Genomic DNA, 72089 nt, shown 5'->3' with positions numbered 1-72089 from the left:
TTTGCTCTGAGGATATGGGTTGCTCTACCTTGTTTATATGACTAACACGACCACTAATTTTTAGAATTAACCTGTTGTCTCCACGTTTTTTTTTGTAATTCTGTTCAAAGTATCTTAGAAGTGTTTGTCTATTTCTTCTAACAATATTTGGCATTAAAACTTAGGGATATGCAACTCAAAGCAACTTATAAGGTCTATTTGTAAAGGCAAATATATCTGTTAATCATTCACTTGAAATTTCCCTGGGAAACTCGAAGACAATAGATTTTTTTTTTAATTACACCTCAATGCTTTTTCTGATAGGTGCTATTTCTACTTTGCTTGTGACTGACCTGTATTAGCCAGTTGGGATCATTGTGATCCCTATTGTAACATGACCTATCATGGTTCTATAACTTTTTCCTAATGGTGAGTAGAACTTAAAATTTTGTATATCACCTAGGGGTTATTGTTGCTAAATCTAATACTGGAGATTCAGTGCCTTGTCTAAATCGAGTTGGATGTGGACTGTAATTGTTGATAAAGGTACATATTATGAATAATTTTAAAAACTAGTTTATAAATAACTATAATGAGAGAAAGATTGAGTTGGCTAGGGCATGCTCTGTATATGAAGAATGACAGATTGCCAATGATTGTCATTTTCAGGCAATAGCCTAGGGCTAAACGGAAAGCAGGTCGTCCACAGTTGGGGTGAGAGGAAGTCATAAAGAATTTTTAAGGGAAATAAGGACTTCCTTGAAGGGTGTAAAGGAAGATGCTCTGAATATATTGGGATGGAGGATCAGACTGGGTAGCTATGTTGGCCTCAGGCAACTATGTGTTGTGTTGAGTTGTTTGTAGTAGTAGTAAGTTCTGTTTCTATTTGATCATGGGAGACAACCTTTCTTGCAGATTTTCTATGTTACCCAGTAGAATGTAAATCACACATTTTGCTTAACAGGACCTTTAAAAATCACACTTGTTGGCATACACTTTCCACATTCAAACTTGCCAAAATTTAGGCAGAAAAAAGAGTCAAAACAGGAGTGTTTAAAATATACTCATTTATCAATTTTAAATCTGTTCCATCTTGTTGTGTTTTAGTTTCCCTGTCTCTTGTTCAGGAATGTAATATATTGTAAGAATCTTTTAATGAAAGCCTGGAATTCAAGTGCTAATTTTCTGATTAAGCAGCATTCCTTCAAGAATCAAACACCATTAAGCCAAAAGAAATCGTATTCAAATCTTCTTCTATATTTTGGTTGATATTACCCACTGGCTCTGATCAAACCTTATTGTGTTAGGAATTTGCCCAAGTACTAGTTTATAATTTTTTTTTTTTTTTAATCTAATTTCAAGAACTGTAAAATAAGAACAAACATACATAGGTAAACATAGACAAACATAGGTAAGCAATTATGTTCAAATTTTCACTATGGAATTTGTCGAAATTGTGCCAACATGCTCAATTCTTGTGGCCAACCCAAAAAGTTTGCATGAAATTAGCAACTAATATATATATATATATATATATATATATATATATATATATATATATATATATATATGTATATATATATATAGCTAGGCACTGGAACATCATAGAGAGCTATTTAATAGCCCATTTTAAAGGTCAATGCTACTACATATTAAATAAAAAAAACTAAGTTTTTTTTTAACTGAAAGTAAGGAACGACGTTAAAAATTAAAACGAGCAGAAATTATTCCATATATAAAAGGGGCTGTCCCCTCCTCAACGCCGCGCTCTTTACGCTAAAGTTTTTTATTGTTAAAAAAAAAATAGAGTTGTGAGAAAGTCAACCTTTAGCGTAAAGAGCGAGGCGTTGAGGAGGGGATAGCCCCTTTCATATATGGAATAATTTCTGTTCGTTTTAAGTTTTAACGTCGTTCCTTACTTTCAGTTAAAAAAACTTGTTTTTTTTATTTCATTTTTGAACGTTTTTGAATTAATGCAGGTTTTGATTTTGGCTCACCGTACATGAACAATTACAAAAAAATTTGCATATTAATTTTACATTTATTTGGTTAAATGGTTTTCTCGAAAGTTGTTTAATTATATTTACAAACGTCTTTATTAGTAATAAATATATGTAACTTACGTAACGAACTTCTATATTCATATATTTTTATACGTATGTTAGGGAGTCGCCCCCTATTCAATACCTTGCTCTTTAAGCTAAAGTTCGAATTTTGTTCCAATTCTTTAAAAATGACCCTTAATCACAAAGGCCGTTAATTAGAATAAATAGCTCTAATGAAAGTGCTAAAAAAATTTTGGCTCAAAGAGCGAGGTATTGACTAGCGGGTGAACCCAGTCATATATGTGATATTTTCTGTTCGTTTTAAGCTTTGATGTTGCTCCTTAGTTTCAGTTGAAAAACTTGTTTTTTTTTTAATTTAATTTCTGATCTTTTTTTAAATAATGCTAGGAAATCCGGCGCCCCCTTCATAGCAATGTCCCTTCCCCCATGAAAACTTCCTTCATGGAAAGATCCTCCCACATAAAAGTCCCCAAACTGACTTTCATCCCCACTAAACATGAAAGATATTGGAAGAGTTTTGTTCCGAGTTTTGTTGAGTTATACAATAGCCAGGAAAACTAGTCTTTAATTTTATTGTTATTGTTAGCTTTATCTATTTATTTTTTTTTCTTTTTTACTTTTTAACAAAATTTTTGGCTCATCATATATTTTTTAAGTATTTTCATTAATTTTATTGTTTTCTATTTTGTTTTTATTTTTGACTTTCTAATTAAGTGTTGACCTTTTTCATGTATTTTTTTTTTTACAATGAATTATGTTTGACGTGAACGTCACGTTCTTTTGATGATATATATATATATATATATATATATATATATATATATATATATATATATATATATATATATATATATATATATATATATATATATATATATATATATATATATTATTACTACTACTAACAGCTCATCACAGCACCAAGCCGCCTGAGGCCAACACAGCTACGCACGCTCCTCCATCACCCCAATCTATTCAAAGCCTCCCTTTTTACACCCGCCCACGAAGTTCCCATTTCCTTCAAATCTTTCTTTATGACGTCCTCCCATCCCAGACGGGAGCGACCTGCTTTCCGTTTAGCCCTAGATGGTTGGCCGAAAAGAACAATCTTCGGCAATCTGTCATCCTTCATCCGCACAACATGCCCTAACCACCTCAACCTTTCTTTCATTATAGACCCAGAGAGCGGTATTGAACCACATTTTTCGTATAGCCTATTGTTTGAAATATGGTCAGTCAGCCGGGTACCCAGAACAATCCTCAAGCAATTTCTCTGGAAAATATCTAGCAAATCTTCATCCGCTTTCCGGAGCGTTCATGCTTCGAGCCATGTTTGACAACTGTCATCACTGTAGCTTCTAATATTCTAATCTTGGTTTGCAGACTTATATTCATATTCTTCCAGACTTTTTTTAACTCTGAAAAAACACCCTGAGCCTTGGCTATTCTATTTTTAACATCTTCACTGCTCCCACCATCTTTACTACCACCATTACTACCAAGGTAAGTGAAGCTGCCCACCTGATCAATCTTTTCATTACCCAACGTCACCTTTTCATCTTCACTTATTCCTAGCCTTAGTGACTTAGTCTTCCTAACATTAATTTTCAAACCAATACTAGCACCCGGAACTTGCAAAACCTCTAAAACTTCATTCATTTTGCTCACACTTTCATCTAGGATGCTTAAATCATCAGCATAAACCAAGTCCAGGAGACTTTTTCCTCCCCATTTGATTCCGTGGTCTCCCATTGCCTTTCCTGTGCTCCTTAAAACAAAATCCACCAAAATAATCCATATAAAGGGGGATAGAACACAACCCTGCTTAACTCCTGATTTAATACAAAACCAGCTGCTAACCTCATTTCCTACCTTAACTGCAGCAGTGTTATTCTCGTACATAGCACTAATCACTTTAATGTATTTGTCTGGTATACCATGCAAGGATAAAACCTTTACTAAAGCTCCTCTATCAACAGAATTTAACGCTTGCTCATAATCTATAAAACTGAGGACAAAGGTGTTTGAAAATTCAGGCACTTCTCAATTATTAACCTAAGAGTGAAAATTTGGTCGACACATCCTCTACCTTTTCTAAAACTACACTGTTCTTCTCTTAAAACTTTGTCTACGACATCTCTCAGTCTAAAAAGTATCATATTACTAAGCAATTAGCTATCTAAAGAGACCAGAGTAATGCCTCGATAATTACCACACTCACTTTTATCGCCTTTCTTATAAAGTGGCTTAATTAAGGTTTTCCTAAAAGTTTTTCCTAAGTTTTCCTATATATATATATATATATATCTATAATAATAATAATAATAATTTATTACAAACCCGCTTATAAAAAAGAAGCATGAAGAAGCGGAGCAAAACAAAAGAAAAGAGAAAATAAAGACGAAAACAAATCAACCGAACATAATAATCTACTAAATACAAACAAATCACACTTCAACTATCAAGCAAGAAAGTCGCTGGGAAATCAAATAATAGTGCCCTATGTTTCACGAGAGCTTGTTTTTCAAAATTCGGCATGAACTCAACAGGATCAGGTATATGATACTTTTCTAGCAGACCAGTGTTACGGAGGTAAAGTGGCAGACCAAGCAGAAACTTTAAATATTTGCAAAAGCCTGAACGGATTCGCAACATATCCGAATTCGATAGCCAATGCCAAACGGGTGAGATGTAGTGAGCAAAGGGAAGAGCGACGGCACGATACAACCTAGCAAGGATATGCTTATTAAATTTAAACTTCAGAGCTGCAAGTTTAGCATACCCAGACCGAAAACCCGACAGAACCTGGTCAACAAAAAGAGCACGCGAGCTTCTGAGGTCGCTTCCATATGTGATACCTAGGTACTTCAACTTGCGGCTTGGAAGTACTACTTGCCCTGCAACGGTAACACGGGTAGCCTCGCGACGGGCAACTCCAGACGGCGCACACGGGGGTTCAAATACAAGAAATTCTGTTTTAGCAGGGTTAATAACCAGACCAATATTAGTATAACCTCGACTTAGGAGATCGATATTGGCTTGAAGGTTACAAAGCGATGTGCTCACCAGTAATATGTCGTCGGCGTAGCACAGTAGGCTCACATCCATACATTCAGTGTTAAAACCACCGTTAATCTTTTTTGTTACCGACGAGGTTAGTGAATTGAAGAGTACAGGGCTTAAAACCGACCCTTGACGCAGTCCCCGGTGAAGCTTAATCGGTTTCGACAGGAGTTCACTACTCAACTTAACACGGATAAGGCTACTCGAATACCAGTGCCATAGGACGGCCGCTACATGTGGGTTCACACCTTGGTGCAGCAGGTTCAAAATTAACTTTGAATGAATTACCGAATCGAACGCCGCGGACACATCTACTGCACAAATTAAAAGAGTCCGTGATTGATTCTGAGCTTTCGATACTATACGCGTAAGAAGGCGATGTGCAAATGCACAACCGAGGTGGCGACGGAACCCGAATTGTCGATTGTCAATTTTACACTTTCGTAACAGCTCAGGTAACAGAAGTCTCTCTAACACTTTGCTTAATGTACTAGAAACTGTTATAGGCCTATAGCTAGAGCAGAGGTTACGATTTTTATATATATATATATATATATATATATATATATATATATATATATATATATATATATATATATATATAGTGCCTTTGAGTATATATATATATATATATATATATATATATATATATATATAGTGCCTTAGAGCTTTTTTGGACATAAATTTCAAATTCGGCCAACATGCTATGAAAGAAATCCTTGAAATAAAATTCTATTCTATTGTAATATATTTTTAATTTTATTTCCAGGCTATGGAAGAAGTATGGAAATTACGAGATAAATATGAGACAAACGAACAATGGGAGATGCGGCAGAAGTTTTTGACAATGCACTGGGGTGAATGTCCGAACAATCGATTGCTGTGTCTATCTCGTGCGCTTGTGAACGTACACTTTCTTGGGTGTACCTACCCTGCTGATTTTATGAGAATTCTATTGGATATGGGCGGTGGAATATTGACAGATTTTCAGGCAAAAACTCAAGGAAAAATCAAGCCAGTCCTTGCCTCTGCTGATAATGCTGCTGAAGCTAAAGTGACTAGATCCAAGCCAAACTATGGAGCTTCTAATGAGAAACGTAAGCAACTTACTGTATACAAGGATTCTGGAGATCATGATATTTTCCCAAAAAACTTATCTGAAACTACTTTAAATGAAAATACTTTGATTGAGATTGATTATTTTTCTACTAATAAATTGAAAGATTTTGTTATTTTTGAATTGGAAAAGCCAAATAATGCTGTTGAAACAGCAATGGGAATACTGAGCAGGTCAGCTTTTACTGCAAAAATGAAAACGCTGCACAATGTCAGTAAAGTTGTGGAAGGGCAAAAATGTGAGATTTTTATAGGGGAATATCCAATAGTTTCAGCTATTTTTGCCACTAAAATTAACATTCATGATCTAACATACGATTATGCTTACAGGTACCTAAAGAAGCATCATTATACAGTACGATACAAGTTAGATACAACCGAGAGTGACATTTCAAAAGAGGATTTAACAAGTGTACAGGAGTCTAAAGGAGTTGGAGGAACTGCTGTGGGAGAAAAACTTCTTCGCATGCTCGGATGGCAGGGTGGTGGACTGGGTAAAAACGAACAAGGTATAGCAGCTCCCATTGACGTGGTCACTGTTTTAGGACGTAGTGGTTTAGGCTTCAATGGTGGTCCAGCACTTACATCAAAGCAGCAGCAACACTTCAGAAAAGATGTTTACAAATATTTAAATGACTATATTCGATCTGGTTCAACTAATAGTATAAAGTTCTCATCGGAGTTTACCTCTGAAGAAAGAGCAATTATTCATAAAGCAGCCCAACGGCTGAATTTGAGCAGCAAGAGTTTTGGCGGTAAAAATGATAGAACCCTTATAGTGAGCCACAAAATGGCAAAAGTGTCGCTTGTGAATGTTGTGGACTTTTGGAAAAGGTCAGGATGTGTGCGTCACCCTCAGATAATGGTTATACCTCCTGTACAATAGTGTCTTGTCTTCATTTGAAATGTATTATGCGCTTTGTATTAAAACTGACTATTTTATTTCTACGTATGATGCATACAAATTAATCCTGTCCCTATTTATCATCTGAAATAATGCCCATAGCCATGAATTTAGGTTGGAGAATTAGATGTTCTTTTGGAGCAGGATTTGGAACCACCAAAAATCGGGCTTAAATTTTATGGGAAAAGCAATCTTTTGGCCGACCTTGGTCATGAGAATCTGTCCATGACTTTGTAGCAGACTGATCTAATACCATACTTAGCAACGTCTGACAGTGTAGATAAAGGGGTGCAGTTAATCGATTCACTGAAATAACTTATTGTTCAAATTTCAAGAGATATATTTGTACTCGGATTTTTTTAGGTTGGGGGTGTTAGTAATTTTGGGAAAACATTCATTTTTAGGCCTTCTCTCCCAGAAGATCAAAACGGCACACAGACTGAAAATTTGGAAAAGAAAGCATTACTCTTTTTGCCCCCGCCCCCTCCAAAAAGAAAAAAAAATTTGAAGGCTTGCTCATTCCTCTGGAAGAATCTCTGCAATTTCTTTTGTACTTACATTTCAAGCATGATAGTTTTAAAATTTGTGCGTTAGTAACAACTTTAATTACCTGGTAAATATGCTCATTTAGTAATCCAAATATTCAATTTTGATGCATTAATTCCTTATTGGTGGCCATTATCAACTGAACCACACTGGAAGATACTAGATTTTCGACACTGGAATATAACAGGGATATAAGAAGCATGTAATTTGAATGATACTTCCTATGACCTACTACGCTTTCCAAAAGAACAGGTTAGAAAAGAATTTGGTCAATTCTTGGCATTCTAAGTGTAGAAACAGCTAAAAAGTAGTTACGAATCATTTAAAGATCATGGTAAAAACAAATAATTGATTGTTAATAATTAACAAATTATCGATTAATATTAGATAATTAAATATTAATTAAGTGAATAATTAATGATTCAAAAGAAGTTATTAATCTTACCCTAATTTTTATTTGACAAAGATCAAGTGTTATAGGGTATATTGAAGATAGGGAATATATCATTACTTAGAAAAATGTTAAAGTAAAGAAACAGCACTAGACCTCACAGTCCAAACCGTTTCATGGCCATTCAGCCTGGATGTGCGATGGGGCGCTCTGTGCCAGCCATTTGGCTGGCACAGACCCCAGCTATTAAGGACAGGATTATATGTTCAACGCGTTAATCATCCAGCGAGGATAGCTCTCGGCTAAGATGTTATTAATACTGATAATTTGTTACTATTATTATTCTAAGACAGCAGATAACCAAAAATTATGCGCACTTTGTGTTACTCTAATTGCTTAGGGGACTACAAGGTTTGTTTAGTTTACGTGGTCCTATTTGTAAGCGTTTTATAGGCTGAATTCATAGTCATCTGCCATTTCAGACTGGAGGTAATTACAAATAATTAATTATAATTAATCATTTATGACAATTGAGTTATGTAACACACCCATGGCTATGTACCTAGGTGATAAACTGCTTATTGGCTGAAAAATGTGAGAATCGAGATATCTGAATCCTTTCGACGAGAGAGATTCCCCTTAAATATTATAGAGCAACAACTGTAAAAGTAACATCTACAGATAAAATAGACTGAATATATATTAGAAAAGAAAATCTAGTAGTTTAAATAATGAATTCCGCTATACATTTTTGCCTCCTAAAATTTCCTTGTATATATGGTTTATAAAATTCTTAACTGTTAAAAAAAAGTTTTGCAAATCCCGAAAAAGAATGTGTAATTCTAAATTCGAAGAAATAATCGCAGCCATCGAAAATCTATGTCCTACTAGTCATGGTTATTATCATATTCAATCTAACATACCACGTAAAGCAGCTTAAATTATCTTAAGGGGTTTACAGATTGCTTTGCAGGGTTTGCTTCTACTGAAATCGTAGTGTTCACGTGGTAACTAATCTTCGGGTGAAGCTTTCTGGCAGATAATCCTGTCTAAAAGCTCCTATTACCTGTACATTCATTTTACTGTGCTTCTTATTGATTTTTTGGGGATTTGATTTAAGCATCGCTAAATCAAAGACCTAAAAAAAAACGAAAAAAAACAATGGGATTTCAGAATTTAGACATAGAAAAAGCATTCTGACGTTCTGGGAACTTGTAGAATCTATCACGTGAAAAGAAACTATACCCACTGCCATTGGAATTACAACGACTCAGCTATTCTTCCCTCCTTGTCCAGAATGCTCTTGGTTGGATTTATATCCTTTTGAAGATATGTACCTTGCGTTTGAGAAAATTTCATCGTGCGAAAGCGAAAAAAAAGTATGTGACATTTTAAAATTATGCAATAGAGCGAAAGTTAAGTTCTTATGTTTTATATGGGACCTGTTTTTTCATAGAGTTTTCCAATAGAAAATTTTTAAGATGAGTTTGCAGTCAAATTATGTCGTTGTTACTAATTCAAAACACCTTTTTATCTGCTATATATTCTAGGAAAGGTGGAGGGTCGATAACAAAGGCACTGTCCAAATGCCTACTCTATTGATATCTCGATTGTCCGATTTCAATTGGTAGTTTGTTCTTTAATATTATTGTACTTTTAAGCAAGTAAGAAATATAATTTTGTTGGTTTTTCCAGACTATTGTAACCACAAAGTTACACCTAGCCTGACCCCTCGAAGCTCCGGTCATAAATTTTTGATCTTTTCCCTGACCCTGCGTGCCAAGATGCACTTCTTGTGAAATGAAAAAAGAAAAATGTAGAAAAAAATGTCAGTTTAAAAGCAGATATGTCACTTATATTGATAGTTGTTTATAATAATTTCTTGAACTAGTAGGCAAGCGTCTGTAACTAATCTGACGGCCGCGTAAAGCAACAAGTAGCAGAAAGCCTAAGGGCAAGCGTGTAAACCCTGTTTACACAGTCAGCTGGTTCCCCATGATTTTTTTTTACCTTTTTCATGTCTGTAGGCAGGTATTGTATACAGTTTAAGGAGATTGATACACTATAGCTTTCCTCAAAAGTATACGTAGTTTTCTAACTGTACGATATTTCTTGTCGCTGCTGGGAGATCGAGTTGAAACTTCCAAGAAATGTTTATGATTTGGTGTTTAGGGGGGAATAATTTAGGGGAAGATCCAAACTAGCTTTGGCTAGTTTTCTATCTGAATAGAAAATTCACTCTTTTAAATCTCTCACTTTTTGTAAATTGCGAACGAAACTTTACAGCTAAGCATGGAGGGTGATAGGACTGGGAGCCGCTCTCTCCTATTTATGCTTATTTCTAATTGCCTTGAATTGGACTACAATATTGACTGTACTTCCCACTTTAAGAACTGCTTCGTTTGATGTTACTATTCGATTTGGAACGATCTTCCTAGGGACCTTTTCCTAAAAAGTTTCTCTGTAGGCTCCTTCACAAGAAGGGTCAATAGTCATTTAGAACCTTGACAGGTTCCACATCATTACCGCAGCTCAAGATTAATTGCAAATCATAAGCAAACCATATAAAAAAAGCAAAAGGAGAAAAGTGATTTTAACGGACTATAAAACACAGGAATAGAGAACATATCCTTTAAGGCGATGAGGAGGAGACGTCATACTAAACTTTAATTTTAAGAAGCGACATATTTGATTATAGTTCTGTGCTAATCCTAGAAAGATCGATTCAGTCCGAAGCTTATTAGTACAGTCAATCTAGCGTCAAATAGGACTCGACCGCAAACAAATTGCAACAGAAATGTTTTTTACACCATCTTGTAGAGAAAAAAAAACTGTACAACATGTCAAAAGTTGAGAAACCCAGCGGGGTGCAAAATAAGTGTTTTTTAGCGTTTTCCGTTTTTTTTCTTTTGTTGTTTTTAGCGGAAATTTTTCGTTATCCTAGAGCTTAGCATTTACTTCATGGGAGACATGTTTCTGAACTAGTTTTGTGTGCTGAATTCGAATATCACATCAGATTAAGTTATTTCCCACTGTTAGTGTTTCACATTTATCACCAAACAAGAAATTTGTATTTTGTGGCCATATTTCCCTTTTTTCGTCCTTTGGGGCGAATGAAGTCGCCCTATCGACTGAATACTATATTTTTGGAAAGTTCCGTACATTCTAAGATTGTCGTCATTAAGGTTTAACAGCATATACGGCCATCTAGCGGAAAATTTCGTAGCGTATTTCGCTAAGGTCGGTGTTGGAACCCATGGTCCCAGTTTTGTCAGATAAATGTCCCTCCCAGATTCATTTCTTTGGGCCCCTTCATTATTTTCCTTCTTTAAGTAATAAATGTTAATTTTCCTATTATTTTTTTAAGTCATTTTGGGTCCTCTTAACTGCGTACGTGTTTAATTCACCACGAGGGAAAAAGTGCGCAGTTAGGGAGATTGGCCAGTATATTAGGAGCCCTGGGATTGGCTGGAAAGATTCATTTACCACCCCTAGTAACCCCCACCGCGTGCTGCGATTAGCGGGCTGGGAGAATTTGTTCTTTTTCTGTTCAGTTCTTTTTATACGTGTAACTGTGAATATAGTAAGAATTTTTCTATGTACCTATTTTACTTTTCAGCTTAGGTCGAACTAAAGGATTAGTTAGACAATCTTGTCGGTAAACATTGGGTTTAAATGTGGCCAGAGACCACCCAATCACGTTGGTGTAAGGGAACCGTTAGAGAAACCGTAGAAACCCCTCTAGTTTGGGGCCAAAGAGGGACCGTCCCCCCTCCAGTAAGTGGCATAGCAACTCTTTGCACCATTTTTGCCTTTAAAAGTGGTGACCCTGCAAAAAGAACCTCCACTAATTGGTGGCAGCAAGTTAAGGTCCTATCAGTAAATCTAATAATTAAAGAATTCCGCGCTTTCAAAGAGACAGGGTAATTTAGCCTACAAAAGTAGCCTATTGTAGTTAGAGAGGCTATATATAAAAATTTTAAGGAGAAAATGTTTGTCTGATCTGTGCCTAGTCGGATAATAATAGATAATAAAATTCAATAATCAATAAATCACACGAATAATTAACTTGGGAAACAAGGGAGGCTGAGCCCCCCACAGATAATCGACAAATTAAAAGAAAAAAATTTTTCACAGAAGGATAAAAAGAAACATTGATAAAAGAATTTTCATTTGAACCAAAGACGTTAAAAAAAAAACCTTAAAATAATTGCGGACAAACGAAGAAGTCAGAATATGACCGGCAGAATAGCATCTTGTGAATTTGAGAGTACAGCGTAGGTGAGTAAATTTCCTACTTGCAATGTAGAACAGCCTACTACTGATAGTAAGAAACAACTAATTAAACTGAAGCCAATTTCTATTACAATAAAAGGTTACAGACATTTTCTTATTTTTTTTTGTACAGCGTCATCTTATGAGTAAAGATTAATAAGATGATCAGACGACGAGATGGCACTTTGCAAACATAGGTTTAAACCTCTGTCTGTATTTCTATTCCAGGTCTATGGCGACTGAAAACGAGCGCTGTTTGATATGTCTCAAAGAGATTGACGAAGAAGCTGAGTATACTACACTCACAGAGACTGGGGCTGCCGCTATCAATGGGACCAGTCGCTTGCGGAAAATCACCCTCGTTGCAAATTTTGGAGAAAAAGCCCACATCGTTTGCAGACGGAATTACAACCACCGATTCTGCATCGAAAGGGACAACAAAAATTGTAAAGATGAGTGGCTTGCACAGATCTCGTCCAACAAGTGTGCTCTAAGATCTGACACTTCCACATTCATGTTTAAGGACTGCTTCTTTTTTTGTGGGACGGTAATCGACTTTTCGGCCACACGCAGGAAAAACCGTGAGATCTTTTCCGTCCGAACAGTCGACTTCGATGAAAAACTAAAAGAAATCTGTGAAATGAGAAGTGACGAATGGGCAGTCGAAGTGTATCGCAGAATATGCACAGTGTCAGATCTCCATGCAGCTGACGCCGTTTACCATCAGATCTGCAGTACAAAGTGTCGAACAATGCGTTCTCTTCCGAGCTAATTCGATGCAAGTGGCAACAAGCCAGAGCGTAAGAAAAGGAAATCTGGCAGGCCAAAAGATGTTGTCAAAACAGAAGCATTTTTAAAGGGTGTGGTATGCTTAGAAGTGAATGATGAGGAGCAAATAATGATTATTGGATTAGTTGAAAAGATACGCGAGAATCTGTATGGAGATCTGGAACCTTACAGTAAGGTTTACATGAAGAAGGTCGTCGAGCACTTTGGATCTCGAATTGTCTTTTCAACTGTAAACGGCAAACCAGATGTTGTTACTCTTAGAGAAAATGCGGCAAATATTCTGCAACAGTATTGTGCCAAGTCAAAATGTGGAGATTTGAAGGGGCAAAAAGAACAAATTCTGATTGCTGCAGCAAAGCTGATGAAAAGCGACGTAAAAGATATTCCGACGAACAAAGAAAGTTATGACCTTTTGGAAAGGGTGTCGTCAGTTTCTGATGCTATAGAATCTGTAGAATTTGTACCTGACAGTCTCAGAATTGTGCTTCGTGAACTTTTTGTTGGGAATAGCTTAGATCTGAAAATTGCTACGATCGGTCATGCCATTGTCCAAGCAATTCGACCGCGAGTGCTGATCGCACCATTGCAATTGGGTCTTCGTGTCCAAATGCACCACCATTTTTCATCGCGATACCTCATTGACACTTTAAACTCACTTTGTTCTTCATACTCAGAAGTAACGATGTTTGAAAGAAGTTCAGCGGTCCATGCAGTAACTGACCTGGATGGAATGATGTCTCAGGGATTCATCCACCACATCGCTGACAACGTTGACCATGACATTTGCACCATTGACGGCAGGAACACCTTCCATGGCATGGGGATCATCGCCTCAATAACCCCTGCGCCCAAGTATTTGCCGAGTAAAACTCCCCGAACAAGTCCGTCAGCGGCAGACATAAGAGACGCATACAAAATCCGTGTGCTTCATGTCAGATGTGACGACAGTGTTCTTTCAAAAATCAGATACGTTCGTATTCCTGACTTCACTGCACTAAATCCCAGTACTAGTCTCGACACTCTCTGGCTTTCGTCGTGGTATCTGAAGACTCCAAGGCCGGGATGGAATGGGACACATCAGACTGTCATGGTTGGAAACCATCCGGGGAAAGCGTCTGTAATGTTTCTCCCGATGATTGATCTGTCTGCCACTGATGACACCTGTGTGTACTCTACCTTGATGTTCATCGCAGACCAAGCTAAACGCCATGGATTCGCCCCAGTCGTGACCTTCGATCAGCCATTTTGGTGGAAAGCTATGAAAATGGTTGAGGCTTCTGAACCAGGAAGTGAGCTCTCAGCAGTAGTTCTGAAACTCGGTGGGTTTCACACAACCATGAGCTTTATTGGATGCATAGGATACACAATGGAAGGATCCGATCTCCGCGAAGTCCTGGAACTTGCATATGCCCCAAACACTGTCCCCCATCTCCTAAGTGGAAAGGCTATGTCACGAGCTGTTCGAGGTCTCTTGCTAGTTGATAGTGCTCTACATGCCGTGCTGCTCTCCGATTTATTTGACGATGATCCCTGTTCAGAACCTGAAATAAAGTTAGGCACCAAAGAAGTTGCAGACCTTAAAACACTATACAGCAAGCTAATGAATAGAGAGGCAACAATGACGGAGGTTGAAGAAAATCCTGCACTCGAGCGGATCAATGGTTTCGTCGACCAGAAGATACTTTATCTATATCAGCGCAGAACTTCAAAGCTGTGGTTTCAGCTTATTAATATGGTTGGGATACTTCGATCTTTCATCAAAACTGAGTAGATTGGACTTTAGGATTTACACCTAAAGTCTGTGTCTGAAATGCTCCCTTTTCTTGTAGCATGTGGTCACAACAACTATGCAAAATCGTCTCAAATATACCATCAGAAGATGGTGAAGCTTGAAGAAACCCACCCTACTGTTCATAGTTCATTCCAACAAGAAATGCACGTCGTCAGACGATCGGATCGCTATTGGGCTGGCTTGTCGACGGATCTAGTTATTGAACAAGAGCTTATGCGCTCGTTGAAAACAGCAGGCAGACTGACTAGGGGTACGGGCATGACCGAAACCCAGAGGTCGCTGTGGGTTTTAGCACGCCCAGTATGCTCTGCTGTTAACCTCCTAATGGAAGATCTGACGCATATTCTCTATGGGACAAGCGAGCAGCACAAGGATAACGCAGGCCCCAGACAAAAACAAGACTTCAAGGATACGCAGGCGATGGTCACGTACTTTGAAAATGGCTCACCATTCGGAGGGGATACCCAGCTTAGAAGCATTGCTACCGGTTTGACTGCATATGAATCTGCAAACGTTGACTGTGCGAAGTCTGTCGGGCTAAAAATCCTTGATGCTATGACTGGAAAGGTGGCGAAGGATTTTGTCTTCCGAAGAAAGGAACAGGCAGTCCAGATAACAACAAAGCAAACAGCTGGAGGAGATTGCAAGCAACTGGATCCAGCTTTGCTATTCCAACGCTTCATTGCGTTAGCCAAAAGGGCAAGACTTCCTGAATCAGAGTGCTTCCGGTATGAACTTTGTTCGTAACCCGCTGCTCTGTTTGACAGCTCATTTATGCCGAGAGTGCCGAACAAGGCCGAATTCGCCAAGGCCATTGCACTTGCATGCAAACTCGAAGAAATTCCGTGTGTGCTGAACGACGGGACACACTACGTACTTGACGGCAGATCTCTATTGCACCGAGTCCCATGGATAAAAAATGACACGTATGCGGGTATCATACAGAGCTACTCTCTGTATATTTCGTGGAAGTACCCTGGCGCAACTGTAGTTTTCGATGGGTATGATAGTGAACCTTCCATACAAAGATATGGCCCATTTGTATCGTAATCGAACGATTGCTCGCGAGGTTTTCTTCACGAATGACATGCGTTTGAAAGTTAAGAAAGAAGAATTTCTCGGGAACAAGAAAAACAAGTCAAGATTCATTAGTGCGCTTGCAGTTCATCTCCGGCAAAAAGGCTATTTTGTAGTCCAAGCCCCCAGTGAAGCAGACGTGCCTATTGTAAAAGCTGCTATCGAATCAGCTAAACAGAAGGTAACTGCCGTTATTGGAGAAGATACGGATCTTCTGGTCCTTCTCTGCTACCACTGTGATGTCTCCACTAACAAGGTGTACTTCGCCCCAGAGCCAAAGAAAAACAAAGAGCGAAGGTGCTGGGATGTTCATGAAATGAGAAAAAGATTAGGCCAAGAAGTATGTGGTCTGATCCTCTTTGCCTGTGCATTCCTTGGGCGTGATTCTACATCACGTGTCCACAACATCAGAAAAGGTCTTACCCTGAAAAAAGTGATAGAAGATGAAATTTTTCGAGCATCTGCTAAGGTCTTTATGAAGTAGGCAGCAACAAAAATCGGAGTAAAGAAAGCCGGAGAGGGTGTACTTCTTATAATATATAGTAGAAGGACGGGGGGAGACTTCAACAAGCTTTAAAAGCAACTCTTCGAAAGGAATCTCGTTGCAACAACGGCTTTCGTTCCCCCAGAGCAGCTACCACCCACATCCAACTCTGGAGCATTTCACAGCTATAGAGTTTACTTTCAGGTACACGCCTGGAATGACGACCGTAATCTAGAATTGGACCCTCAAGAGTGGGGCTGGAATGACCGAAATGGTACATTATACCCTGTGATGACGGACCTACCCCCAGCACCTCCCTAACTTCTTAAGATTGTTAAGTGTTCCTGCCGTTCAAACTGCACCTCTGCTCGGTGCACTTGTGTCAGAAACGGCATGTCTTGCACTCTCGCGTGCAAAACTTGTCAGGGAGCAGAATGTGATAATTCTCCCAAATCAGAAGATCTCAGCGACGATCTCGACGACGAAGTTTCAAACTACACTGCCAGTGATTAATGTCGCAAGTCATTTGAAAAGTTGCCTGCTTTTTACCAATGTGATTTTTGTTACCTGTGATTTTAGTCAGTTAATACATTAAGAGATGATTGATTATTTTGAAGAAACCTTTTGGTGATGAATGTGAAACACTGTCGGTTGAACATATCCTTGATCTGATGTGATATTCGAGTTCATTGCATAAAACTACTCAAGAAATGTGGTCAAACGACTATGTTATAATATAATCACAAACTTTGGGAATGGTGATGAATGTGAAACACTTTTGGACCACCGGATCTTGAATTTGATGTAATATGCGAGTTTAGAACATAACAATACAACAGAAATGTATTTCCCATGAAGTAAACTCTGAGCCTTGAGAAAATCAAAAATTTAGGCTTAAACACAAAAAATAAAACACAAAACGCTAAAAAACACTAATTTTTTACCCCGCTAGGTTTCTCAACTTTATATATGTTGTAGAGTTTTTTTTTCTCTACAAGATAGTTTAAAAATAATTTCTGTTAAAATTTGTTTGCGGTCAAACCTTATATTGACTGTACTATATATACGCCAGGCTTCTTCGGGTGTGGGATATCGTTCGCAAAGCAGAACCTAGTAAGATTTCAGAGACAGTATATTCTTGCCAATATATTCCATGTAAAACCAAAACAGTTAAAACATTCAAAATATTGTTTTTGTTATAACACGATTCATGGGCGTAAGGTGGAGGGGGGGCAGCTGCCCAACCCCCTAGAGCTTCAAATTTACACTAGATATGGTTGAAAAAGCAGTTTAAAAAAGGTTGGAGGTTAAAAAAGCAGTTGGCAAAAGGTAGATGGATGAAAAATCTGGAACTAAACAGCTGGAATGACAGAATAAAAGTCAAACAAGAAGCAATTATCCATAATGTCTTGGAAAGATTTAGCTCTTATCCAAGAAGACTGATAAATGCTGAAGCTTATTGATGATTTGTGATTTTTGGTGATTACTTATTAATAAAGATTTTATAGGTATGATAGAACTTGCTGGTAATGTAAGGTTTTGTTAACTGCCAATATAACTTCAGCCCCCCCCACCCTTCATCACAGAATCGGCTGTCCCCCCCCCTCCAGAGAAGAAGCTACGTACGCCCATGACACCACTAGCAGTTCAATAGTAAAAATTTTTCCTATTGAAAAATTGAATACAGCCCATCGTTGATTCTACAGAATCTCTAAACCTTCACTAGTAATATACAGGGATTGCATTAGCTCCAAAATGGTTTATTCCACACCCCTCAGAGTTTGCACCCATGGTCTCAAAGAACACTGGGTTAGTACGAAAAATTTGAGAAGTTTTAAAAACTAGAAATCCTAAGGTATTTTTTCGAAGACCACACTGCCTTTCTAATCCTTGTTTATGTACCTTGGACTCAAGAAGCGATGTAAAAGACTAGTGTCAAATCAGATACTTAAATTGCCACGAATTGCGAATTTTTTTGCCACGAATTTAGAATTTTCGTTTTCTAATTTGTTTACATTTTGTGTGGAAACTAGTTTAATTGACGTATTGGAAGTTTATTCTCGGACCTTCTCGTAAATACCTTTTCCTTAAGGAATATGGTTGTGTAAATGAAAAAGGAACAAGCTTAGATCACTCATTTATTCCATTTAACTTCTAAGAACATGTGAAAAATAAGAAAAAACTTGTTAACCAGTTGGAGGTTGACACGGAATCTGAGTGTAGTCTAGATGAAATCCACGATTCATATAATCAGGGCTTTCAGAATATTCGTCACCATCTGATAAAACTCGAACAATAAAGGGCTTGCTATAGCCTAGAAAATGAAATGCAAGGATAATATCGATTTATTAAATTTAAACTTAACGAAAATTATAGAAAATAATCTCCTACAGTTTGAAATAATGGTTTAATTACGCTAAAATCTTTCATAATTTTGAACAGCTTCGTTTCATAGTTATGATATTGTAACCCGTATCCAAACTTAATCAAACAGCAAATAATAGATGATCATATAACAGATGACTTATAACAAACAGCAAATAAAGATGATCAAATAGTTCTGACGAACTGTAAATAAAATGTGACATTTTCCAATAATAGCCAAAAGTAAAAAAAAGTGGCAGCAGTTTTTTTTATCATAAATATTTATCAAGCGAATTTATTTTTCATGACGACTACAAAAATGTAAAATTTATTAAGTTTAAGTTACTAATAAAAACTCATTAGCATAAGAAAATTTGAATAATTTTTGAAAAAGTATGACGTGAACACCATCTATTTTTGATCAAAGTCCAACATCTAATTCAGCGTAGCAAGACACAATAATTGCGTCAGCTGGGGAGGGGGTAGGGGACCTCTTCCCTATATCTTTTCCTCCCTCCGGATTCTGAAAATACCCTTATTGGGTATCTTCCCCCTCTAGATATTGAAAAATACATTTGCCCCCCCACCCTTAAATTTTCGTGATTTGACGCCACTGAGAACCACGGAGGTCTGCCAGTTTGATCACATTGTAGAGGGTTCGTGAATGAAAGTAGCAAGGTCTATCGGTCTTATTAAGCAATAAAATAAATTAAGATAAGGAAAATTGACGTTTTATTCTGTTTCGTGGTGGCAAGACAAAAATTGTTGCCCGAAGAGGGTGAAAATGCTATCAAGAGAAAATCCTGAGATAGCCCATGGGATTAGAATCATCAAAAACTATTTAGCCTCCTAGTGCCAATGGCCATAACATCCCCTGCTAGATCATTCATCCCCAAATGTATATATCCCCATTCATCCCCAAATAAAAATTATGTTTATTTACTAGCATGAACACAAAATAAAAATTATTCTAAGCATCATTTGACTGATTTGATTCGGCTAAAGCTTTATTGTTTTATTCCCCTTGGTCAGTATTGAGTACCAGCTATTTTAGAGGAGAAGCATTTATTTTCTGTGGGAGGGAGAGGGGGGTGGCTGAAACCTCAAAGTTCCATGAAATGAATAAAGAGGAAGTGAGAAGGGGATAATTTTCTTCCTGGCCTCCCTTTTATTCTGATAAATATCTTTATTTTGAGCGTGCAATGTGAATGCTGCGGAGTGACAGCTCTCGTCTTGTTGGGATTAAATAAAAAAAAAACAAGTTTTTTCAACTGAAAGTAAGGAGAAACATTAAAACTTAACACGAACAGAAATTATTACGTGTATGAAGGGGATTGCCCCCTCCTCAACACTTCTCGCTTTGCGCTAAAGTTTTTAGCACTTTTAAAAGATCTTCTTATTGTTCTAAATAAACGGCCCTTGTGTTTCAGGAGTCGTTCTTAAAGAATTGGGACAGAATTCAAACTTAAGCGTGAAAAGCGTGATGTTGAGGGGGGGGGAGGGCAATCCCCTTCATACACGTAATAACTTCTGTTCGTTTTAAGTTGTAATGTTGCTTCTTATTTTTAGTTGAAAAAACTTGTTTTTTTTAAATTTAATTTCTGATCGTTTTTAATTAATGTCCAGAAATCATGTCCCACCTCAAAGGAAAAATTTCCCCATCCGCGGAAACATCCTCTAGGCAATACAATCTCGGTGAAATCATATAGTGGAGAATCAACCTTAACAGCTTCACGCGTAAAATTGAGACGGAAAAGAGAAAGCAAGACATTTAGAAAGAATTTTGTATAGTAATTCTGGAGAATTCCCTCAGTGTATAATTTCCCCTGACAATTTCATCCCCTGGAAACTTCCCTCTCCATAGAAAATTCTCCCGTGGAAAAACCCCAGGCAAAAAATTCGCCCCCCCCCACCCGAAAATGTATACATACTTCACAATAACAAATACTATGTGTAAAAAATGGACACATTTTATGACTTAGACTTTTCCAACGAGGCTTTAGGGGGGTCATGTTATATCCAAAATCGTAGTTTTTGGGCATTTCAACTATGATGAGCAAAATGGATACCTCAAAATTTTGATCGGACGACTTAGGGAAAAAAGAGGTGGAGAGGGGGCTAGGTTACCCTCCAATCTTTTTGGTCGCTTAAAAAGGGCCCTAGAACTTTTAATTTCCGTTCGAATGAGCTCTCACGATATTCTAGGACCACTGGGTCGATAAGATCACGCCTGGGAAAACAAAATCTGTGATGCGTGTGAACACGCATCTGTGATCTTTCTTCTGGCAAAAAAAAACGAAATTCCACATTTTTGCGGATAGGAGCTTGAAACCACTACAGTAGGGTTTTCTGATACGCTGAATCTGATAGTGTGATTAAGAGCCTAGGGAGTTTCCCCCTTTTTTTCGAAAATCAGGCATATTTCCTCAGGCTCGTAGCTTTTAATCGGTTAGACTAAACTTAATGAAAGTTATATATTTCGAATCAGCATAATAAGCCAATTCTTTTAATATATCTATTGGTATCAAAACTCCATATTTTAGAGTTTCGGTTACTATTGAGCCGGTCGCTCCTTACTTACAGTTCGTTACCACGACTTGTCTGAAAATATTTTCAGGGTTATATAAAGCGATATATGCGTTCTGTTAGTACAGCGCTGGACTTCAAATTAGGTTATCTTGCGTTCGATTCCTTCTTCGTTTTTTCAATCACGGTTTGCGTGATCAAAGCGTTATATATGTTCTGGAAAGCCTGCACAACAGGGGTGAAGGTGAGAAACCACCCCCTAAAACAAGATTTTTTCAGATCTCCCTCCCTTGAAAAACATAAAAGTGATTATCTAAAATTTATTTTGATATTTTAGACCCCCCCCCCCCTCGACAAATATTCAAAGAGGTTCATTCTTTTAAGATGATCTACGCATTTTTGTCCACAAATTTAACTTGGTTGTAAACAACTGCAACGAGTAGCCTCCCTAACATTTATGATAACCCTATATCAAACAGTTGATGAAAACGAGGTATATGTAAAAAGCGACACTAATCAATAGAAACTGAAACTCTAATAAATGAAATCTTGATTATAACAGGTGTATTACCTATTTGTATTTGTATGACGATAGCTATGGCTGTGATTTTTATATGTTTAGGGCCGTATCTTTTATCAAACAGTTCGTGGTAACGAACTGTAAGTAAGGAGCGACCCGGCTCAATGGTAACCGAAACTCTAGAAAACGGGTTTTTGATACCAATAGATATATCAAAAGAATCAGATTTCAATGCTGATTTCAAATATATAACTTTCATCAAGTTTAGTGCTACCCGTCAAAAGTTACGCGCCTGAGAAAATTTGGCTGATTTTCGAAAAAAGGGGGAAAGACCCCCTAAAAGTTATAGAACCTTAATGAAAATCACACCATCATATTCAGTGTGTCAGAGAGCCCTACTGTAGAGGTTTCAAGCTCCTATCTACAAAAATGAGGAATTTTGCATTTTTTTTGCCAGAATAAAGATCACGGATGCGTGTTTATTTATTTATTTATTTTTTTTCCAGGGGTGATTGTATTGACCAAATGCTCCTAGAATTTCATGGATGGACTCATTGGGACTGAAATTAAAAGTTCTATTGATCTCTTTAAGGGACCAAAAAAAATGGAGGGCAACTAGGCCCCCTCCCACGCTCATTTTTTTCCCAAAGTCACCCGATCAAAATTTGGAGATAGCCATTTTGTTCAGCATGGTCGAAAATATGGTAAAAATGTCTTTTAGGATGACTTGATCCCCCAAAGTCCCCAGGAAGAGGGCTGAAAGTTATGAACTTTACTCAATGTTAACATATAGTATTGGTTATTGAGAAGTATACAGACTTTTTCAGAGGAGATTTTTCTGGTAGGTGGGGGAAGGAGAGGGTCGGGGGCTATATGGAAGGATCTTTCCATGAAGGACGTTGCCATGGGGGAAGGGAAATTGCCATGAAGGGGGCGCCGGACTTGCCAGCATTATTTATTGGTTATTGGGAAGTATAAAAACATTTTCAGGAAGGATTTTTTCTGGAGGGGGGGGGGGGGCTAGAGGAGGGGATTACTCTGGAGAATATTTCCTTGGCGGATGATTATTTGGGGTAAGGGACAGTTCTATGAAGGGGGCGCCGGATTATTTAAGAAACGATCAGAAGTTAAATAAAAAAACAAGTTTTTTCAACTGAAATGTAAGAAGGAATATTAGAACTTAAAACGAACAGAAATTATAACGTATGTGAGGGGGTTCTCCCCCAAGTCAATACCTCGCTCGTTACGCTACAGTTTTTTTTTAGTGCTTTCAAAAGAGCTATCTATTCTAATTAAACGGTCTTTGTGATTCAGGGGTTTGTGAATCAAAAATTTTTTTAAATTTTAACTTAAAGAGGGTGTTTTTTACTATGGTTAGAACCCCTTCATATACGTAATAACATATACGTAATAAAAAAAAAACAATAAAAAAACAAGCGATACGGCTCAATAGTAATCGAAACTTTTAAAAACGAAATTTTGATGTCAATAAATGTATCAAAAGAATGTGTTTATAATGCTGATCTTAAATATATAAATTTCATTAAGTTTAGTATTACTCATCAAAGGCTACGAGCCTGAGAAAATTTACTCGATTTTTTAAAGAGGGGGGAAACATCCCCTACAAGTGAAAGAATTGTAATGAAAATCACACCGTCGGATTCAGCCTATCAGAAAACCCTATTACATAGGTTTCAAGCTCATATCTGCAAAAATCTGCAACTTTGTATTTTTTGCCAGAAGAAAAATATACGAATATAGAAGTTAGTTACGTAAGTTAATTTGTAAAGACATCCATTTAGCAAAAGAAAAGTAAAATTTTTATGCAAATGAAAGCTGCATTAACTAAAAAACGATCAGAAATTAAATAAAAAAAACAAGTTTTTTAAACTGAAAGTAAGGAGCGACATTAAACTTAAAACGAACAGAAATTATTCCGTATATGAAAGGGACTGTCCCTCCTCAACGCCTCACTCTTAAAGCTAAAGTTTGACTCTTTATCAAAACTCTATTTTATAAAACAATCAAAAACATTAGCGCAAGGAATGAGGCGTTGAGGAGGGGACAGCCCCTTTCATATACGGAATAATTTCTGTTCGTTTTAAGTTTTAATGTCGCTCCTTACTTTCAGTTTAAAAAACTTGTTTTTTTTATTTAATTATGATAAGAACTGCCACTGATCGGCATGACCCTGTAAGGCGTTTGACTATAAAATCATTTGAGTTTCTTTTAGTTTATATATTAACAGAATTAACTATTTATTCTATTTCTGAATCTGCAAAGTTCATTAGTTTTAAATTTGATCATCAAAAGCTATCAGAATAAGATAGCTTACTCTATAATGTATAAGCTTACATTAATAATAGTAATTGTACAATTAATAAATAATACAATACATATACAATATAATACAATACAATAAATAATACAATTAATAAGTAATTGTATAATGATAATCTTACTAATTCTATAATTAAGAGTTAAACCCCCCCCCCCCAAGAATGAGTGCGATCTTACGAAAATTTTGCAATGAATTTCAATATTTGTGACCACCTTATTGCTAATAAATACAAAATTTAGTACTTTTTTTCGAAAAGGATTGTCACAAATACATGTGTCTGTTTCTAGGGGTAACCGTGTCAACCCAGTAATTTAAAGTTTAAATGAGCATGGAGGGATTTCAGATGGTTATCAAAGGAGGACTTAACCTCTGACCTCCCTTCATTCTGGGGATTGGAGTAGTATTTAAACAAATAAAACACGTACTGAGGGGATGACACATCTCTTCTCAGTGGCGGATCCAGGGGGGGCCCTAGCGTGGTCTAAAGTAGTGGAATTTACTTGATTAACTCACTTTTGCGTTTATTAAACTTGCTCCTAACGGAAGTTTATCGGATCAACTTATTTTGCGCCCCCCTAAATTGTTTTTATCGGATCAACCTATCCCCCCCCCTAAAAAATCCTAGATCTGCCCCTGTCTCTTCTAGTTGTAAAAGAATTCATTAACGGGAAATATTTATTTTAAATATCGAAGCAATGAAATCAAAGCTGTAGCAGTAGCTGCAACCTTGTAAAGAAGGAACTACGGCCCGTAGTAACCAAAATTTAAAAACCCTTTAAAAAAAATGGAGAGTGAAAATACAATTTTCATTTGTAACTGATTCAGAAATGGTAACTATTATCTTGATTAGTCTTAATAGTAAAATGTTATTTTGAAAACCAAGTTATGGGAATTTCGAAAAAGAGCCTGAAATCCATAAAAAATTTCGTCTGGTCGAAACAAAAGCACACCATTAGAAGTGTCATTCCGTTGTGTTCCTTTGCGTAATTTAAAACGTCAAACTTAAGTGAAATGGGTGGGGTTTGGCTCCCTTCTAATTACAAATATTCTACATTAGGTGTATTTCTAATTAAGAAATACATCTAAATGTTTTTCGAAAGATCCCAAAAATACACCTAAATATTAGTCTAAAAAGCGAAGGGCTGAGGAAGACGGTAGCCCTTCATACCTCCACCTTAACCCTGAATATGATACTAAAAATAAACAAATATTAATAAAAAAAGAAAACAAGCTTTTTTCAACGAAAGTAAAGAGCGACATACAAGATTAAAACAAAACAAAAATTATCCACGTCATCCTAGCGAACAGTAATTATCCAGGATGTGAGGGGGATTCTCAACCTCCCAAATTTTACACTTAGAAGCTTTTCACTCCAAAGCTCCTATCTAAGAGCAGTCTGATAAAAATATTAACTTTTTTAAAACAGTACTTCGAGAATGGTATTGTAGTTGTATTTGTTTTGAGCTGCATTTGTTTTAAACTACAGCATTTTCAGTTAAAATGTTTTGAAAAGTAATTGGTACGTAAACACACTTGTGACTCTATTTGCTTTATTGGAAAATTATTTTAAAAGAGCAGCGGTCACACTTAAGTCTAAAGAGCAGGAGTTTGAGCAGTAGGGTGCTATTCCTTATATATAGGATAATTTCAGTTCGTTTAAAGTTTTAACTATGTTTTTTACTTTCATTTGAAACAACTAGTTTAAAAATATGTAATTACATGTAAACTATGTTGTCTTGAATGGTTCTGATTAGCTTCGTACCTAGTGTGAGTACAACTAACCACAACACATAGAAAAAAATCTAGAAAATATTCTTAAATTTTGATTCTGGAATATGTAAGAATATCGCTCAAGGATCATTTCATAGAAACATAGAGTGTGGCTACGGTCTGAAACTGTTTTACCGTGTTTCTGATCAAAATATCTCATTTTAGAGACTTGCTGGATTTTTTTGATAATCCATGTTTAGATAAATATATCCCTACATCTACATCCAATCAAGTCGCTGCCACCCTTTTCTTTCCGACTTATTTATAAGCTTTATCTGTTAGGGCTCTCCTTAAAAATCATCCAAAGACCCTCGGGAGAACTACAGAAAAAAAACCCAACAAGTTTATGAATTTGAACGAATTAATATTTTGGTTGCTAAAATAACTATTTGTTGAAGCATCTGACTCTCCCCTACCACAAACCTTAGAAGTTTTCTAATACCCCAAGAAATATTTCCCATGAATTAGTTTTGCTCGATATTGTATGATCATGGCAACTGTCATTGAAATTGAAGCTTTGATTGTTTTGTTGGGTAACGAAAACGTCGAATAAATAAATAGCTTCACTTATCAAGGTGGTGTTCTTAGTAAAGATGGTAGATATAATGAAGATGAAAAGAGCAAAGCAGCCAAAGCGCAAGTTTTTTACCCACTTGGAAAAAGTTTGAAAGAATGAGAAGATAAATCTTAGAACTAAAATTTGGAATTCTGGAAGCTAAAGTAACAACAGGGGTCAAGGATTTACTGGAACGTGGGGGCTTTGAGAAGGTAGGAAGAAATGCTAAATATTTTCCTGATGAATTGCGCAAGGGTAGTTTTACTTAATCATTGGAATAACCGGATATCAAAATATAAGCCATACAAAAAATTGGGCTTGATGTCACTTTCTAGGGCTATCATGAAAGAAAAGCTAAGATGGACAGGACATGATATAAGAATGAAGGATAATGGGCAGCCAAAAATCGTGCTTTTCGACCATCACTCTAGGGCTAAGCAAAAAGAAGGACATCATTGAATAGGGTCTGAAAAGATTATTCTAGAACTTCATAGGAGGGAGTGAAGCCGTTAAAAGATGGACGTTGAGGAGGAAGACGCCTAGATTTGTTGGTCTGGTCTCAGGTGACTTATTACCTCAATGAGCGTCAGTAAAAATATAGTAGATTCAGCAGCTGAGAAGCATATTTTTAAATTTTATTTTGGTTGACAATTTGTTTAGTACAATTTTACTTAATATACTTATTTATAGTTAATATGTGATATATTATTATCTCAATAAATTCTTTGTATTATGGAGAGAATAAACAATGGACATCTTCCTTCTATGAAGTTTGATTCTAACAGTGGTTTAGCATAAGGATCCATAAGGAGCAAGCTACTTACTTCTGATAGCCCCATTGCAATCTGTCAAACCAAGAGCCGTGCCACAGAACCTGTCATCTGTTACTGGAATACCCTTTTCAGGCATGGCGCTACGTGATCTCACAATTCCTAAATAATCACTTGCACATAATCGGTCTCCAGACTAGAAAAAACAAAACAATGGAAAATAAATACTAGCAGAATCCAATAGATACTTTGTGCAGAACTCGTGAACTAGCAGATACCAACAGAACTCGTGACAGATACAACGGATACTACAAATTAACAGATACTTTTCGGACAATAAAATACGCTCAACCAAATGGTTCAGTCCATTGTCCTCATTTTATTTTTTTCTCTAAATAATTACCAGTTCCATTTTTTTCCAAAATAAATTATCTCTTTTCTCAAATACCAAAAGAGCTGGAATTTTTAGATTATGACATCAAGACTGGTGTCGCCATCTCTCACAGGGCAAATAGAAAACTAAAAACTGCTCGTAAATGTCAATTTATAATTCTGTAGCCAATGTTTATCTTTTTCGCTCTCCCGTAATATCTTTATTGTCTACCATAGAACCTTTTGAATTATTGTAACTGATTTGCTAGCAGGAGCTTTTTTTAAAAAAAAAAAAAAAGGTCACTCACTTATTATCTACCATGTTGAATAATCTTTCAGAAAAATTTAGTCCCGTAACCCCAAAAATCTTGATATAAAAAAGCTTAATCTTTTATACCAAAAATTGTAAAGTTTAGTTAAACATGACGTTTTTGTTTTTAAAATTAAGCTTTAGTTATGATTTGACTGAGATGCTAGAAAAAATAAGTGAAAGAAGCACGTCACAAATATCCACCACTTAAAAACGAGAACAGAAAAAAAATGAGTTAATTTCTTAGAATTTCCTTGAGTATGATTTACAAAATGTATTTTAAGTTCAAATGGCTTGGAGCATATTGAAGGGGATGTGGGGATGGTCGGTATTAAGAGGCCCATGGTCGAAAAAGATAACTTTTGATATACAGACTCTCACAGTTAAAAGACTGAAGCCGAATCCCCTAACTTTTGGTAAATGCATTTAAACTGGTTAGTACCTGTAAGGCCAATTTACAATTTAAAGTATCACATCTCGGCAAAACCTGAGAATAATTAATATAAAAGAAAAGTTAATTGGATCTTCTTTACTGTTACTCTGAAAGAAAATTCGTTGTTTTGCAGCACCTGCAAATTTTTCAGGGGTGTCAACTCTTATATGACGGTTTCAGTGAAGTGAATCAAGTCCAGTTGAAGTGACTTTCAAATTATATGCTTCCAAAGTTGGGAGCAAAGGTAAATCCTTTATTTTAGTGATTTTTTTTTTTATCTGTTCATAATTGTCAAACCAATTTGGAATTCAAATTACTATAACTTTTTTGTGAGAGCTGAGGACAATAAATCAAAACAAAGCCGATAAAATTGCATTTGTTATTCCCTATAAGGCAAATAACTTGTTTCATAGAATTTTGGCAACTGTTGAAATTTGAACTAGCACCTGAATTCAAAGTTATTAAACGTGTGAACTGATAATTTTCTTTCTCCCACCATATTAGGGTGTCAGTATTCTCAAATGTGTCAAAAATAGATTTGTTTCACTTTAACATTGACTTATCTTACAAGAAGAAAGAATGACAGACCTGAGCATAAGGGACTATTCGCTGTGGCAGTTCAGTGACGTTTGTCATCGAAAATGAATTTGGTTGTGATTCTGCGTATTCAATACCACAAAAACCTGCCTCCTCCTGGATGCATACTGAATAATCAAGATTGTTCAAATGACCTGAAAATGTGTGATGCCAAATAAATGTTTTAATAAATAATAAATATTAAATAATAACAAATAAATATTAATAAATGAATATTTTAGGAGGCATATAAAATGCAGCACTAAATTTGAATTAACCATCCTCACTTTGAGTTTTCTACGCCTTGGTTAACAATAGATGCCGTCAACGATGGCATCTCAGCACACCATTCTATAATGCAAAGTAAGCACTTATGTATGTATTGCGTGTACGTACATGGCGTATAAACGTCTTAGATGTACAGAAGCACAAAGCGTATTTCCGTGCTGTGGTTAATGAAGGTGTTTGCCACCCTTAAAGAAAGAGCACGTAGATACTGGAATTTCTAATTTATTAATATGTATTCTGTATTGCTAAACAATTTATTGTCTTTTAAAATAAATACAAGATTTTGTCACTTCATCATTCAAAAAACTTTTAAGATATTTTTCTGAATCATGTTAGTAATAGTTTGGAAACTTCGAGCAAAAGTTTTCAATACTGCTTGCAATTTACGAAGATCCTAAATTCAGCAAGAAGCCTTAGATAAGCTGCAAATTTTTGTATTAATTATTTTTAAAATAACCTTATTTTAATCGTGTTAATTATTAATCTTATTAAAATAAAATATGAAAGTACGACAATAGATTTCAGTTAGAAATTAATCAGATTTTCTGCATGTTGTTCGTCACGCAAAAATTCATAACAGTAATATAGTACAGCTTCTCAGGTTCTGGTTTCTTCGTAACCTTGACAATCGTTTTGATGGGAGGATGAAACTTTCAGGAATATATCTTAAGTTAAGACTATTAAAGGTTATTTTTTTGGAGCTTAAATGACTCCATCCCGCTCTTGCACGAAGTGTCCGGATTCCATCAAAGCTTGATTTTTATCAATATTTTTCTCCAGAATAAGCTTAATCCAAAGATCCCAATTCATATTCTGAATTCTTGGATATACTTCAACATTAGATACGTATACAGTATTTTTTGAGGGGGGGGTTATAAAGAAAGAAAATGATTTAAAAGTTTAATAAGCAGTGCCTTTAATTAGGGAGAATTTAGGGTTGGTCTAATCCCAAGGCCTTTCCCTTTGTACGTTCCTTTCCAGCGTTGTTAGTTGTTTTTTTGTATTCTTCTCTTCACGTTTCTCTTATTTGTCTTTTAAAGAAGGTCGTTGCATTTTTTATTCAACGAAGTATACTCGTGCACCTTTTAATTTCGGGATAAAATGAACCTTTTAAATGGAAAAAAAATAATAGTAAAAAGGGTACCAGTGAATCCAACTCGCATGTCACAGTCTGACGGGTCGACCATTTCATGAACTTTGCAATAAGGTACCTGTGCAAAACACCCAAAACCATCAAAATTGAATCCTTTTATATGGCCAGATATACCCTCGTAATATTGAAGACATCCAGATGGCGCTGAGAAAACAGAATAGGAATTGTAAAAAACTAAATTTTTAAATAAAAACAAACACAGAAAAGATGTTTTGTCATATGTGAGGCATGTTCATGCTGTGACACCAATATGAGGATTTGCAATCTTTTCTAGGCTGTGACCGCTGAAGATTCAAACCTAAACCGAGCGTATATTTTTCGAAAAATAAATTTGGAAATCATAATATCGTTGAATTAAAGTCATCTGTAATTATTGCAGTTCATTGTCGAACTAAATTCCTGTAGTGAGTTGCAAGGCCGTATTAGTTTCAGTTAGAGATAGCTAAAAAAAAGGTACTGCGACCGTTGAAGTTTTAAACCTAAACCGAGCGTACATTTTTCGAAAAAATAATTTGGAAATCACAATATCGTTGAATTAAAGTAATCTGTAATTACTGTAGTTAATTGTCGAACTAAAGTCCTGCGGTGAGTTGCAAGGCCGTATCCAGGATTTTTTTTCGGGGAGGGGGGGGGGTTTGAACCCCCCAAACCTCCCCCCGGGGTACGCCCTTGGTGAGTTGTTAATAGTTGTAGTAGTTAAGTCAACCTTATTAGGCTTATTATGTATTTAGCAATCTTCTTTTTTTTAGGGTCACTACAATACTTCAATAGATTTACGTGGCTTTCCTTTAAAATATATACTTTATCCACTCACAAACGAACCTTCCAAGTCTAAAAAGTGGGCTTTCAGAGGCGCCAATTTTTTGGGAGGCCCCAATTGTAGCTTGTGATGGACGCTAGAAAATATAGAGAGTCTGATTTACAATTATGTCACTGAAGGATCTCAAAGTGATAATTTCGAAAGATTTTAGTTTAGGGTCTGAAAAGTGACCCTGGTCTTTGAAAAGAGCATAAAATAAGGAACCAACATTTTCCTTCAAGAAGCGGTCATGCACTGAAACTTTACCGGGTCATGCATAACAGTGGCACCCAACAAATGAGCCGACTTATCCTAAAAGAGATACTCCTACCCGGGTAGATTATTCCCCTACAGCCGTGTTAAAATGCCCTCCCTTGTCACCCTAACTTGTCTTACAATAGCTGAAGTGATCCTACCTCAAGAAGTTTGCTGAAGACTTTGGCAAGTAGAACAGTGTGTGCATTTCATATTTCAACAAGTAGGCCTGTATTTCATCCTTATATACCACATTTACAAGATATTTACCTAGTTTTGTAACTGTTTGTGATAATGTTGAGTTCTGGCTTTAATTTCATTCGATAGTTTAATAGCCAGAAGATAGCGCCTAGGGTTCAAGAGTTAAGATTATAGAAATAACAATGTGGTAACAATTTCCATAAAAAAGAACAAATTTTGAGTTTGAGGTGTCATAACTCTTCCCCGATTAAAATTCTTGGCCTAACCATTTCAACAAAGACACTTTACCACAACATGTCATTATATATTAATATTTAATTAACAATGTGTTAAAAATTTCAATAAAAAATTAGATATTTTGAGTTTGAGGTGTCATAACTCTACCCCGATTAAAATTCTTGGCCTAACCATTTCAACAAAGACACTTTACCACAAAATGGCATAAAATATTCCTTTTTAAATAACAATGTGGTAACAATTTCCATAAAAAAGAAGAAATTTTGAGTTTGAGGTGTCATAACTCTTCCCCGATTAAAATTCTTGGCCTAACCATTTCAACAAAGACACTTTACCACAACATGTCATTATATATTAATATTTAAATAACAATGTGTTAACAATTTCCATAAAAAAGTAGATATTTTGAGTTTGAGGTGTCATAACTCTTCCCCGATTAAAATTCTTGGCCTAACCATTTCAACAAAGACACTTTACCACAAAATGGCATAAAATATTCCTTTTTAAATAACAATGTGGTAACAATTTCCATAAAAAAGAAGAAATTTTGAGTTTCAGGTGTCATAACTCTTCCCCGATTAAAATTCTTGGCCTAACCATTTCAACAAAGACACTTTACCACAACATGGCATTAAATATTCCATTTTAAATAACAATGTTGTAACAATTTACATAAAAAAGAATATATTTTGTGTTTGAGGTGTCATAACTCTTCCCCGATTAAAATTCTTGGCCTAACCATTTCAACAAAGACACTTTACCACAACATGGCATTAAATATTCCTTTTTAAATAACAATGTGGTAACAATTTCCATAAAAAAGAAGAAATTTTGAGTTTCAGGTGTCATAACTCTTCCCCGATTAAAATTCTTGGCCTAACCATTTCAACAAAGACACTTTACCACAACATGGCATTAAATATTCCTTTTTAAATAACAATGTGGTAACAATTTCAATAAAAAAGAACAAATTTTGAGTTTGAGGTGTCATAACTCTTCCCCGATTAAAATTCTTGGCCTAACCATTTCAACAAAGACACTTTACCACAACATGGCATTAAATATTCCTTTTTAAATACTATAAGGCCGTTCTTTGGATCGACCACAGAAGGGGGCTGAATTCTGCCCGCTTACTCTTTTTTATACTAGAAATCAAACAAAATATGTCAAAAGTTTAATATAGTCTTGGCCACTAATTTTGGCCACGGGTTAAGAATGTACATTAGGTAAAGTATGGCTTTTCCATTCTTAATTGACTTAATTATTTAATTAAGACCTAACTAGAACTTAATTAACTCCTTTCTTAATCGAACGTCTTAATTGACTTTTAGGCATCTTAGGATTGACAAATTATAAAGCACAAAATTTAAATCATCTTTAAAAACTAGCTAGACTTACTCACTTTTTTTCACCTGAAACGTGAATTTGGCCATTGGTAGCTTGCAACTCACTTTAAAATAAGGTTGTACCTTGTATGTAACACTTTAAATTACCCCACGTTACTTCATTTAATACATTAAGTTACCTTTTAATTAAATCTATTTTTCTGCCGTTGTAACAAACATTGTTAGCTCAGAAAAAACTGCTAGAAAATTATCTTCCCTTTCAATAACTTTACATCAGTGGAAAAGGCCTCTGATTAATTGAAGATGATGCCATACGGTTACTTTCATCCAATCAAACCAATGTCACGGTCCTTCTGGTTGTGGCAATGATTCTAATGCCCGTCATACATGCATATGCGCATTGACAGTACGCAAGCGTACTGGCTCAAAATAGCGCTCAAAACGTTCGTCACCCTGTAATGACTGTGAATTAGCTTACCTCTTGGCACTTTAGTCTCAACACAATCGCAAGGGATTTGGTTGACATGTATTTTCCAGGCTCTTCTTTCAGGAAACGTTGTCCTTTTCGCTGGGCTAAAAATAGCATGTGATCAATTTTATTATTTTTTTTAAAAGGATACTCCAGTAGCTCTGCATAGCTAATATACTTATTATAATTTCCTTGAACGTGCAATTTTCTCCAATAATCGCAATTTCTATTGATATCTCTTGGCAGATTTATCTTATTTTTCGGAATTATTCCTCCTAACGGCCCTTGACTTTTTTTTTAAGTTAAGGAGCTTTATTTATAAAATCAAGGAGCCACTAGAAAAAAAAACACAAGGAACGCCAACACTTGGGCACAAGAGATAGCCATTAAAGGCAAATAAAGGGCATCATAAGTCACAGCTTCTCAGGCAATGGTTTCTTAGCAATCCACAAAAAATGGGCCTTTCAATCACATCACAAATATTCTCAAAAATCATCCTCAAGACAGCGGGACGAACATTAAGTATCAAAATACCAGAACACGTAGATATCATCCGTGGTCTTTCGAAAGCTTCAAAAAGTTAAAAAAAAATCTTCACAATTTTAATCCGTATTTAAGTCATTACCAAAGCCTCATCAAGCCTTAGTTTGAAAAACTAACCCCCTCACCCTATGCTATTGATATTAAAACGAAGTGCCGCAGACAATGATAAGTTAGTATATTATAGGAGCTACATTGTTCATAGTTTGGTTGCAGCTCTTAGTAGTAGGTAGACAACCAGGATTTGCATACATGCCAAAGATTTTCCTTTTCGGCCAACAGTCTAGGGCCAAACGAAAAGGAGGTTGTCCCCAGTTGGGATGGGAGGATGTTGTGTGTTAAGATTTAAGGAAAATGAGAACTTAATGGGAGGGTGTAAATAGGGAGGCTTTGAATAGATGAGGATGGATGAGGACCGTGCGGAGCTGTGTTGGCCTCAGGCGGCTTGGTGCTGCAGTGAGTTGTAGTACTGCATGTAGTAGTTTGTGGTTTTAACGACGGCCCCACCTGCAACTATGAGCCTCTTGTGAATTTTTTTTTTCCGGAAAAGGTCAGCTCTCCAGCCAGGACTAAAATTATTATTACTGTTTTGGACAGAATCACAAAGTATATATATATATATATATATATATATATATATATATATATATATATATATATATATATATATATATATATATATATATATATATATATATATATATATATATATATATATGTCAAGTTTTAGACGTTCGAATTTCATATTCAACTGTTCCTGGAAAGTTTCTCTGAAATTCTCGTTCCGGAGTCTACCAACAACTTAACTTCCCGGAAGGTAGTTACCCTTCCTAAATTTCAGCTTTAGATTACGTTTTGGCACAACTAGATGGTGATCTTTACTTTTAACATCAATGACAACACTCCTATATACCCTAGTGTTTTGTATGGATCCTGCCAGCCTTCGATCTACAATAACATAATTAATGAAGTTGGCCGTATTCACATCATGTGAGTACCTTGTTAACTCATAGGTCATTTTATGACCCAATACTGTCTTGGTTATAACTAGATTTTATATCTACAAAATTGCAGCAGTCTATAACCTTTGCTATTTTGTCTTCTTACGCCAAATGTACCTAGGCTAGGATACCATCTATCCCAATTCCTACCAGCCTGGCCATTAACATCCGATAATAAAAAAACATTATCTCTACCTGAGATCCTGTCTATTTGTTCCTTTAACTGTGATTTAAATTCCTCTGTGCAACTGCCATCTCCAGCCGCGGGTTCTACACGGGGTATATACTAAAACTACTGATACCTTGAACTTTTTAGTCGTTAAATGAGCAACTAAAATTCTAATATTAATACCTTCCCAACCGAAGCAATATTTAGAAGCCTTCTTATTTATCATAAGCCCTCCTCCTGGCTATGCACCCCATTCTTCCTCCATGAGTGAATAAATTCTATATCACCTAATTGCATGTTTTTTTACTCCTGGGATATGTGTTTTTGAAACTCCTATTAAGTCCAGTTCAAAATGTCTGAATTCGTAAATCTAAATGTCAATACGACGGTTCTTTTTGACATTGTAAAGCTCTAATTTGCAGTTTTCGTATTACTTAAATCCCTGAAATTGTTATGACCTCAGAAAAAGCAGTGGGTCCCACCAGTGCAGATAAGGACCTAATTCATCTTCTAAAGTCAAAACTAAGCGCTTAAGCCAGCTTAGAACCCGGCAACAAGAAGTCCTTGAGACCAGGAGTTGAATAGAGTTTTTTTTACAGTTCTTGGCCCATTTTAGTAACAACATGGTTTTCCACACCTTGCGATGCTCTTCTATCAACTGAGTCGACGTCCTGCGCAAGCAATCTCAAGCCTGTTACTTCTGGTTCATTCATGCCTGCAAACATTATATTACAATGGAGAGTTAGCCCGTAATTGATAGCTCAGTTAGGAGGATGTTTATCAGTCCAAAACAGCCTACCAAAACAAACAAAACCTAGAAGAATTATCAATCAGAATACAGTGCAAATGCTGTGTCGTTTGCTGGGCTATAGTTTATTTTGAAACTTCTAACAAGTCTAGTTCTAAACGTTTGAATTTGGCGTTTGAAATGTCACTATGACAATTTTCTTCCAACGTCGTAACTTTTCATGACGTAATTTTCATGTTATTTAAGCTATTGAAATTAATGGACAGCAACGGGTTCAACCAGTGCAGGTCAGGGGCCAATAATTCCTTTTCAAGTCTACACAATGTGTTTAGGCCGGCTTAGAACTGGACAGCTTGAAGCTCCTGGGACCTTACTTGGCGATGCTCTCTTAACAACAAGAGTCGACATCCTGCACAAGAAATCTCAAGGCTATTACCTGTGACTGATGAAGTATTCAGGCCTGAAAATGGTATGCTACAATGAGGGGGCAACATATTATAAACATCATGGCTAGAAAGAGGTTTTTCACTTCAGAGAAGCCCACTAAAACAAACAATACCCAAAAGAATTGTCCTTTATCAAAGGAGCACAACGCTATTCCGTTTACTAGGCCATTGTTTCCTCGAGGGGCGCTAGCGCTGTTTGCAGTCACGGTTTTGGTCAGGTAAATTCATGAAAGTTCTGACACCGATTATGAGGCCATAAAAGCAGGGTTCCTTTCTCGGGGATAGGGACGTAGGAAGGAGCTTGTGACAGAGTAGAAAATTCAAACTATCTCACAACCTCCAAACAGCTCCAAATGAATTTAATTTGCGCATTTTTGTGATATTTAAAAAAAAAAATTTCAAACGTTTTTTTTTTCTTGACAGGTACAGAGACACAACTAAAAAACACATTTTTCTATGCATAGTATGTACAAAAACATGCAAACTATAGCCTATGGCTATAAAATACAATCTGATAGTTCCCATCTTAAAAATTAATATTTTGCTGGAATTTTTTGTCAAGGTGGAACAGATCAAAAACAGTTGAATAACCATAAAATATGAAAGCACACACTTTATATGGTTATCGCAACAGTGAGACAAATATTAATCAAAGTGAGACTTACATATAATTCGCCAGCGCAACGGTCACGTTTACTGGGTAAGCCATTTGGGGCTGGGTTGGCATAAACCGTTCTGCATTTCTGGCAATCCCAACCGGAGGTGCATTACTGCCGTCAGTTCCAAACACATGATAGGTGTCCCAACAGTTGTAAAAGCTCCTTTGAAGCTGATCTAGCATAAACGTCAGCGTTGTCTTCGACCTTCCCTCTACTGATAGGTACACTGAAAAAAATTAACTTGAAACAACCAATTTACATCCGCATCGAAAAATCTGCTGCAGTGAAAAGAGTTTATAGCGAATTGATCTGAAACCCCTCCCTCCCTGAAAATTTGAAAAACAGTGCAAGAAAGTCTACGTTTCTAAATATACTAACAAATTAGAGATTGGTACCTTGTGGAACACCACACTTAATTTATGTCCGCTCTCGACTCGAATCACAAGGAGACAGGGCTTGCACTTTTTGATACTTATGCCATAAAAAATCAACAACCAACAGAAGAATGTGCTTATGAGCCCCCAAGGCCTTGAGAGCTGGAAGAAGATGTTTAATCAAATCAATAAACCTTATGGCCGTCTACAAGAAATAAATCAACAAAAGTGTTTCCCTGCTTTACCTATTCAGCTATAGAAACTGCAATTAAAAATTCATTTCTGATGCCTCTTCTAATGTATAGGTATCTAATGTAAGGCGTTTCTTTGTAAAGGTATCTTTAAATACTGAAATTTTTCTATATCTTATATTTTTAGATATAGAAAGATATGCATCAATGTCACAGAAAAATTTAATATGCATATTGGAAAGTTGTGGTACGCATTGCAAAACCTTTGTTTTTCCTAAACTTATGGCGCAGCATATATATAAATATTATATAATTACATTATATTTTATTATATAATAAATATAATATATGATTATATACATTATATAGATAATTTATATATTGTGTAAAAATATAAAAAATAATAAATAAATTGAGGAAATCAATAAAAAGATAAAAACAAAAATTAGAAACGGAAATCTACTGAAGTCGTTTCTTTAGTTGGTATTTCTCGTAAGAAAACAACATACTCTTCGAGGGTTTGTGCTGAATGCTATTCCTTTTAGAGAGTTTTCACAAATTATGTTTTTGGTTTTTCAAACTAAAAGGCAGGCAAAAGACTGAAATATTCAGAAAATAAATTATTTACAAATATTCCTCTAGAAAGAGATATGATTTGGAAAGGACAGGCCACTTATATGAGTGATAAAAGCCTATGTGTGGAAACCAAAATGAAAAATTTCGCTTAAAGGAAAGTTTGTATCTTATACAAACAAAACGTTTTACTTTCCTGCTTGTTTGTATTTCGACATCAGTAAGTTGCAACTTATAATGTAGTTAGTTGCTGTGGAATCAAAAATAAAAAGCTGATATAGAGTTTTGCTGATTGAAACTCAAAATTGAACATAATGAAAATATTGTCTAAACTAACCCTTGTCACGGATCTTTGGGCTTAAAGATGGATATCAAAGTGATAATTTAGATGGGACCCTGCTTTTATTTATTTTTTTTTCAAGAATTAAACACGCTTGACATGGCACAGGAACCGTCTAAGTTACCGGTTGTAAAATAATCCCTAAGTCTGAATACAAATGGAAAAGGTTAGTTGGACAAATTTCTCAGTTGTGTCGATTAATGAGGTCAATACATTAGTCAAGATTGAACAATTATGTTTTTTTTTAAATGGAGCATAACTGACAATACTACAATCTAATCTCACGAAAGAATACTTGAAATAGAATGATTGTATTTTCCAGCAATCGTCTAAAAGAAATCATACAAAATTACGTTTTGTTTATCTCATGTCCAGGGTTGCCACAATGCGAAAAATTTTTATAATGCCCAAGCTAATAAAATGTAACTTTCTTGTAATGTTTGACATGAAAAATTGCTTTCCACGGTCAGCTATCTTGGACAGCAGTTGAGTCAGGGAGAGAAACATTTATGGAATGAATCCAGGGTCCAAAATATACACAGGGAGGTGTTTCCAATCTACTATTTCTACCCGTTCCTTATTTCTCTGGCTTAGAGGATTGCACACAATATAGATAATAGACGACGGGACTTATCTAAATTTGACAAAACTTTCGCCTCAATATGGGGTTTTTAGTCTCTTTGTCTTTGGCTATAAGTTTTGAAAATACAATTCCTGTGACGTTAGCCCGATGCCGTAAACAGGAGGGGGGGGATTTTTTTGACTCGTAAAAACGTAACAAAATGCATATAAGCAAATCTTTGATGCGTTTTTAAAGTTTTTTTTTGGTAGCCTCCCACCCAAGAAAGAAAATACCCTCCCCCCCCCCAACCCAGCAAAAATCATGGATACACCCTTGCCTCGATAGGGTTTTAAGCTATTGCAAGGTCTTTTTTTTCAAATTTAAGAAATTGTATTACAAATTACCGAAACTTTATAAATCGGGATTGAGTCCAGGTAAGACGCTAAAATCATTAAACCTGTGCGTCATTAGGGCTGTACATCTGCTTCTGAAGATTTAATTTCTAGGACACAAAGATTGTCCAGGGTTTTCAAACTTCAGTGCCCTTTAGAGGGGGAAGTAGAGGACATATATAGCCAGGGCATCATTCAGCCTTTTGATCTAGTTCCGTAAGTTTCATTCACCTATCTCAACTACTTTCCAAGATAATACTGCCATCTATTATCCAGGTCTGAAAAGCTAGACCCCCTTCAAATATATTTAAGCCTCCCTCCCCCGAAAAACATTCTTTGGTTGGCACCCATTCAAAACCAGCCAGCAAAGTGCAAAGATAGTAATATTTTTCTGTACTTATTTCACCTTAAAAGTTGTTTCTAATGCCATAATGAAGAAAAAATAACGTAAATGTTTTTATAACCTATGGGCATATACAAGCATTGTAGGGTTGGAGGAGGAGGGGGCACGCAGTGAAGCTGGAAGTGATTCTGAAATCCCGTAAAAGATAAATGCCTGGAAATACATTTTCTTAATTTAGTAAAACAATTTTTGCAGTATCGGGTTTTCGTCAAAGATAAAAATTAACTTCACTCTCATTCAAGTATTACTGCTTTGCCTATCTTACTTATAATCTATTATTTCCAAAATACCTTGTATTTTCCAAGTTTTTTTTATTATTAGTTAGTTCTTTCTTACTTCAGCTTATTCCTTCCTTGTGCACTTTTATGACTGAACAAAATATTACATTTTTTTCAGCGTCACAATTATTGAAGATGCAATGAATAAGAAAATACTTCATTTATGACTAAACCAAAAGCAGTGATATTTCATGGAAAAGGTAGATTGATTTAAAAATGAAAAACGTTTTTGGGAAAACCTAGCATAAACTTAACATTTACAGAACTTCATCGTCAATAGGCCTTTTCTTGCCTATTGATGTTGTCAATAATTGCGGGAACAGATTTGTTTATCAAAACGTGTGGATAAATAATAATTTTCATGAGAAGACAAAATTGTTGGAAATGAACGACAATATTTTTAAAATCAGTTAAATGTTTTTTTAATATTTCAATTAAACCCCTGTTTACTCCTGCAATTTTCACTGCTCACGGACCTTTTCACTCTCTGATTGAATTCTGAAAGTTTCTATTAAATACAACACATTTCTTCAGTGTCCTTTGGAGGGAAAGGAGATGGGTGATTAAAAACAGCACCTTTTTATGTCTCATATTAGGTAAGAGATTAAATCAATAATCAATATAACAATCTTTATGGCAAATTAATCGTTTTTGTTCTCTTCTAAAATTGTAAGAACAAAAAAAAAAAAAAAAAAAAAAAAAAAAAAAAAAAATCCCCTTATATTCATCCTTGAAATTTCCTGCTTAACTTTGGCCGCCAACAAGTCTGACAAACAACGATTTCAATTGTTATTCGTCTTCACCCACAATGTTGATCAACAAAACCTTTGTTGGTCACTAGAACACGATTCCAGATCAACAATGTCTCGCCAGAACAGATTTTTGGTCAACAATCTTGACCACGAATGTTATCAGAAAAGGCCTATAGTAACTTTCTGTTTGAAGCGTAACAAAAATTTTACGAACGTAACGTCCATGGCAACCCTGATTGTGTCACTTTGAAAAAACGGATGAGAAATGGCTGATTTACAGACTTACTATGAGATCCGTTATTTACACCGCAAAGTGTTGGCAGCTTCCCTCCATTTCCGGTCACGTAAAACTGGTCATACTGGCAATCACCCCAAACAGGTGGCTGAATTTGGAACTCTTCGAAATCCAACCTAAAAAATATATGTTGTATTATTAAGATTAAGTACACTTCACATAATACTCTTATAAAAGCAAGTTATGGCAGTAAAATTTTTGGATTGGTATTTATTGTTGTTTCTTTGAAATGGGACACAAATAGAAAAAGGATTAAGAAACGGCAAGGACTAGACATCCTCAGAGGTGAGGATGCCTTTCAGTAAGGGAAACCCCGTTTTTTTTTGTGTTTGTAGTATTTGTGATTTAAGTGCGTCCAGTGCAGCCAGGGGACATCTAAAGTTAAAATTAGTTTTTTTTTTGCTTTTTTTAACCTTTTCGTCACTGTGCTGAAAGGATATGGGGTTTCTTAAAAATATGAAAAAAAGCCCTTCATTAACGGCTGCTGTTAAAACTAAAGTTTAGTGACTTCTGTATAGTCAAAATTGACACTGAACATTTTATTTTTAGAACATTTGAATATTCATAATATATTATAATATATACACAAGGAATGTATATCAATAAGTATTTCTAAATATATAATACATACAATAAATAAATACACATTATATATAAATATAATTAATAAATATGCAATAAACATATAATAAGTACATTGCATGGAAAGTTGTTGTTTAACCTAATAAAACACCGGGTGTCCAATTTTTTACCTTTATCATAAAAATTATTCAATTTCTTTAAAAAAGATTAAACTGGTGCCGAAATTTAGCAAAGCCTCTAAATTCTTGCAGGAGATTTCTGTAATGTGTCTATAATTTAGCAGTTACAGCATCTATAATACCAGAACTATCCCCAGAACTGAAAAGTTGTTGACCAATGGACCGAGATATCCTACTACGGATGCCTAAATAGTGGCCACCAAGGGCGGTGAAGTGCAACTTTAAACCCTCTCAAAAGAACCCGGCCCCTTTCCATACACTGTCCACAGCACCAGCACGTTTAACCTTAAAAAGGATAATTCAGCAGGAAAACCGTAACAGTGCTTGACTAGTAAGGATTTAAGATTTTCTTGTCCAAGAAATAGCTGCAATACTGCCACAATATTAGAAAATGTTAGTGCAACAAGGAAAAAAAACAATAAAACAAATGCTCCCACAAAAACGAGGAAGCTACCAACGGATCAACACCCTTATATCGTGTTTAGACCAAATGTGTTAGTCCATATTTAGAGGGTCCATAGTCAGAGGGGAGCTGTCCCCCCTAATCTCTATTTTTAAGTTTATTCTAAATATCTGCAGCCACTTAAAGTGATATTATGGAGCCTTTTTATAATCCTAAGATTTTCATTCGCAAATTAAAAAAAAACGTCTAAAAAACCCATTTTACCCTCCCTTCAACCTCCCATTATAAAAGCAAAATTATACACAAGTAAAGGAGCTCTTCGTTCATTTTTTCATCCTACTTACATACCTATTTCCATATATATTTTATGCACATTGGGTATAAATAAAGCTTATAGTAGGGAAGAGCAAGGCCGTACCCAGAGGGAGGGTTAGGGGGGTTTGAACCCCTCTCGAAATGTTTTTTTTTACTCGTAAAAACGTAACAAAATGGATATAAACAAATTTTTCATCCGTTTTTTTTTTTTTTTGTTTACCCCCCCCCCCCCCAAAAAAAAAGAAAAAACAAATCATCGAGTAAAACCCCTTCCGAAAAAAATCCTGGGTACGGCCTTGGGGAGGAGGAAGGGATATTTTGGACACTGTTCGCTGCCCCTTTACTACAGAGCTGTCATATTTCCCTCTTTGGGTCAAAACAAGTCTAGAACCGTGTTTATTTCCGTTTCGTTATTTTTTTTTCTGTTTATAGTATGATAAATATTAAATCTTGGTCTAAAAAATTTCAAATTAATATTTGCTTTTGTTCTAATTGTAGGAGCACTCGATTAGAACTTTAAGATCAGTTTTCTCTAAACGGGTTTATGGTTACCAAATTTTTTCTTGCAAGGAACAATATTGTGTGTATAGTTTTCATTGTCATTCTTTATTTATTATACTTCTACAGTTCCAAACATTATTTATAAAACGATTATTCTATTTATTCCAAATCAATTTAAAAAAAAACAAATGTTCGTTTTGTTTTAGCTGACACGATAACCACAATACATTCACTGACCGCAATTTACATTTTAGGATAGATTAGAATAATTTGCCTGAATATTAGACTTCTAAGCGTTCAGTATGACTATACGTACCTATTAACCGTGTTATTTTTAATCTTTGGATATGTTTGACCCAAGTGCAATTTCGACTATTTGAGCGTGTGAGTAGATGTTTTAAAACAACCCCCTTGCTCATTGATTCATTCACAGCCAAACTTTGTTATTTTTTTTTTTTACAAAATCCGTCGAAAACGTTTTCCACAAAACCAGTTAAGTTGTATTGCTTACACTGCTTTTGTTTTTAATGCTGATATTTAATTGTCAACTTTTAGGATATTCAAGTTTTTACGCTGATTATTGCTAATTATTTCAATACAGATTAATGCAATGATTATCTCTAATATTAACAAATTAATAATTATGTTATCACGCACGCGTGAAAAAACAAACAAACTAATGACCGTGGATTCCATGGATTGTCAGTTAAATTGACATATACTGACATTTCCTCGTTAGTTTTTGATAATTTTTCATTTATGAGTATACATTTTCATTTATGAAGGTGAAAACATTTCAAACGTATTTCATTTTCAGTAAAGCTTAAATTGTGTTCTTGTCTTGAAAAGGCATAAGGATTATCAGCCCTACTCATGTTAATTTTTGCTCGTTTTGAGTTTGACTCGGCTATTTATTGTAATTTCTGTTCGTTTTAAGTTTCATTTATTTATGGATAGTAATTTGTGATAGTTTTACACTTGGAAGTTTATTTGACTTTATTTTTGCTCATTCTTGGCTTGATGGAGCTCTTTACTACTTTTCTTTCAAAAACTTGTCTCATGGAAGCAGTTTTTTAAATTAATTTCTGTTCATTTTTTATTGACATAGTCTTGTTCATGGAAAAAAAATTACTGTATATCTTTTCAGTTTTATTCTATAAGAATCCATAGTATGGGTTGCTATTTGTACGCTGGAGAAACTTTTTCAGCAATTTTTAACCCGGACACAAACAGCATTTTTTAGTTTAATTTATAGCTTCTGAAGTTGACCTGAAAAATAAAACTAAATATCATTCCCAAAAGATTCTATCTATGCTCTTTGACAATCTTGATACACTTACACTCTTTTTATTTATTTAAATTGTAAGAGCAGAAGTAGTATTAGTAGTATCCCCAAAAGTTTCAACTTAATACCCCCAGTCAATCATTAGGCATGGGGTTGAAATGCCTAATATCCCTAAGGACATAGTTGCTGGACCGTTCTACTATGCTGAACTAAATGGCTGTCTCAAAATTTTTACTGGATGTGTTTGGAAAATGAATGGGCTTGAAAGAAGGGCTGCTTGCCCTCCAATATCTTGTTATTCTTAAAAAGGGCACTAGATACTCCCGCTTTAATTGGAGTGCATGGGCGAGGACTTCCCCCTTCATATCTAGTAAAAACATTTTAAACAAGTAAACACAAAGTGCAAACATTTTAAATGTATTTTATTTTTAGTAAACTGCAAATTATGTTCTGGTCTTGAGAAGGCTTGGGGATTGTCAGCCCTACTCATGTTAATTTTTGCTCGTTCTGAGTTTGACTCGGTTACTTATTTTATGATTTAAATAAACAAAATACGTTTAAAATGTCTTAACTTTTTTAACTTTAATAAATTAAAAATTGTTAAAACTTTAAGGAACATATATCAGTATTTGTATACTAAACTAACAATCCATAGCCATTTTTCTTCAGTTAAGTGCGCATTATGTTCTGGTCTTGAGAAGGTATCGGGGTTGTCAAAGACATAATTTCCAGTCTTTTCAACTACACTGAACAAACTGGCTATCTCAAAAGTTTTGATTGGATGTGTTTTGGGAATCGATGGGCGTGGGAGGGGGCCTGTTGCCCTCCAATCACTTTTGACTAATAAAAAGGGCACTAGCCCTTTCAATTTCCAATCGAATGAGCCTTTTTCGAAGTTTTTACGACAACAAATGGCCATATCAAAATTTCTATCAGATGCATTACGGGAAAATACGAGGTTTGGGGGGGGGGGTATCCAACCTCTGATCACTCTGAATCTTAAACAGGGCACTAGAGCTTCTGATTACCAATCCAACGAGCTCCCTCCGAAGCTTATACGATCAACCTTTTATATATATATATATATATATATACATATATACATATATATATATATATATATATATATATATATATATATATATATATATATATATATATATATATATATATATATATATATATATATATATATATATATATATATATATATATATATATATATATATATATATATATATATATATATATATATATATATATATATATATATATGCCTTATATGCCCCAGGGCATAACTTACCTTGCCCTGAGGGCTGTGGGGGGGGGGGTCATCCGCAAAGACCTAATTTCCAGTACTTTCAATTACGTTTAACAAAATGAATATCTCAGAATTTTGATTGGATGTGTTTGGGGAAATGGTGGGCGAGGGAGGGGGGTTAGCTGCCCTTCAGTCACTTTTGACTATTAAAAAGGGCACACTCCCTTTCAATTTTCATTCAAGTTCTAAGTTTCTAAGTCAACAAACGTCCATCTCAAAATTTCTATCTGATGCAATTCGGTAAAATATTATGTGTGTGGGGGGGGGGGTATCCACCCTCCGATCACTCTTAATCTTAAAAAGGAGACTAGAACTTCTGACTGCCAATCCAATGAGCCCCCTCTGAAGTGTATACGATCACCCGTTCTATATATCCGCAAGGGCATAACTTACAACTGACGGCTGTAGGGGGTTGTCATCTTTAAAGACATAATTTCCGGACCTTTCAACTACTTTGAACAAAATGGCTATATCAAAACTTTGATTGGATGTGTTTGAGGAAATGGTGGGCGTGGGTGGGAATTAGTTGCACTCCAATCACTTTCGACTTTTAAAAAGAGCACTAACCCTTTCAATTTCCAATTGAATGAGCTCTTTTTGAAGTTTCTACAACAACAAATGGCCATCTCAAAATTTATATCAGATTCATTTCGGGAAAATACGATGCGTGGGGGGGGATCAACCCTCTGATCACTCTGATCTTTAAAAAAAGGGCACTTAAAAATCTGATTTCCAATCCAATGAGCCCATTCCGGAGTTTTACGATCACCTTTTCTATATATACCTTATATGCCCCCAGGGCATAACTTATAACCCTTGCCCTGAGGGCTGTGGGGGGGGGGGGTGTCTTCCTCAAAGATATAATTTCCGGAACTTTCACGTTGAACAAAATGGCTATCTCAAAATTTTTGATTGGATGTGTTTGGGAAATTGTGGGCGTGGGAGAGGGGTTAGTTGCCCTCCAATCACTTTTGACTATTAAAAAGGGTATTAGCGCTTTTAATATCTAATCGAATAAGCCTTTTTTGAAGTTTCTACAGCAGCAAATGGCCATCTCAAAATTTCAATCAGATGTCCGATCACTCTGACTCTCAAAAAGGGAACTAAAACTTCTGATTAGCAATCCAATGAGCCCCCTCCAATGTTTATACGATCACCCTTTCTATATAAACATTAATTGCCCCTAAGGCGTAACTTACAACCCTTACCCTGAGTGCTGTGTGTGTGTGTGTGGGGGGGGGGGGGGGTTCATCTTCAAATATATAATTTCCGGGTCTTTCAACTACGTTGAACAAATTGGCTATCTCGAAATTTTTATTGGATGTGTCTGAGGGAAGAGTGGGCATGGGAGGGGGGTTAGTTGCCCTCCAGTCACTTTAGACTATTTAAAACGGCACGAGCCCTTTTACTATCCAATCGAATGAGCCCTTTTTGAAGTTTCTACGACAAGTCCTTCGATTCAAAGTGCCCTGGCGTAAAATCAAAAAATAAATAAATAATATATTGTGCCCATATCGCTCTTAACTTAGGCAGCGCTGTTGCGCTGCCTATGATATAAATTCAGATGATTGACTAATTTTTTCATTGATAAGCTAGGCACAAATGAAAGTTTAAAATGGCTTTTGAACGTATTTAATTAATAGCTTCATACCTTGGCCAATAATTCTTAACACTATCTCTAAGCACTCAGAAAAAAATAGCTACAACAGGCAACGTTCAAAAATTGTATCAATGAACCATTATACAACAGAATAGAATATAAAAATTTCTTTCACATTATGGTTGCCGAATTTGAATTTTACGTGACAAATAGCACTAATACACATTAATTATATCGAAAGAATTAGACCTTTACGTCAAACCTAATTCATTGTACAAAATACATAAATAAAATGAGTCAAAACTTAATCAAAAGTCAATAAGAAAAAAAATAGATACAAATAAAATTAATGACTAGTTTTCCTGGCTATTGCACAATTCAAAAAAAATTGGAATAAAACTTGGATATTATAGCCTACTGGGTTTTGTTCTAGTGCAATTGTCTCTATTACGGCAGTTCCTGTTGTTTAAAATAAGACTTAAACAGAACAAAATCTTACATAGCTGCTGCTGTTGTTAGCTGCTGCATAGCTGTTAGCTGTTACATAGCTGTTAGCTGTTAGCTGTTACATAGCTGCTGCAGAAAAACCACATATTTGTCGCTTAAAGTTGTGTTTTTCAACTCAATAAATTGCTTGTCAAAGCGATTAGAATTGCTTGAGTCGGTAGCTAAATTGCCATGTCAAGCAAATTTGTCTCATGTGTGAACATCTGTGTGAACCATGAGTATGACTCATGGTCATAAGACCATGAGTCATATGACGTATGACATATTCTTATGACTTCTTATGACTAATGCCCGTGCCACATCATAGTCACATCTATCGATAAAGAAAGTCAAATATCATGACAAGGCAATTTTCTTGATTTTAGCGTCACATTTGTATTTAAAAAGCAAAAAATTAAAATTGCAAGAAATTAGTTTAAAGAGTTTGCACCAACAGTAATTTGTGTCCAACCATTCTCTACTAATACTAAGTCTTCTTAACTTTTGTCAGAATACTCTCCCACATAGAAAAACCGCTGTTCTCAGTTTCCATCTTTTCTAGTTTTAAAAATTATACCTTAAATCTTGACTCTGATTGGTCAGTGAAGAAATTTATGCTTGAAATTTGAAGGATATTCAACCCGAAAAATTACAAACGGCAAACATAATTGGCGCTGTAGTCGTGCGTAATTTTGATTTATCGACAAGTGTGACTATAACGTGGCACGGGCATAAAATTCATAGTTTTTATTCACAAAATTAGCCAACAGAACGGTGGACTAACAGGAACAATCTAAAATATACTAAGAGATTCTTGGAAAATAAGCACAGAACTGTACTTAAGGAGTTGAAGCTTAAGACGTTGTAACCGATTGTTTTCTATTATGTTCCATTTTTTTTAATATTCTTTCAAGAGGTTGCTCACATTCTGCCATCTGCTGAAAATCTCCGAGCACTACACAGTTCCGCCGCGGAGGTTCCACCCCGCTGGCACATTTCCACCACGCTTGGTGTAGTCCCCGCAACACTTTATAAAGTTTCACCATGCTTGATGCATTTTTACACACTTTTGCTTGATACGCATCTTATTAATTTTAGAAATTAAAAATTTGCTTTTAAAAAAAATACGTAAATATTTTTGTCACATAGCAAATCTAAACAGGGGGCAATTTAAACCTAAAACTACATCAATGCAAAACATATATTATCTATTCATTTTTTTGCTTGGTAATATTATCGATTTTATTCTTTTTATGCTAGTTTAAGGTACTCGTCTCAAAATTCTAATATTAGTAATTTGAAGTTGATACTGATGCAATATATTAATTTTTCGTTGTGATTCTTACCGAACTTGGCATATCTCAACTTCACAGTCATGTTCAATGTTGACTTCACATTCTGATCGTTCCTCTGGTGCAGTTTCTGGATAGTTAGGGCTTGTTATATAGAAATCCAATGAAGGTGATGAGTCACCACATGTTAGAATTTCTAAACAGAAGAAAAATTAAGTCAAAATGGTAACAACCCAAGGAAAAGCCAGTAAAGCATAACAAAGAATATTAATGGATGTCCAGTAAAGCATAACAAAGCATAATGCAAAGCATAACAAAGAATAATAATGTATGGCCAGTAAAGCATAACAAAGCATAATAAAAGGCATGACAAAGAATAATAATGTCTACCCAGTAAAGCATAGAAAAAATAACAAACATAAAATATTGAAAAAATATCAAAATAAACATTATACAGTAAAGCAGAGAATAACAAAGTCTAACCACTTAACAAAGAATTAAATAAAAAAAAGTTTTCAAAACTGAAAGTAAGGAGCAGCATTAAAACTCATAACGAACAGAAATTATTACGCATATGAGGGGAGGGGAAATGCCTCCTCTCCAACCCCTCACTATTCACGCTAAAGTTTTTTAATGCTTCAAAAAAGCTTCTTGTTCCAATTCAACAGTCAGCAGCATTTGTTTCAGGAGTTCCCAAATTATTCTGATTAAAAAGGGGGATTAAAATCCTCCGTCACGGAAAAATCACCCAGACAATTCCAATCCCACTCAAGATTTCCCCTGGACAATTTTCCTGAACATCTGCACATGTAAAATTGAATCGTCAAAGAGAAATTGAGACAAATAAAAGGAACTCTGCATAGGAATTCTGGCACATTACCCAAATGTAAAATTTCCCCTGGAAGGTTCACCCCCTAAAACCTCCTTCCTCACGGAGAATTCCTCCGATGGAAAATCTGGCCCCCGAAAAATGTCTGTATGCTTCTAGCAAAAAAAAACAAAAAAACTTCCCATTTTTGCAGATGCGAGTTGGAAATCTCCACAATAGAGTTCTCTGATCTGTTGAAGCTGATGGGGTAATTTTCTTCAAGATTGCTTGAATTTTTGGGGTGTTTACTCCTTTTTCGAAAATCGCGCAAATTTTCTCAGGCTCGTAACATTTGATGGGTAACATTACACTTAATGAATTTTATTTATTTGGAATCAGGATAAAATGCCAATTCTTTTGATATATCTATTGTCATCAAAATTCCGGTTTTACGTAGAGTTTCGGTTAATATCGGGAGGAGTCGCTCCTAACTTACAGCTCGTTACTACGAAATCTTTGATTAAGCCAGTTTCTCAACAGTGTTGCCAATTCTTGGAGACAAAGTGTACCACTTTTCTGACCAAATTGTAGCACAAAAGATTTTTCTGGGACAGTTGGAGCTTTCTACCTCAGTTTCCGTTTTACCAGCAAAAGTGCTGATATAAACTGAAAAGCAAGCATCCTTTTTTTCGCTCACATCTTCACCCTATCTCAGGAACTGAATCTAAGAGCTGTTTTGTCGTATGAGGATTATTCTGAAATTCATGTAGATTTGTTTTTGTGTTGAGTTTGTGTACGACGAAATATCCCCTTTCTCTTACTTATTTCCCTAAGAGCTAAACGGAGGAGTTTAAATAGTAAGTAACATTGTATTAATCGCAACAAAATTTCGAAAGAGCGAAACTTGACCTGGCGAATAGGACGAAAATGAACCGAACTGTAACAGAAAGTTTAGATTGTACTAAAGAATGTCCAAATGTGCCACATTATACCAGGATCTATAGATTGTACCGAAAAGGGTACAACTGTACTGCATTGACAACGCTGATTCTCAAGCAAAGTTGTAAAATTGATAGCACAATGGAATGTCAACGGAAGATGTAAGTAGATAGAGCATTACCAAAAGGTAATAACAAAAGGTAAATAGATTTTCTAAATTTTGTTGCGATTAATACAACGTTACTTATTTTTTTTACATTAAAAATATAACCAATGCGGATCACAATACGCGTTTTTCATGGTTTGCATCATTGTGTTACACTAAATTTAAATACCAATGGGAAACTTGGGTATTATCTGAATACGAGAGATCTTTAAACTATTGAATGATCTCATTAGTTGATGTGAATAGACTAAAACCCTGCGGAAGTCCAAGGGTAACTAAGTAAAAACCTCATGGTACAACCTTTCTAAAAATACGAATCTAGAGGTGGCCCCGATATAAGGGCATCCAATCATTATCAAGGGTTAAATATTCGACGGGAAATGTGGAGAGGTTTAACATGTTATTCATTTATCAATGTAAAAAAAAATATTAGCTTTAACAGTTCGTAGTAAATACTTCAAAGGTTATATCATATAGCAACTGAAAGCGAATTTCTGTGCTTAATTTTATTGCTTTTTATTTATATCCCGCTTTCTAGGTCTATAATAAAAGAAAGGTTAGGCGTGTTAGGCCACGTTTTACGGATAAAGAATGACAGATTGCCGAAAATTATGCTTTTTGACCATCTGTCTAGGGTCAAACAAAAAGTAGATCGTCCCTAATTGCCGTAGGAAGAGGTCATAAGGGCTCATTTTAATGAAATTAGAACTTCCTAGAAGTAGGTAAAGAGCGAGACTTTGAATAAATTGATAAGAATTGTGTAAGAGATAAGATTTATTAATGAAAAACGGCCATGACAAGCCCAAATGAGCCAAGTTTGCACTTTAGCGTCAAAAAAAAACAAAAAAAACAAACAACAGCAACAAAATTATGAAAGGATTAAAGTCAAAACGGAAAAAGCCACCTGAGCAGCTGGTTTCAGGCGGTTTGATCATGCAGTGAGCTATTTTTAGTCGCAGTAGTAGTGGATTTGATTGTTCTTGAGAAACTGAAGAAAGAAACTTCGCGTCCTTGCTTACCTTCAAGAACTCGGAATTCTGCTTTGAAACCCCGACAAGAATCGTGTTTATTTGACGTAAAATTTAGAACCAAAGCTTCTTGCAGGCTTGTGATATTCTCTGGTGCTGAGCTTCCGCAGAGCTTTACTGCATCTTCTAGTGTTTCGTCGCCTGAGTCACTAACTAGCAGACTGTCACTGCTGCAATCTTTGCTGTTGGCAATATCAAAATCGATCATTTTGAGAAGAACTTTTTGACCTTTAGGAGCCTGGAAAAACTCAATTTTTAAAAGAAATATAATAAATATGCTAGGGCAGGTGTATACGCCTAATAATTTTCGGAAAGAAGGAAGGATATTTGTTTAGGTTCTGTATCAAAACAGAACAATTTGTCTACTGTGTGGAAACTAAGTGTTTTTGAACAAAATAAACGTAAAAGGGATTTTATGAGTCCTAGACCCAGAAGCACTTTCCCTTAGGTGATGTGACAGCTACCAGGCCATGACCGAGAGTTCATTTATATCCTATGAATTCCTTTAAATGATAGCATTTTGAACAAGGCTACATCCAGGATTCTTGTTAGGGGGGGGGGGGTATAATAAAAACTTTAAAAACGCAACATAAATTTGTTTATGCGCATTTTTATTATATCTTTTTTTACAAGTTGAAAAAACATTTCGGGGGACAGGGGATCAACCCCCATTTCCCTGGATACAATCTTTATTGTGGACGTTCCTCGAGTGATGTCAAATTCAAGCTAGTTCTTCTTTACATTTTTAATAGTTCACAAAATCTGTTTAACCTAAAATAGCTTCAACAGCTAATGAGCCACCGATGAAATAAAAGGTTGTTAGCAAGTAAATAACAAGACACCTGTTTAGAACCTTTTTTTTCTAAAACTATTCATTACAAGGTATTTTTTCGCCCAAACCTCTTAAAGTTAAATAAACCTTAAAGTTAAAGTTAAATTTGGAAAATTTAAAAAGATCCAAATTATAAGACACGACAATTCTATTGTACCGAAACCATGCAAAATAATCTTTAACATTTGGAGGAGGGCAAGAATACACTTTTTTTTTTACAAACGACAATTGATAAATTAATAGACAGGATTGTTAATATATTTGGAATCAGCATCGGAAATAAATTAATAATCAATACAAGTAATAAATAATAACAATAACAACAACAGAGAATGGTGGCAATTGGAATGACACTTGCCCTCCTAGATTTCAAAAAAATTCCTTTTTTTTAGTATTTTCATAAAAGAATACCTTTTTTTTTACTTTCACTGAAAAAAAAGTAGCCCTCCCTACTAGATTTTGAAAATGCATTTTGCCCCCTTCCCCCAACATTCTTGTGAATTGGCCCCACTAAATAGTTGAAATAGTCAGATATCATTTACTATAGTTGTCCGCAGAAATTTCACATATGGAAACAAGGGGAACGCCCCTCCCAATGCTTTCAGCCAGTCGGTAAAATATTTGAGTCGGTTAAATAGCCCTAGAATATTTTGGAATATACAACATTAGAATATATGTTTGGAATTTAGGCGATTTTGCCTCAATTTTGGAATATAGGTAGAATATTCCTAAATTCCTTCTGTTCTTCGTTGTTTTTATTTGTCACACTTTCCCTCTGGGTCCTCAATTGTGTGGAGGGAATTTACCGCGGGGGGGATTTTTGGTGGAAATTTTCAGCGGGGGGATTTTTCCGGGGAATACGCCTAGCACCCATTTGTATATTCTCTGGATGCTAAAATTTTAATGACGTTCTTCCAAATCATCTTCTTCTATTATTATGTTTGGGAATTAAGGGTTTAGGAATTTTTTGCTGTACTTTAATCGGAATTGAGACATAATGTTTTCTGCCTATTGAAAGAATTAAACCACAGAAACTTAGCACAATACGCGTACGCAAGAATTTTTTGGGCTGGCCGGATGAAGCCCCCCTCTCCTGCTTATATCCTTGCTTTGAACAAGGGTACAGAACTTCGGAATAAAAAACCTGTCAGGAAAGAATGGTCCTTTTCTTTTACAAGAATATGACGAGGTTATAGCACTTCCTATCTTCATTTGATCTTCCAAGGGTGAAAGAACAGCACCCACTACCATTTTACTAATTTCAATATTTGTTAGAAGAAGTAGCTCTAGAAAAACAAAAGACACAAAATGATACTTACTGTAATCCTCCATTGGCAGCTAACCCCCACAGGATATTGATGAGGATAACCGGGCGATTCAATGATTCCTGATCTTGTTTTTGCACCATCAAAAAACCCGCCGCATTCTGTCAATATACAAAAACAACATTCATTAGTACAACAGCAACTAAGTTACCCCTCAAAGTATGTAGGACCACATCCTGTCATCTTGTTTACTATAAAATAAAGAAAAATCAAAACGTGAAAAACTTCACGCGCTTGTACAAAAACGTCAGGTTTGAAGAAAAAGACCAATTTTCTAGCTTTTAATATACTGTTATAAAATTCTGGTGTTTTATAGTAACCAGAAACCAGTTCAGCTTACACCTTTATGGGTAGAAACTCGTTTAGTGAAGGTTCAGAGCACCACAGATCCCCTTAATTTAAAAATATAATGTAAAAAACATAAAAAGGGAACCATTTTTACGGATAAAGCAAAGTTAGCGGGTTTCACAGTCATGGCCCTCTTGCCTTAAAAAGGCTTATCTGGTCACTCTTACAAAAAAAAAAAAAAAAAAAAAAAAAAAAAAAAAAAAAAAAAATTCAGACGAAATGATGTCCCTGTATAAGTGGGAAATTTCAAGAAGTGTTTTACTCTTATTTCAAAACGTGGTTTACAATTATACTTATTTTAATGGTTAAAAATAAGACTAAGAACATGTTGTTTGACACTATGAAAAACAAAAAGTATATCTTTTAAAACTACGTTAAGAAATGACCCCAGCTCTGCTTTTTTTAATAGCACCCCCCCTGTCACGGAAAACGTCCTACCTTTTTGCCTCAATTCTGAGGCTGTTTTGCTAGCGATAGTAAAGCCCATGAACGCTAAGGCTATGCCAAGAGTTAACATTTCAAAGGTGGAGAAAAAACTAAATCACAGATGAAGTGAGATATTTGGATCCTGTTAATCTTTATAATTAATTAGTACTTCTAAACATCTGTTTAATTTTCCTAATTGAAAAATATAATATAACAGATGTATAACTGTATTTTAAAACACACTTCCCATCTCGCTTAAGGTGTTTCTAATCAATTGACTAATGATGTAGTTACTAATTAATAAGAGGTTCCAAATTTAAATCCTTCCATTAGTCAAATTTTCGTGTTCATTACCATATTTTGGACCTGTTCTACTTAACGTAATTTCTGTGGTACGACACATTCCTTTAAACATAAATGAAAACTATACGAAACTGCACCAACGCCAGGGTTGCCAAATTTTAGAAACCACGAAAACAGGTGGCAAATACCAAGTATGTTGAAAGCATGCCAAACGTGACGGAACTCTGCGGCACTTCGACCCCACCAAGTGGCAGAAAGTGAGCAACCGCTCAGGGAGGAGGATTCCATAGAAGCCAGCATTTATTCTTAATGTTTTTACTGAATTTTTGCAGTTTTTTTTTCAATAATTACAAGTATAATTGGGTAATATATAAAATAAGAAAGCAAGGGAAAATAACAGTAATAAGAAAAAAGGAACTTTTACCTTTTTCGTCTCAACAAGGAAAGCAAAAAATCAGCATTTCTTTTTTGAGAGATAGAAAACGGCCAATTATTTCTTTATTCTTTTTTCCTCTCCAAAATTCTCTGAATCACCTACTGTCTACTGCAGTGGTTTAGGAACACTTCTTCAGCGACAATCCTTCATCTTCCTATCTCATCGTTTCTAATCTCTTCCATCTTTTCACCTATCTGTTTTTTTCTAATCATCAGTGCAATAGTATCAGCCCATATGGAAGAAGACATGATCGTTTGAATACCCAGGAAAACTATCAAGGCCAGATTTTGGAAAATTCGTGTTTTTCGTACATTCATGGAAAAATACCCTTTTTCTTTTTGATTGAAAAAAACAACAACGAAAAAACAATAATATTATCATCCTCCCACAATCTTGTGAGTTAACACCCCTGGTTCTTTGTATAAATATTTTTAGTCAACGCATTAAAAGAAAACGCAAAAACAGCAGGATGGTCTTTCAAAACGATTTTTAATTATGAAATAAAAAAGCACAGACAATTAATCTTATGTGTCCACGTAGCATTTGTGTAATTTCCAAGAATTCAACCTAAAAATATTCTGACTGCATTGCCAACTCAAGATCAATTTAAGAAATATCTAGAAATCAATTGTACAACAGACAATTTGATACTTAAAAATGCTAATGCAGCGGTTCAGGAACCCTTCCCCAGCCACAATTCAGCATACAGGGAAGAAGAAATAATAGTGTGAATACCCAGAAAACATTTAAAGAAACATAAAAATGTGTCAAATTGAATTTAAGGTTAGCTTCAGTCTTCTTATGCCGAAGAATGTGCTCCTCTTTTAGATAAAGAAGAGCGAAATCAAAAATGCTAAGAAAGTGAAGTTACATCATTCACAGTTTTCTAGTGAAGCACTGAGGGGATATCTCTGCATCTCTACAGGTATGATGTAGATAAAAAATATTGTTTCTTAAATTTCTCTCATTATATCCTCTCCATTCCCAGAATGAATGAGCGAAGTCGGAAAGGCATAATTTACAGAGCAAACTCTAAATAAATAAACAATATATATATATATATATATATATATATATATATATATATATATATATATATATATATATATATATATATATATATATATATATATATATATATAATCCGTTTTCTTTTCATTAAATAGTTCATGGCAAGAAATTGAAAGTAAGGAGCGGCTTGGTCCAATAGCAACCGAAACCCTGAAAAAATTGTTGACAATTAATAAATAAAAAAAGTTAGCTTTTTGCGTTGATTCCAAACACATAAAATTCATTAAGTTTAGTCTTACCCATAAGAAGCTACAAGCCTGAGGAAATTTGCCTGATTTTCGATAAAGGGGAGAAACACCCCTCAAAAAGTCAAGGAATCAATAAAAATCACATAATAAAATTCAACAAATATGAAGCTCCTTTCAACAATTAAATAAAAAAGACAGGTTTTTTTTAACTGAAAGTAAGTAGCGACATTAAAACTTAAAACGAACAGAAATTATTCCGTATATGAAAGGGGCTGTCCCCTCCTCAACGCCGCGCTCTTCACACTAAACTTTTTCATTGTTTTAAAAAATCAAGTTGTGAGACAGCGTCAAACTTTAGCGTAAAGAGCGAGGCGTTGATGAGGGGACATTCCCTTTCATATACGGAATAATTTCTGTTCGTTTTAATGTCGCTCCTTACTTTCAGTTAAAAAAACTTGTTTTTTTTTAATTTAATTTCTGAACGTTTTTGAATTAATGCAGCTTTGGTTTTGGCTCACCGTACATGAATAATTAAAACGAAATTCGCATATTAATTATCTTTTTTTTGGCTAAATGGCTTTCTCGAAATTTTATCCTGACGTAACTTACGAATTAACTTACGCAACGAATTTCTATATTCGTATATTAGGGAGTTCACCTCTAGTCAATACCTCGCTTTTTACGCTAAAGTTCGAATTTTGTTCGAATCACAAACCCCTGAATTACAAAGGCCGGTTAATATGAATAGAAAGCTCTTTTGAAAGTACTAAAAAACTTTAGCGTAAAGAGCGAGGTATTGAGTAGGGGGTGAACCCCCTCATATACATAATCATTTCTGTTCGTTTTAATATTGCTCCTTACTTTCCGTTGAATAAAACTAGTTTTTTTTTTTATTTAATTTCTGATCGTTTTTTTAAATAGTGCTGGGGAATCCGGCGCCCCCTTCATAGGAATGTCCCTTCCCCCAAGGAAACATCCTCCATGGAAAGATTCTTCCCCGTAACCCTCACTGCACCCCCCCCCCCCCCCCGAGAAAAATTCCTCCTGAAAACGCCGGTATACTTCCCAATAACTAATACTACATGTAAACAATGGGCAAAGGTTATAACTTGCAGTCCTTCCCCCGGGACCTGTGAGGGATTAAGTCATCCTCAAAGACATATTAATTAGATTTTCGACTATGCTGAACAAATTGGCTATCTCAAAATTTTGATTGGGTGACTTCGGGAAAAAAATGAGCATGGGAGGGGGCGAAGTTGCCCTCCAATTTTTTTGGCCACTTAAAAAGGGCACTAGAACTTTTAATTTCCGTTCGAATGAGCCCTTTCACGATATTCTAGGACTAATGGATCGATCATCCCTGGAAAAAAAAAAAAAAAAAAAAAAAAAAAAAACAACGAACAAAAAAAAACGCAACCGTGATCTTTATTCTGGCAAAAAATAAAAAATTCCACATTTTTGCAGATATAAGCTTGAAATTTCTATAGTAGGGTTCTCTGATACTCTGAATCTGATGCGTGTCATTTTCATTAAAGTTTTATGGCTTTTAGGGGTTGTTTCCCTCTTTTTTCGAAAATAAGACAAATTTTCTCAGGCGCGTAACTTTTGATGGGTAAGACTAAAGGTGATGAAACACCGTATTTACATACCGTATTTGCTTTTGGTAAATATAAGGACATTTTTCGGAGGAGCGGGGGGGGGGGGAGATTTGAAAAATTGATCAGAAACAGAATACAAAAAACAAATTTTTTTCCTGAAAGTAAGGAGCAACATTAAAACTTAAAACAAATAGAAACTATTTCGTGCATAAAAAGGACTGCCCACTTCTTAATCCCTCACTGATTACGCTAAAGTTGACTTTTTGTCCCAATTCTTTAAGAACGACTCCTTAAACACACGGGCCGTTTAATTGGAATAAGAAGCTTTATTAAAGCGATTGTATTTAACACAAAAGCCAAGTGAGATATTCGTGGACACGTGTGTTTCTACTTGAGACAATAATATTTAAAAAGTCATATCTAAAAATTTATCTTTCGAAAGCAGTCAAGAACCCCCTCCCCCCAGAAATAACGAAAAACAACAACATCCCATACTCACAATAGGGCACCTAAGAATGCAAAAACAAAACTCGATTAAAACTTCAACAACTATTTATTGAATAAACATTTTTTTAACTAATCAAATCCAGCTTTATTATCACCAACAATCATATTGTTTTGCCAAAGGTCAACCAAACGATATGAAACGAATTATAGGCTTCACCGTTCACTTTTCCACTTGGTCAAAATTTCATCAGCTTTCTTCAAGTTGCTATCTTGCTTGATGAAACAGAACCGGATGTAATTTTCTCCCAATCTCTTATGCTCCTTGGAATAGAAGGCACTTGGTGGAATGCCTTGAAGTTTTTTGGTTTTACTCAACCATTTAACAAATTTGTAATCTTTCAATGGGTCAGGCTCTTGGCTTAAGTCTGAATATTTCTCTAGTTCTGTCCAATTCGCCACCATGAAATAACCACCCTGTAATAAAACAAAGAGATAGTGCAAAAAATACAAGCATGTTCAAAAGCGACACAAGAAAAAGAAACATCTATAAAACAATAAAAAAAGAAGATATTGTAATTATTATGAGTTTCCAAACAATAATATAAAAGAGCATAAATTAATTATGTATCCAGGTATAAAAACAGCAAGTTCTCTAAAGTGTAACAGGTAAAAAAATCAACAAAATTTAAGAGATAATAGACAAACTTTTCCAAAAGTGACACAAATAAAATAAACATGTAAAGCAATAATATATGAAGAAGTGATAAAGCCATCAAAGTTTATTATAAAGAAAAAAAAATCCAGTTAGAGTCATTAATGCAGCACCAAATGCAACCATTTTCCAAGGTCCACAACCCTTGGAGTCACTATATTTTCTAAAAATATAGTACAATAACAAATTGAATGTATATGTACCGCGCTAGGTATGGCCCCAAGGGGTGCATGCAACCCTGGTTGCGAGCTTCAAGTTGGACCTTTGGATGGATTAAACTAAATCCTTTCTATAAAGTTTAAGCCTTGTTTGGTTATTAGAGGGGACATTTCCGTCACTTATAACACTAACATTAAAAAATTTCATAAAAGCAATTATAAAAATAAATAAAACACATCTATAAAAATATATCCAAGCTTTAAAAAAAGTAATTTTTTATGAAATGTTCTATTATTGTTGATTGAAATAAAAAAAGAAGAGCTACTGCAATTCGAAAAAAAAACGCACTTTCAGGCCGCAATGTTTGAAGTATTTGACAACAAATGAGATAAGTCTAAGCAGGGGAGGTTTCCCTACCTTCTTCCCCTCCCCCTCTGTAGGAAGCAGGTGTACCTTACAAAGAACTATTTGGAAATGATTTGTGGACAAATTTCAATACTACTATCAATACGACAATTAAGCAGTAAGTGTAAACAATCCTGAAAAGTTATAGTTTGAGTCGAGGGGTTACCCATTTTTAGAAATAATGTAGAATATATGGCAAGCTCTACGCGTGATGGAAATGTGGTATGCGTGGGACGAAGAGAGAAGTGTGACAGAAGCGTCATGCATAGCTGAACAAGTGTTACTCCATCATTTGTTCCGGGGGTGGAGGAAGAAGGTTCGACCTCTTTATTTTATTTTGTACCATAGACAACTAAAACTTCAATCATAGACAGCGCAATAGCGCTGCCTAAGTATTAAACGATGTTGGCACAATGTTTTATTATTATTATTTTTTCTTAGACCAGGGCACTGCGTATCGAAGGAGTTGACGTAGAAACTTCCAAAGGGGCTCATTCGATTGGAAATTGAAAAGGCTAGTTCCCTTTTTAATAGTCGAAAGTGATAGGAGGGCAACTACCCCCCCCCCCTCCCAGTCCCAACATTTCCCCTCACATCCAATCAAAATTTTGAGATAGCCATTTTGTTGAACGTAGTTGAAAGGTCCGTAAACTACGTCTTTGAGGATGACCCCCCCCCACAGCCCTCAGGGCAAAGGTTGTAAATTATGCCTTGGGGCATATAAGGTTTTTTATAGAAAGCATTGTCGAAGAAACTTTAAAAAGGACTCATTCGATTGGAAATTGAGAGGGCTAGTGCCCTTTTAATAGTCAAAAGTGATCAGAGGGTGAATGCCCCCCACGCCAATCATTTCCCCAAACACTTCCGATAGAAGTTTTCATATAGGTTATTTTGTTCAACGTAGTTGAAAGGTCCGGAAGTTATGTCTTTAAGGATGACAACCCCCCAACAGTCCTCAGGACAAGGGCTGTAAGTTATGCCCTTGGGGCCTTTAAGTTTTTTTTTAATAGAAAGTGTTCTCGAAGAAACTTCAAAAAGAGCTCATTCGATTGGAAATTGAGAGGACTAGTGCCCTTTTTATTAGTTGAAAGTGATCAGAGGGCAAATACCTCCCCCCCATTCATCATTTCCCCAAACACTTCCAATCAAAATTTTGAGATAGCCATTTTGCTCAACGTAGTTGAGAGGTCCGGAAATTATGTCTTCGAGGATGACAGATCACCCTCAGTCCTCAGAAAGGGTTGTAAGTTGTGCCCTGGGGCAAATAAGTTTTTTTTATAGAAAGCGTGGTCAAATAAATTCGAAGGGGGCTCATTGAATTGGTAATCAGAAGCTCTAGATTCTTTCTAAGAGTCAAAGTGACCGGAGGGCATCTTTCCCCCCAAACGTCATATTGTCCAGAAATGCATCTAATAGAAATTTTGAGATGGCCATTTTATTTAAAATAGTATAAATATCATATAACAAGGCTTTTGGGGTTGAAACAAACACCCAGAGCCTGGGGACAAGGGTTGTAAATTATGCCCTGGGGGCATTTAAGGTTTTTATAGAGGCGATGGTTGTATAAACTTTAGAGGAGGCTCATTTGGTTGAAAATTGAAGTTCTACTTCCCTTTTAAGAGTCAAAAGTGGTGGAGGACAGCTAGCAACCCCCCCCCCCCCCCGACTGCCCTTTTTCACCGAAGCAATCCGATTAAAATTGTGAGATAGCAATTTTGCTCAAAATGGTCCAAAGAACTTAAAACAATGCCTCTAGGGTGGACACAACCTGCCAGTGCCCCTAGGATAGAATTGTAAGTCATGTCCCGGGGACATATAATGTTTTTATGGAATGGATGGTCGTATAAACTTCAGATAGGCTTATTTGATTTGAAATTGGAAGTTATAGTGTCCTTATTAAGAGTCGAAAGTGATTTGAGAGCAACCAGCCCCCCGACCAACGCTCATCATTTCCCCAAAGATATCCGATCAAAATTTAAAGATAGCAATTTTGCTTATTGTAGTTGAAGGGTCCGGAAATTATGTCTTTGAAGCAGACACTTTAGCTCCCACGGCTCTCAGGGCAAGGGCAAGGGCTGTAAGTTATGCCCTGGGGGCACATAAGGTGTTAAAAGAAAGGGTGGTCTTACATACTTCGGAGGGGACTCATTGGATTGATAATGTGAATTCCTAGTGAATTTTTTAAGAGTCAAAGTGATCTGAGTAGAGCTAATCCCCTCCCCAAACACGTCGTGTTTTTCGAAATACTTCGAATAAAAAACTTCGAGACAGTCATTTTGTTCAAAATAGTCCAGAGATCATATAACAAGGCTTTTGAGGTTGATACAAACCTCTAGAGCCTGGGGGCAAGGGTTGTAAGGTATGCTGCGGGGCATATAAGGTTTTAATGGAAAAGATGGTTGTTTAACTTCAGAAGAGGCTTATTTGGCTGAAAATTGGAAATTCTAGTTCCTTTTTAAGCGTCAAAAGTGATGGAGGGCATTTAGCCCCCCTCCTCCCCGAAAAGCCCTTTTTTCAATAAACGCATCTGATTGAAATTATGAGATGGCGATTTTGTTCAAATTAGTCCAAAGAGCCATATAATAATCCCTCTAGGATGTACACTAATACAACACTGACGAAAAGGCAATATGTGCACACTACAATAATAGTACTGCAACTGCAACATTTACTAGTTCTTCTATTGCTCCAACTACTACTTCTATCGCAACTACTTGTATGGTTAAGAGCATTAAGATGAAAATTTCAACAAGTATATGAATATCAAACAGTGCGTGGTAACGAACTGTAAGTAAGGAGCGATCCAGCTCAATGGTAACCGAAACTCTAAAAAACGGAATGTTGATATCTTTACGCTAAAGTTTTTTATTGTTTAAAAAAAATAGAGTTGTGAGAAAGTCAAACTTTAGCGTAAAGAGCGAGGCGTTGAGGAGGGAACATCCCCTTTCATATACGGAATAATTTTTGTTCGTTTTAAGTTTTAACGTCGTTCCTTACTTTCAGTTAAAAGACTTGTTTTTTTTTATTTAATACAGGTAAAAGAACAAATCGACAATCATAGCAATGGCTAATTCTATTAAGTTGAGTAGTTATACTACTGCTGTGACTACTTACAACTATACATAAGGGTATAAAGGTGATATTTTCTGAAAATATTTCTGAAAATTTCTCTTGTGCGGATGACAACCTGGCATCCGTATGCAGGTTATCAAAAGGGCATATCAGCAATATCTTAGGAACAGTTTCGTGTGTGAAATTAAAACTTACAATGCTTGTTGTGGGGGATGTTGAACTAACCATGAGACAATATTTGCAACATGATACTACTGCTTCTACTCCTACAACTGCACTACTGCTACTATTATTATTACTGCTACTACTATTACTAAAACTAAGACTACTACTATTAAACTGCTATTAACTCTACTCCTACTGCTACTACTATAGCTACTGGTGCTACTACCACTACTAATAAATCTAAGGGTATTAAGGCGAAACTTTTGAGGCAATATTGTAACTGTATTGAAATAAATCGGAACACACTATGCCCACATAGGTTGTCTAGAGGACGTATCACCAATGCTTCAGGACCAGTTGATGTTATTAAATTAAAAATTTCATCGTGTGTTGAAGGGGATGTTAAAAAAAGGTGCTATGTGCATACTGCTAATAATACTACTACTGCTACTACAACTATAGCTACTACACAAGCTAAGGGTATTAAAGTGAAGCTTTTAAGGAATGTTTAGTCGGGTGCTGAACTAAATCAAAACGAACTATGATCATGTAGATTGTCAACAGGGTGACAAAGCAATAATACAATAACGGCTTACATTATTAAGTTAGACCTTTCAAGGTAAGTTGTGACAGATTTTGAACTAGTTAGAAGACACTATGTATATACTTTTGATACTACTTCTACGGTTACTGTAACTATTGACAATAAAGGCATTAGGTTGACACGTTTAAAGGTAGTTTCAGTTAAACGAAAAAAAACCCATACGCATGCAAGTATTAAAAGGACGTATAAGCAATATTATAGGCAGCGCTGCTCTATCATAACAAGTAAAATCCTTCAAATTTAGAGGAACTAATTTGATTGGAAATTGAAAGTTCTAGTACCCTTTTTATAAGTTAAAAGTGATTGGATGGCAATCAGCCCTCCTCTTTAGCTCCTAATTTTGCAAACACTTTCAATCAAAATTTAATATAGCCATTTGTTCAGCATAGCTGAACGGTGTTGTAACAGTATCTCTAGGGCTAGTGCGTAGGTCAACCCCTCACAGTTATGCAATTTGCCCATTATGTTTTAAAACTAAATGTTGTCTTAAGATTAAAGCAAAAAGCCCTGTATGTATGCTGATTGCTAATAAGACATCTTACCAGTATCCCAAGAAGGACTGAGGGTATTTTGTTCAAACTGTCGGGGCTAATTCTATTACTACTTCTGCTCTTAAAATTGATTCTAAATCAAAAGAATGTACATATATCCAAGCTGTTAAAGAGCATACATAAACTATTTTTGTGAATGGTATCAAGTTTTATTTTTCAGGTCAAATAGAGGAGATATAAAACTAAATTAAACACTACTATTTGTGTCCAGATTTTTAAAATGTTGTATGTTGTTAAAAATGGTTGAAAAAATTTCTCCAGCATACAAATAGCAGGCCAAACTATAAATTCTTAAAGAAAAACCAAAAAGATTTAAACTATTATTTCCTTTTCCCCTAAAACGACTATGTCAACAGAAAACGAACAGAAATTAATAAAAAACTTTTTTCACAAAATAGATGTTTCAAAGAAAAGTAAAGAACTCCATTAAACCAAAAATGAGCAAAAATAAAATCAAATAATCTACAAAGCGTAAAACTACCACAAATCAGCATCGATAAATAAATGAAACCCAAAACGAACAGATATTACAATAAATAACCGAGTCAAACTCAAAACGAGCAGAATTTAAAATGGGTAGGGGTAAAAAAAACCTATACCTTCCCAAGGCCAGAACATAATTTTCACTTTACTGAATTTTTTTTTTAATGTTTTCACTTTTATAACTTTGATAAATCAAATATTAGTAACATTTAAGGAATAAATATCAGCATATGTATATTAAATTGACAATGCACATTCAATTGTATTTTTTTCCAGTACGTTATTTAAGGGTAAAATACAACCTCCATAAAACATACCTGGGGGACAACAGGCTTCATTCCGTTTTCGCTAAGAAACTTGGCCATATAGTCCCTCTTCGGCAAAAGTTCAGCTGCCAGTGATTGAAAATAACAGTCTGGAGACCCGAATCGTGACATCTCCAGTTCAAAACCTCTGGCGCATGCCTCCTATGCAAAATTTATTACAAAATACCACAAAACATTATAAATGAACTCCTGCTGCTCCTTTGAAACGTGCATTGGTCAACTTTCCCACAAACATTTTCTAGTTCTATTATTCTAGATCTAGTTCTATTATTTTCGGCATTCTTTTCTATGGGCCCTTATACAGCTGTTTGGCCTCCCTACTTTTCTTTTATAGGGGATATAATTATCATGAATACAAACATGTCTCTCTGTTTTTTGTTTATTTTGGAACGAATCATTTTAACATATAAATTTTCAAAAACAATTGGTCAAATGATTTTTAATTATAATTCAATACTTAAAAAACTGGACAGGGAGAGTAATTGGAAACCGGTTTGTAATTGTGAGCAATTTTTACCGTATGTGGATCAAACTTATGAGCATATTGTAACGGGGGATTTGTCCATTATAAAGCATTGTGATCTTCAAAATATAATGAAAATGGGTGCTAAGTTCCGTCTTTCTTACCGCATAAGGCCAGCAGACATTCTTAGGGGATTAAAGAATGATTTAAACTTATTTATTGATAATTGGTGCAAGAAGGAGAAAATTACTAAAGATAGATTTCAGAATTGGATAAATTTGATTTTGACTAGTGTAAGAAATAGCATTTATAGAATTAATTCTACAGACTCTTTGAAAAATTCAATATTTTATAATGCCAATATGAAACAAGCAATAGCTAATATACATAATGAATTTATAATTGTACCAGTTGATACAGCTAGCAATAATTTTGCCACAATTTGTCAGAAATTTTATTGTGATGTTTTATCAAATGAGTTACAAACAACAAATACATACGAAAAGGCCCATATGGAGGATAATAGTTTAATTGAAAATATAGAAGAAAGAATTTTGAAAAAATTCAATACTAAAATAAATGATAATGATAAACAGTTTCCTTTCTTAAATTGGACGATAAAATTTCATAAAAATCCACCAAAACCACGTTTTATTTCTGGGGCAGCAAGGTGTCCAACCAGAATTGCGGCAACTGACCTATCTTTAATTTTAGGAGAAATTAGAAATAAATTTAAATCATGTTGCTCCGGAATTAAAAATTTTTCTAACTTTAACCCATATTAGATTGTTAATAACTCGTTACAAGTGATAGATTTTTTGGCTAATGTTCCAGCTAAAAGAGTCGATTAATTTGATTTTACTACTCTGTATACAAATTTGTCACTAAATTTAGTATTCGAAAAATTGAAAATGGTGATAAAGAAATATTTTCTTTTGTCTAATATCAGATTTTTGAAAATTGATGCTTTTAATAAAAATGCCCGATGGACGAATTTCTTTAGAAGTACTATTAATTCAAGATTTTATAGCTTGGATATGGTATGTAATTTATTAGAATTTGTTTTATTTAATACTTTTATAAAACTTAATGGGAATTTGCATATACAAACTGTAGGTATTACTATGGGTGGGAATGCGAGTCTATTCATAGCGCACCTGTTTTTAAGTCAATTAGAATACGAATATATGATAAATCAAAATAGCTCAAGCAATGTAAAATATAAACTTTCAAATAACAAAAGATATCTTGACGATCTCTTAGTAATAAATTGTGCAGATTTTATTGAGATTTCAAAAAATATTTATCCACAAGAGTTAATTCTTGAGCCTAGCTATGGGATGGGACACTCCGACCATATCTTAGATTTAAATATTAATATTTCAAATAATAATATATTAGTTTTTAAATTATATAATAATACGGATGATTTTAATTTTGAAGTAATTAATTTTCCATTCCCTGAAAGTAATATACATTCAAATATTACTTATTCGGCTTATGATTCCCAATTATTTAGGTATGCAAAAATATGCAGTAATTACACAGATTTTAAAAATAGATGTAAAAAGCTGAGCGAAAAACTGATCTTAAGAGGTTTTTCTGCCAGAAAAATTAGTTGGCAATTCAAAAAATTTAGTTTTATGTATCATGAACTTTTAAGTAAATATACACAAAATTATAAACAAATACTGAATGATATTTTAATATAATTTCTCTTACGCTTTTCTTTTTTGGAAGTTTGAGTTTGTAGTGGTTTTCAAACAAGATTGAGGATCTTCAAATTGGTAATTGGTTCCAGATACCAATAAAAGATACATCTGGAAATGTCTTCATTTGTTCCAGAATGGTCTCTGTCAGTGACCTCTGGGATTTTATTAAGGAAACATCGAAACACTATTTGTATGTAATTTTTAATAGATTGACTAGTATGCATGTATTTCACAAGTTTTACCTGACATAGGGTTACCATATAGATCTTATGGTAGAGGCTCCACCGTGCCGGGTAAAGAAAGTAAAGCCTCAAAACCCGTTAAGGCAGGTGGTATTTCTTCTGATGAGCCCTAAATGGAAGGTTCTACTTGGAAATATTTTGCTAGATTTAAAGTGGTTTTGCTTGTAAATTTACAACGACTTACATTTATTGATGACGACTTTGCATGGACTTGGACATTCCTATTTGGTTGACGGTTAGGTTATACTGTTTGGTCCTAGGTAGTTGGATAGATGGGTAAGGTAAAAGCCTCGTTCAAGTGCACATTTCTCTCAATTGCTGGATTAGGACGACTTTTTTTTTTTTATTTTTTTTTTTTTTTTTTGGTTTTTTTTTTTTTGCCAAGTAATTACCTCTTAAACATAATATATATATATATATATATATATATATATATATATATATATATATATATATATAAAAAAAAAAAAAAAAATATATATATATATATATATATATATATATATATATATATATATATATATATATATATATATATATATATATATATATATATATATATATATATATATATATATATATATATAGTCAGAAACTTATTTTGTAATAAATATCATACCAAATCGCTACCTGCACAAAAGCAGAGGGAGGAAGGAGGTACCCCCGGGATAAACGAATTTACAATAAATTTCCCCTCACTCACAAAATATAAACTACAAGGCCTTAACAATCATTTTTGACATTTTGGGCTCCCCTTTAAAAGTCTGCAGGACTCACCTGTTGAAAGCGTTAATTTTAAAAACTTTCCAAAAAAGAAGTTTTTTTAAAAAAAAGTAAAGAGCCAAACTAAATTTAAGACGGGTAAAAAGAAGAACAAGAAAAACAAATCCTGTAAAAGTTATGACTATGTGAAGGATGAACAGGAAGGAAGAACTAAATTCGCTCCAGACCCTCTTAATTCAATCAAAATGGCTGATTTATCAACACATAGCTTAAAACTAAAGAATAATATAAATAATCATTTTGCCTATATTTGTTTTGGCAATAATTATCATTACGATAATGCTCCTTGATTCTTTATTTGACCGTCAATTTTTGCTTCCCGATAGTCCCGGTTTGTTGAATATCTTTGGTTTCCTTGAATATATTTTGGAATATCTGTCATTTGTTACTTGAGAATTAATTGTCTTAAAATCTTGACCACAAGACAACTAAGTAGCCGTCCTTCTGAGTACTGTTCATGTCGGTGGCCTTTTTATCTCTTTTAAATCTGATTGGTGGCGCAGCGGGTTTGATATTAGCTTTCTAATACGGGACCCAGAGTCCGAACTCAGCTGAAGCAACACACTTCAGCTGCAACAACACACTTCGGTGCCCACTTCGGGCACCAAATTAGATTCCAGTGATGAGATTATGCGAAAGCGTCTCCACTGTAATTCAAATAAGGAGAAGAAGAAGAAGGTTTTCACCTAGGATGTGCTCAAAAAATGTGTTGCTTTAACATTCGGCTTACAATAGTGCACTTTCATTTCTACTTTAGTTTTGACTAGCTAATTTTTAAGTACTTACTTGTAACGGAGTTGAGCAGGTATATACACAGTTTTGATGAGCAACACCTAAATTCTTTATCAGATTCTCTGGTCCATATGCCCAGCCCAGCTTCCACCCTGTGACACTGAATGTTTTACCAGCCGAACCGACTGTAATTGTTCGTTCCCACATACCCGGCAATGTGGCAATCCTAACGTGCTCATTTGGAGCATAGACAAGCCACTCATACACTTCGTCACTCATGCAGAGAACGTCGTGTTTAATGCATAGATCTGCAATCACTTGAAGTTCAGCACGGTTGAAGATCTGAAAAGTAAAATAGAAGGTGCTGACAATCAAGAAAGCAAGGCAACCATGATGCCTACCCAATGGATTTATCACTAGCCTTAGATATTCTTTTCTTTAATAGCAATTTTCATGCAGAGATTTCCACAAATTTTGCGCGACCGAAACGACTAGATTCAACAAATTTGATGAATTTAACAACAAATTAGGATACTTGTATTACTAGTAATTTTTTCACACTCAGAGGATATTTCTAGGTCCTATTATTTCTAGGATATGTCTTAGCACCAAATTATTTGCACCAAACACTGAAAGACAAAAAAAAACACACAAAAAAAAAACACTAAATACTAATAGCAACGTAGCTTAAGCTTTGGGGCAGCTACGCAAGAAAGGGAATAAGGCGTGTCTCCTCGCAAAATTTCTAAATTTTTCCGGTGCTTTGACTAATTCCCTATAGATTTTCTCCTTCATTAAAAGGTAAGGTTCTACATACGAGCCTGCAATTGCACATAAAAGCGAAAATTCATCTTTTTTAATTTTTTTTTCGAAAGTAAAACAGATCTTATAAAGAAGTTAAATAAATTGATTGAAACCTGAGGACCTAAGAAGTCAGAGGACATGAGAGGAGAGGAGATGAGAGAGAGAGAGAGAGAGAGAGAGAGAGAGAGAGAGAGAGAGAGAGAGGGAGAGAGAGAGAGAGAGAGAGAGAGAGAGAGAGAGAGAGAGAAAGGGAGAGAGAGAAAGGAAGAGTGAGTTTCTTTTAGCACCATCTCCAAGTCCTAATAACTAGATAAATCTCCCTTCACATTTAAATTTTCAAACATTTTCTTACTAATTTCTACATTATTTCAAAAAATTTATTACAGTTTGAGAAGTCTTTTACAGCTATACTTAACACTTTCTTTATCATTATTTGAAACCTTGTTCCTACATAAAACTTGGACTACTCCGCATTGAAAACTTCCTCTTTATTTCTTAGCGTGTCAATACAATATCTTGACTATTACGACATCAAGGCTGCATCTTCCAGATCATAGGTAACTTTAATCACAGCCTCTATTTCAGATTTCTTTAATTCATCCTTCAGTGCCTTATCCAATGTCCTTAATTTCATCTCATTCTTGTAAAATCTATCACGAAGAATTGTCTTATACAAAAGTTGTCGCTCATCTTCCAGGCTTATATCTTTCTCGCTAGTATCCCTAGCTGCTATTCAAACGGGCAACCTTAACCACATATTCGTCTTAATCCTCTCTTTTATCCAATCTTGACATCTTAAAATCTTCATCTTCAAAATCATCTATTTTTTTAAAACAACAATCCTTAAATTTTGCGGCTACTTCACAAAGTTTTTTATATCTTCTGTATTATCAAATTCTCAGCTTCAAATTCATATCTAATTCTTTTTGGAATTTTCCTCAAAAAATTTTTACCCTAGATTGCCATCTTCGCTTTTAATTTAATTAAATACAAACTAAATTAAAAGAAAAACAACAATAACAGCAAAAAAAACAATAACACAGGAATGATTTAAAACCAGTACCTTTCCAAGTGGGTTGTGTGGGGTATTGATAATTATAGCCTTGGTTTTGCTCGTAAATTTTGACCTCAACTCCTCTTCATTTAAAACCCAATTTTCAGATGTTGATTCATCTCCTTTCTAAAAAGAGGAACACGTCAGATGACATGCTAGGGACACAAGAATCGAGTAGTAAAGTTGGGAGAAAAAAACTCAATGTCACCTAACTAACTTTAATTCGGAAAAGCCAATGTCAAAGGTGTTCAGTCAAAAGACATATATGTATATTACAGGAGAGTTACACTGCAGAAAATAACGTTCTTTTTTGGTCTTTTTTCCCAGCATTTGACTTATTAAATTTATATAACTAACCATTAGAGCAAAGCAGTATTTAAAGATCTGTTTTTAATTTTTTGAAGCAAGAAAAAAAGGGGGCATCACATAGTTCGGAAAACTGAAAACCTTAA

The 72089-nt window shown here is 35.2% G+C and overlaps 4 protein-coding genes across 4 annotated transcripts in view; 2 read left to right on the top strand and 2 right to left on the bottom strand.

Moving 5' to 3' along the window:
- The window catches only part of LOC148942643 (partner of xrn-2 protein 1-like), a 19783-nt gene extending 13089 nt beyond the window's left edge, over window positions 1-6694 (top strand). Inside the window, exons 2-3 of the mRNA XM_089102497.1 lie at window positions 5878-6205; window positions 6555-6694. Of these exons, the coding sequence (XP_088958623.1) occupies window positions 5881-6205; window positions 6555-6562 (333 nt within the window). The 5' untranslated portion in view covers window positions 5878-5880 and the 3' untranslated portion in view covers window positions 6563-6694. The remainder of the gene's footprint in view (window positions 1-5877; window positions 6206-6554) is intronic.
- LOC148942642 (NF-kappa-B-repressing factor-like) lies at window positions 6561-7172 on the top strand. The gene has a single exon (XM_089102494.1). The coding sequence runs from the start codon at window positions 6691-6693 to the stop codon at window positions 7108-7110; it is 420 nt and encodes a 139-aa protein (XP_088958620.1). The 5' UTR covers window positions 6561-6690; the 3' UTR covers window positions 7111-7172.
- Window positions 7173-18606: 11434 nt separating this feature from the next.
- LOC148942641 (uncharacterized) lies at window positions 18607-55442 on the bottom strand. The gene is made up of 11 exons (XM_089102211.1): window positions 55340-55442; window positions 54548-54654; window positions 52388-52634; window positions 49510-49651; window positions 41483-41607; window positions 37338-37557; window positions 33778-33872; window positions 30453-30605; window positions 29033-29175; window positions 27384-27525; window positions 18607-18796 (listed from the first exon to the last, which is right to left on the bottom strand). Exons 1-11 carry the CDS (start codon window positions 55416-55418, stop codon window positions 18669-18671), a joined length of 1581 nt encoding a protein of 526 aa, XP_088958337.1. The 5' UTR covers window positions 55419-55442; the 3' UTR covers window positions 18607-18668.
- A 4015-nt stretch (window positions 55443-59457) lies between these two features.
- LOC148942640 (kynurenine aminotransferase-like) overlaps window positions 59458-72089 on the bottom strand; it is a 41430-nt gene continuing 28798 nt past the window's right edge. The window contains exons 6-9 of the mRNA XM_089102149.1: window positions 71647-71763; window positions 69834-70121; window positions 65839-65988; window positions 59458-59844 (exon numbers count right to left, since the gene is read on the bottom strand). Coding sequence (XP_088958275.1) covers window positions 59584-59844; window positions 65839-65988; window positions 69834-70121; window positions 71647-71763 — 816 coding nt within the window. The 3' untranslated portion in view covers window positions 59458-59583. The remainder of the gene's footprint in view (window positions 59845-65838; window positions 65989-69833; window positions 70122-71646; window positions 71764-72089) is intronic.

The sequence above is a fragment of the Artemia sp. Qi Xiang Cuo genome, chromosome 16 (assembly GCF_049724085.1).
Source record: "Artemia sp. Qi Xiang Cuo chromosome 16, ASM4972408v1, whole genome shotgun sequence".
Taxonomy (NCBI): Eukaryota; Metazoa; Arthropoda; class Branchiopoda; order Anostraca; family Artemiidae; genus Artemia; species Artemia sp. Qi Xiang Cuo.
The sequence above is the reverse complement of the archived record's forward strand: the minus strand, read 5'-3'. Positions and strand labels throughout refer to the sequence as shown.

Coding starts and splice junctions, on each gene's coding strand:
- LOC148942642 (XM_089102494.1), top strand. CDS start 6,691: ATGCTCGGATGGCAGGGTGGTGGACTGGGTAAAAACGAACAAGGTATA.
- LOC148942641 (XM_089102211.1), bottom strand. CDS start 55,418: ATGTTAACTCTTGGCATAGCCTTAGCGTTCATGGGCTTTACTATCGCT. Junction 29,176..30,452: donor CATGCGAGTTGGATTCACTG/GTACCCTTTTTA, acceptor ACACATTTTCAG/GTCATTTGAACAATCTTGAT. Junction 18,797..27,383: donor TTGCAATGGGGCTATCAGAA/GTAAGTAGCTTG, acceptor TTCATTTTCTAG/GCTATAGCAAGCCCTTTATT.